Below are 72,089 nucleotides of genomic sequence, written 5' to 3' on the forward strand. Positions count from 1 at the left end.
GTTTTTCTCAAATAGTGAATTTTTATTCCAAAAGCTTGGATCTTTGGGTTTATCATAAACAAGATGTAGCCATTTATTGTAGTGCTATTTGTACTTATTCTATTCCACAGATCCACCATTCTATTTCTTAGCCAGTACCAGATAGTTTTTATAATTACTGCTTTATAATATAGTTTGAGATTGGGTATAGCTAAACCACCTTCTTTCGTATTTTTTATTGATTTCCTTGATACCTATGGGCTTTTGTTCTTCCAGATGAATTGTATTATTTTTTCTAGATCTATAAAATATTTTTTGATAGTTTGGTTGTTATGGCACTAAATAAATAGATTAATTTAGGTAGGGTTGTCATTTTTATTATGTTGGCTTGGCCTATCTATGAGCAATTAATTCTGTTTAGTTTTTAAAGCCTTTACAATGTGGCCCCAGCCTGTCTTTGCAGCTTCATTATATATTTCTCCCTTTCCTGAACTAACCTTTTATATTTTTCCCATAACACATAGCACAAAAAGGACCAGGAACCCTGAATCTTTAGTGTTCTAAGGTCAAAGATAGAGCAAAATCAAGCTGCTGTCAACATTAGAATTTAAATTATGATTCTCCAGTTTGATAGGAGCTTAGCATAGTATCCCAGGGCTTAGCACAGTGCCTGGCACATAGTAGGCACTTAATAAATACTGACTGATTGATACAATAAAGAATGCTTTTTTTTTTTTTTTTTTTGCTGTGCAATGAGGGTTAAGTGACTTGCACCCAGGGTCACACAGTTAGTAAGTGTCAAATGTCTGAGGCCAGATTTGAACTCAGGTCCTCCTGAATCCAGGGTTGGTGCTTTATCCACTGTACCACCTAGCTGACCCCAAGAATCCTTTCTTCCTTCCTTCCTTTCTTCCTTTCCTTCTTTCTTTCTTCCTTCCTTCCTTCCTCCCTTCCTTCCTCCCTCCCTCCCTCCCTCCTTCTCTTTCTTTCTTTCTTTCTCTCTTTCTTTCTTTCTTTCTTTCTTTCTTTCTTTCTTTCTTTCTTTCTTTCTTTCTTTCTTTCTTTCTTTCTTTCTTTCTTTCTTTCTTTCTTGTGGGGCAATGGGGGTTAAGTGACTTGCCCAGGGTCACACAGCTAGTAAGTGTTAAGTGTCTGAGGTCAAATTTGAACTCAGGTCCTTCTGAATCCAGGGCCAGTGCTCTATCCACTGTGCCACCTAGCTGCCCCAAGAATGCTTTCTAACAATAAATTTTCCCTTTCCCAAATTTCTTATAGCACTGTATACATGGACCACTTCTTTGAACTTATATCCTTATTCCTTATACCACAATTTGCTATAAGGAGTGTTTACATGTGCTGTTATATGTACCTGTTCTCTTTACCTGCCCCTTGCCCTAACATGAGACCAGGGTCTTCCAGAGTCTATGTCATAGCTGTCATTCCCCCAGCCCCCAGTGCTTAGTGTAATACTTCACACATAGGAGATCCTTAATAAATACTGAATGAATGAATGAATGAATAACTGCAAGGGACTCACCTCTGTTCTGGACAAAACCTTGGGGATTGGCCACTGCTTCAAGTTTCCACGACTATCAACAAGTTATTACAAATGTTCTTCAGAGCAACTTGCCCTGAGACCTCCTAGTGATATCTCCATAAAAAAAATCTCTGTCCAAACCATTAGAGACTCTTAACATCTTGAAGTTTCCCTAACAGCTATTGATCCTTTTGTCCTGTCAATTAGGATGCCCACATGGTATAAAGTCAGCAATAGAGAGACACAGACTAAGATGTCTCTAAGAGGTATCAGAGGTCAGGCACCAAGCAACTAAGGCTGATTCATGAGGGGAGGAAGGGAAAGGAATGAGGAATTGCCCTGTAGCAAAGCAAAAAAGACAATAACAAAAAATAGAAGTCTGAAGGAACAAAGAAAAGCAAAAGATTACTTCTGTGCAGTGGTTTGGGAAGTGGAGTAACAAGATCCAGAACTGGAGACAAAAATCAGAGTCCTGGACAAGAGGAATAAGTCAAGAGCAGTGTCAAAGAACAAGTTCATTGGAAGGGTTTCTGTACTTCTAACTAAGACCCACAGAGGCAGCCCCACCCACAGTACCTGGTTTCCCTGATGGCTGCCACCACGGGTGACATCACCTGATTGTTTCACTCTGCAGCTATGCTATCACCAGTTCTCAAGGCAGTGAGAAGTAAATTATAGAGTTCTTACCTCAGATCTGAGACTGGGGAGTATAGTATCTACTAGAAAGACCAACATGTCAGTATCTTGATGGATTTCCCACAGGCAATTGACTAAGAATCTCTCCCAGAGGCAAACATGGAACTCTGTAAGTAATTTTTCTTAAAGCAACAATTCAGGACACGATTTCTCCTTGGCTGTTCACATGTCATCATCTTGCCGTTAAGGAATAAATGGTGTGTAAAATAAAGACTGTGGATACACCCACCATCCTCCCACTGAATATTTCCTACAGATAATATGTAGATAGCAAGACCTAAAAATGTACTACCCATTCACATCTGCAGATGCTTGAAAAATCTTTAGTTTTATATCAATGAGATTTTGTAGTTGAAAGAAAACCTTCCCCCATAATAAGCTTGGCTAGGAAATATCTACACATTTATTGGGGGTTTTTTCCCCCAAATATTAGCATGTAAGTGGTTATTTTGTGGTTGTTGAGTCATTTCAGTTGTGTCCAACTCTTGCTGACCCCATTTGGGGGTTTTCTTAGCAAAGATATTGGAGTGGTTTGTCATTACCAGCTCATTTTATAGATGAGGAAACTGAGACAAATAGGGTGAAGTGACTTGCCCAGGGTCATGCAGCTAGTAAGTGTCTGAGATGAGGTGTCTGAGTAAGTGTCTTCCTGATTCTAAGCCCAGTGCTCTGTCCATTGTGCTTTTGCCCACCAGTGGACACTTTACTAAATTCCAAATATCCTGCTTTGACAATGGGGAAGGCATTTTATTGTAATGGCAAGAAGAATCAGTCAGACCTGAGTCCAAGGTATGGCTCCAACACCTACTAACTATATGAGTGGGAGAAATCCCTTATCTTTCAGTTTTCTCACCTCTAAAATGGGAATAACAACACTTTTACTACTTATCTCACAGGGTTGTTGTGTCAAAAACATTTTGCAAATCTTAAAGTATTATATAAACACGGACTATTGTGTTATTATTAATTATAAAGTAGCCAAATGCTATATGACTAGGCATTAATAAATGCTGAACAGAATATTTATCTGGGACTTCCTAGAGTACTTTACATTTTTTTCTGTTTCATTATGAACTTAACATAAGAATGATGATGATGATAGAGCATCTATAGAGCACATTCATCTTGGCAAAGTACTTTACACATTTTATCTCATTTGATACTCACAACAAGCCTGTGAGGCAGGAAGTATTTTTATCCCCATTTTTACAGACCTCCTTAATCTTAGTGCCTTCCCTCTGAGTTTATCTCCAATTTATCTGCTTTCTACATTGAGCAATATATCTTGTTTGAACCTAGTTGTTTGCAAGTTGTCTCCTCCATGATTATCCCCATTTTTCAGTCCTCCTTGGTGCCCTGACACTATATACCCAACATATCATGTACATATCTTGTTTGCTCATAATTGTTTACATGTCTCCCCCACTAAACTGTGGGTTCCTTCAGAGTAAGGACTGGTTCCCCCCGCCTTTTTAATGTCCTCATGCTCAGGCTAGTGGTTAGCACATAGTAGTTGCTTTAAAAATACTTGTTGACTTGTTTTAACTTAAGGAAACTGACTCTGAGAGAGGTTAAGTAACTTGCCTAAGGTTACATAGCTAGTAATTGTCAACAAACATAAATATTTCAATATATAAAGAACAGAAGAGAAGATTGTATATTAAATGTAAACTTCCATTTTTAAGTGAATGCTAAATTTATCATTGCTTGTTGTTCAGTCATTTTCAGTCATGTCCAACTCTTCATGACCCCATTTGGGATTTTCTTGGCAGAGATACTGAAGTAGTTTGCCATTCCTTCTCCTGCTCATTTGACAGATGAGGAAACTGAGGCAAACAGGTTTAAATGGCTTGCTTGGGGTCACACAGCTAGTAAATATCTAAGGCTGGATTCAAACTCAGAAATATGAGTCTTCCTGACTTTCAGGCCTGGCGCTCTATCCACTGTGCCACCTACCTGCCCAAATTTAACATAGTAGTAAAAAGAACAACCCTCCTTGCAGAAAATGTCATTGGAAAGCTGCCATATTAAAGACGATTGTGGTGGTGGTAGTGGTAGTGGTGAAGAAGAAGAAGAAGAAAGAGGAGGAGGAGGGTGGGGGAGAAGGAAAAGGAGAAGATGGAGGAGGAGGAGAAGGAGAAGAACAAGAACAAGAACAAGAACAAGAAGAACAAGAACAAGAAGATTATTTTGGCATGCTATTGATCAATAAGTTTCAACCTCCCAGTACTCTAGATAACTCTAAATATTATGTTGAAGAGAATGTACCAAACCTGCAATGGTAAAGTTTCCACATCTGGGAGTTCCCTGTGAGTCCAATCTCTATCCTATTAAATAGATGGTGAGATCCTGTGGATACTCTTGTTTGGACATGACTAAGTGGTAGTTGCATCAAGACCTAGATCATTACAGTGCCTTCTCAATGTGATTATTCATAAGAACTCAGTCTACTGATATAGATTTAAAAATACCAAATAGGTTTTAAAAAATAGCTATTGTCCTTTCTGTGACATGCAGTTGAATGGTCAGTCATTTGAGTTAGTTCATCAATACATGTATATGAGAAAAGTACTGTCAATGGACAATGAGTTGGGCCCAGAATTGAAAAAGAGGAAGAAAGCAGGATGGATTGCATCTGGGGAATTGTTTAGGGCTTTTAATGATGGTAGGTGACTCTCTAGTGCAAAGACCCCAGTTTTTAGCATATATTTTCCTAGTAATGCTGGGTGGTTGTAACATTGCAATCTCTAAAGACTCCAGGTCTCAAAGGACAATTGAAAGACTTATTTCAGACACAACTGAGCTACAGAATATTTTCTTTTTTTTTCCTTTCAAGTACCATACTTTATTTTTTATATACAACAATTTATTTTCCCCAATTACATATTAAAACAATTTTAAAACTTTTAAAAAAGTTTTGAGTTCCAAATTCCATCCCTCCCTCCTTCCTTTCCCTCCCACTTTCCTTATAGACAGTATATTCAATATTGTTTATACAAATGCAATAATGTAAAACATTTCCATATTAGTCATTTTGTACAAGAAGACTGAAAGGAAGGAAGGATGGAAGGAAGGAAGGAAAGAAAAAATTAGTATGCTTCAGTCTGTATTCAGACAATATTAGCTCTTTCTCTGGAGATGAATAGGATGCTTCATCATGAGTCCTTTGGGACTGTCTTGGATCATTGTATTGCAGAAAATAGCTAAGTCATTCACAATTCTTCATAGTACAATATTGCTGTCACTGGTTCTGCTCATTTCACTTTGCATCAGTTCATGTTAAGTCTTTCCAGATTTTTCTGAAATCATCTGAGCTGCACGATATTTTCAGTGATGACCTGTGCCCAAGAAGTGGTTTAAATGGTGTTACTGTGGAGACAAATGATAGGAAAAAGCTGAGTCCATTATGTGGCAGGGTGAAGGATAGTAAATGGATTGTCCAAGGGCTTAACTGGAGCCCATGAAATGTAAAATAGAGTTAAAGGAAGGTCTTCCTTATGTTGGGGTGGATCTTCTATGGGTAGCATATGGAAGAACACAGGCAAGAATTACCCAGGATGAGAAAGCTTGGATATGTTGTGATCCACACTGATAAAGGGGATATTCACATGAAAAAGATCAAAGGTCTTATTAATGGCACTGAACTATTCTGTCTTCAGTCAGACAGTAAACATTTATTAAGTGCCTACTACATGTAAGGCCCCCTGCTGAGTGCTAGAATATAAAGAACAGCAAAAGATAGTCTCTGCTCTCAAGGAGCTCACAGTCTAAAGGGAAAAACAACAGGCAAACAACCAAATACAAACAAGATATACATAAGATAAATTGGAGATAACCAACAGGAGGAAGGCTCTAGAATTAAAGGGGATCAGGAAAGGCTTCCCATAGAGGGTGGGCTTTTAGCTGGAACTTGAAGGAACAAGGGGGCCAGGAAGCAGAGATGAGGAGAGAGAGTATTCCAGGGATGAGGGAGGTCAGTGAAAATGCCAGGAGTAAGGAGAGGGAATATCTTGTATAAGGAACATCAAAGAAGCCATTTTCTCTTTCAAATTCTCTCTCTTGCCATCTTCTTTTCATTGTTATTTCTGGATGACCTGATTAACTAGTCAGGGCTGGCCAGGGGGAAAGAGTAAAAAGGACATATTAAAAAAATTGTTTGTGAAATGATGTATGATTTATATGAATTGACAAGTCCAGGTCACATTGTATCTGGTGACAATGAGGACTTCAAATGCTCAGCTGTACTGGATTCCATTTCAGATTGAGCCTCTTTCCGGAAGCTGTTCAACTTTAAGACCCCAATTTTTTGCACCCTTCCAGAATAATTGAAGTCTAGAGACAGAATGGAGAAGGAGATGACTTATAAAAATGATTAGAAGTTGTTTCATTTCCTTCTTCCCTTTCAAGTTTCAATGCTTAAGTAATTTTTGCCAAGTGTGTTTCCGAATACAGTGATCCTTGGCAAGTCCTCATTGGTGTGTCCCAAATAGGAGAATGATATCAGAATAATTTAAAGTACTCAAGCATTAACCAAAGTAAATGTTTCAGCTTAATGGTTTAAGGTTAAATTCTGAATCTATAAACCCCAAAGCTACAATTCTTTTGTCCTTTCATTTACTAACTGCAAAACAGATTTCTGATTCCCCTCTACCTTCAAATGGTACCAAGAGGTAGAATAAAATTCTGTCAGTCTTTGTGTCTATCCCATCCAGCTGAACATTCCTTCCTGCTTTTAAGTTTTCTATCAACGGCTGCCATCCTATCCATATAACCTTATTATCTACCTCTGTCCAAAGTGTACTCCCAGCTCTATCAATCTCTTCACTGTCCTTCACCCACACCACATGAACCATAGCCACCACCACTTCTTGGCCTTGATTCAGACTGTTTCTGTATTCCTCCTCTCTAGCCAGTTCCTACCTACCCTTCAATATGAAGCTCGTGTCTCACTTCTTCATTTTTTTCATATTAAAATTTTTCTTGTTATTTTCTATTTGACAAACAACAAATAACATGGTTCCTTATACAAAGAGAATAGAACAAGAGGCCTCCACATAAAACTGCAAGTTTACAAGATTGCAAACAGGTTGTACCTTTTTTTAATGCAAATTTAGGTCTCCTTGAAAGGCACAGAAATCTCATGCTGCCCAGAATTGGATGGGAAAAATTCTGAAGTCTGTGCATGCTGAATGAGACTGTTTCACAGAAAATTCTGGGAAAACAAAAGAGGTGCAGAATTAGAAAGGAGTGAGCCATCTCATGTGAAACACATGAAGCAACTTTTTTCTCCCCAGAGCCTTCAACCATATAATAAATTCATAAAGGTATTGGGAAAGAGTGTCTATAACGCCACACTAGGGAGACTGAAAGACCATCAATGCTCTTGGCTCTTCAAGCAACCTCAGATCATGTGCTACTAGCCAGGCCTGATCTGATTTCCCAGAAGACATGAGCTTTGACAGAGTTGTTCCAAAAGTGCAGAATCAGACTGAAGGTGAAATCCCTTTTAAGTTTTTGTCAACATGTATTATGGATCTTGTGTCTTAAGCTTTTCTTTTTTGTGCAGGAAAGAAATAGCTGTCCTATACCTGATTTACTCTGTACATAGATGATTTTCTATTCCTTTTTAGGGAGATGTTAGATATGAACCATACCTATGCTTTAAGTGATATTCCCCACAGCTCCAGGGTAGGGATAAAGGGCTAAAGTATATAAAAAAAGAACTTATCCCTGTCTTTAGATGAGAAACTTCTCCAAGACTGTACTTGGTCTGTACACATGAGCCCAGAGCTAGGGAAACCTAGTTAATCCATCAATATATACAACATATATACAAATAAAATTTATGCATATGTAGGCCTCCTGGGACATTCACCCTCTCTCACTAAGGGGCTCTAGTCTGAGTACAGTGGGTATGTTTTTACATAACATAAATATATTAAGATAAGTAGTGTTTTGTGTGTTGTTGGGTTAATTGAACAGACTATCTATCCAGCTTCATATGTAACTATAACTACTGGGGACATAGATTTTTTTTTTAATTTTAAAATTTTCCTTACTTGTAATATGAATTTGACCATCAATAATCATTAATATTTTAAAATAAAATAAGACAAAAAGTATTGCATATGAAACAGTAAATCTCCACTATTACAGCTTTTTTTTTTTAATATTTCAGATTTAACATGGTAGCTCTATTCATGAATGCCAAAGACACTGCAGACTCTCCTAGAGGAAATCTGTTGTTGTTCTTCAGTCATTTCAGTCATATCTGACTTTTTATGACCCCATTTGGGGTTTTCTTGGCAAAGATACTGGAGTGATTTGCCATTTCCTTCTCCAGCTCATTTTACAGATGAGGAAACTGAAGCAAACAGGGTGAAATGACTTGTCCAGGGTGACACAAATAAGTAAGGTGTTTTTTTTTTCTTTATGGATCTTGGCCTTAGGTCCATGTATAAACATGTCTAAGGATCTGTTTTATTTATTTACATTTCCTGCTTTTATTCAGTTCTTATGAGCTACATTAAAACATTAACAGTTAAACCTCAAACAGCTGCAACATGGCAATTTCCCATCAATTCCTTCATAAAACTTGACATTTCCCATTAATTATCCTTGGTTTAACAGGGAAAAAGCTGATTTTCCCAGGGTCATGTAACTAGTAAGTTTCTGAGTCAGAATTTGAACTTGGGTCCTCCCAGCATCAAGTTCAGCATGCTATTCACAGGTGCTGCTCAGTTTATAATCTTAGTGGGCTTTCTTTACTAGAAAGTTAAATGACTTGCCCAGGGTCACACCTGGTATGATCAGAGGCAGAATTTGAACCCAGGTCTTCTGGAGTCTAGGGCAACTTTTCTATCTTCTAAACTGTGCTGCTTTTCCTGATAACAACAACAATAATAACAATAACATCAGTTGATGTTTATGTAGGACTTTGCTGTTAACAAAAAAAAAGGTTTATAAACATTATCTTACTTGATTTTTATAATATCCCAAAGAATAGGCAGAAGAGATAGTATCCTAGAATAGATACACCCATAGAATAATATTCTGAATGGACACACCCATTTTATGGATGAAGAAACTGAAGTTCTGAGAAGGTACTTCTATGGTCAAAGATCTAGTAAATGGAGCTTAAACTGAACCTTAGATCTCAGGTCCTCTCACTACAAATCTAGTGCTCTTTCACATGAGGAAGTCAATGGAGATGGGGGTGCAAGTATAGATATATAGAGAAAGACAGACATACAGACGGACATAGACATTGGGTCTCACTTGTCTCCTCTGGGGCAGCTAGGTAGTGTAGTGGATAGAATACCGACCCTGAAGTTGGAAGGACCTGAGTTCAAATCTCACTTCAGGCACTTACTAGCTGTGTGACCCTGGGCAAGTCACTTAACCCAGATTGCCTCAAACATCTGGGGCCATCTCCAGTTTTCCTGATGTACATCTTGCCACTAGACCCAGATGGCTCTGGAGGAAATAATGAGGTTGGTGACCTTGCACAGCCCTCCCTCATTGAAATCCAATTCACTGCAAGTCATGACATCACCCACCCTGAACTAAACACCTAGCCACAAACAAAAAACCTTTCTGCCCCAACTTCTCTGACCCAACCTACCTCCAGCCCCCTCCCTTTTACTAAATTAATGAATCCAGTACTTCTCTGGTTGATGCAAACAAAGCAATGTTTGAAGGTTTCTATGGGAACCTAGCTTTGGAGAGGTAATTCAGAGAGAATGGGGCTGACTTCTACTGGAAGATGCAAGACAAGTAAGAGCATTATGGAAGACAAGAGCTCTCAGCTCTTTGTTTCTCTGACAGTATCCCTTTCACCAATGAGGTCTTCCTTCCTGCCACAGTAGGACACATAAGTATTGAACCCTGGAACCTCTTTTCTGCACTTGAGATGAGGTTGTGAGTCCCTTTCTTTTTACAGGTGGGTAAGGAGGTATAACGGATAGAGCCTTAGACCTAGAATATGGAAGACAACCCAAGTACGAATCCAGCCTAAGACACTCACCAGCTGTGGGACCCTCACTGCTGTCTGCCTCAGTTTCCTCATCTGTAAAAGAGCAATAATAACAACACCTACCTCCCGACATTGTTGTAAAGTACTTTGCAAACCTTGAATCACTATATTAATGATAGCTATTATTGTCATTATTACATGGGAGTTCTACAACCCTATTAAAATACACAAGAAATGGTGGGATACTGGAAAAATAGATATTTGGAATCTTCTCCTGTAATTATTTAAAGCCTTGGCTCTCTGTAGGGCAGCGACTCTTAACCTGGGATCTATGAATTTGTTTTCCTTTCACTATTTTGATAACTATATTTCAATAGAATCAGTTTCTTCTGTAATCTATGTATTTTATTTTATACATTTAAAAAACATTCGCAGGAGTATATAGGTTTTATCAGACTGTTAAGGGGGTCCATGACCCCCCCCCCAAAAAAAGGCTCAGAATCCTTACCTTAGCGGAAATTAGATTATTGATTCAAAATCCCAGTACTTTTAAGAAAAACATTATTGGAAGGATATTGAATTTTCAGAGTTATTTAGATCCTTGGCAATCCCTTTTATTTTTTTTGTACTCTGGTGCAATGCCACACCGTAAGCGATCATATTTTTAAATATACTTGTCCTCATTAGCCTAACCAAACAAGACACTGTGTTCTCTGGAATGTGAACCGTCCCTGACACTCACTTGTGATACTGCTGGGATTCCAGTAAATGCGGCGGTGACATCATCTCTCTGGCTGAATGCCTGGAATGGGGTACTGCATTCACCCAGGTGACAACAGCAGCCACTGAGGCCACAACCTGGAGTGTAAGGAGCAGAAGGCTAAACACCCCCTCCCCCAGCCAAAAAAAATAAATGGGCTGGGCATTTAGCCTCCAGCAACAAGCTGAGAACAAATTTTTGTTTTTGTTCAATCACATCTGGCTCTTTGTGACCCCATTTGGGATTTTCTTGGCAAAGACACTGGGAGTGGTTTGTCATTTCCTTCTCCAGCTTATTTTACAGATGAGAAAACTGAGGCAAAATAGGGTGAAGTGATGTTTCCATCATCACAAAGCTAGTAAGTGTCTAAGGCTAGATTTGAACTCATGAAGATGAGTCTTCTTGATTCCAAGCTCCCACTGAGCCACCTAGCTGCCCCAGAGAACAAATATCACCCTTGTAATTTTTTTTTTATTGGTGAGGCAATTGGTGTTAAGTGACTTGCCCAGGGTCACACAGCTAGTAAGTGTCAAGTGTCTGAGGCTGGATTTGAACTCAGGTCCTCCTGAATCCAGGGCTGGTGCTATATCCACTGAGCCACCTAGCTGCCCCAGAGAACAAATATCACCCTTTAAAGCCTCTCAGGAAATACAGAAAAGGGCCTGAGACTTTGGGCCTGGGGGAAGGGAGAGATCCACTCACCATCACAGGATCATAGATCTAGGGAGGAGTGAGAAGGGGGAAAGGAACAGGCAATTATTAAGCACCTACTAGGTGACAGGCACCATACTAAGCACTTGATCCTCACAACCACCATGTGAGGAAGGTGCTATTATTATCCATTTGACAAATGAGGAAGAGGGGCAGCTAGGTGGCACAGTGGATAGAGCACCGGCCCTGGAGTCAGGAGGACCTGAGTTCAAATCTGACCTCAGACACTTAACACTTACTAGCTGTGTGACCCTGGACAAATCACTTAACCCCAATCAGCAAAAATCAAAAAACAAAAAACAACAACAAAAAGACAAATAAGGAAGGGGAGGCAGATAGAGGCTATGTGATTAGTCTAGGGACACACAGCTAGGAAGTATCTAAACTAGGGTCTTCCTGACCCCAGATCTGGCACTCTAACCACCCAGATGAGATGACAGGGGGCTCAGAGGCCATCTATTCCAACACCTTCATCGTATAGATGAAGACAAAGTGACTTGTCCAAGGTCACAAAGCATTGCGAATCAAACTCAAGACCTCTGATTCCTAAATCAACATCCATTCCACTTTATCATGCTTTCTCCCAAGTGAAGGTTTTTTTCTTCAAATCTTCTAGTTCATAGGGTCTTAGATTTAGAGCTGGAGATGACTTTAAATTCCATTTGGTCCAACCCTCTTTTTGGGTTGTTTTTACAGATGAGGAAACTGAGGCCCAGAAAGGTTAAGTGATCTGCCCAGGGTCACATTGTTAGTGAGTGTCTGAGATGAGATAGGATCCTGAATCTTAGTCCATCAGTCTATCCACCAAACCACACTGGGTGCAGCCCTGACTTTATACTCTATTCTTTTTTTTTTTTTTTTTTTGCAGGGCAGTGAGGTTTAAGTGACTTGCCCAGGGTCACACAGCTAGTAAGGGTCAAGTGTCTGAGGCCGGATTTGAACTCAGGTCCTCCTGAATCCAGGTCCGGTGCTTTATCCACTGTGCCACCTAGCTGCCCCTATACTCTATACTAATTAAATATTTTATCATAGGAGATAACTGCTCCCCCACCCCCAGGACTAGGAATCAAACTTCTTTCAATTTATACCATCTGAAATCACCTTGGAAGAGGCAAGGCAAGGATTTGGAGTATTTTTAGCAGATGCACAATGAAATATACAGTTTGTGCCTAATGATACAATGGCCTTGTGATCTCAGAAAATTTATCATAATCCTCCCTGCACCAAACAAGTGTGACTGGGCACAATTCATATGACAATTTCCCTAGGTCTTACTTTCTTTGGCCATAAAATGTCTTTTACACACTTCCCAGTGCATATCACCATCCATAATATGTTGTAGCATATTATAATCACCAGAAACCTTTCCATTTCCCTTTGGGTCAATAGTAATTTTGATTTCTCTGAGATAATGAGTTTGATTATTTACAACCATAAAGTATCAGTGGGACAAGACTCAAATATTCATATAATTCAGGAATTAGCTCCAGTGGTGCAGATTGTAACTCATCCATTCTGGGAGACTCTTTTTTATATAATAAACATTTTTATTTATAGTTTGGGGTTCCAATTTTTATCCCTCTTTCCCTCCCTCCCCTCTCTTCTCCCTGAGGTGACAAACATTCAGATATGGATTATACATGTATGATTATGTAAAACATTGCCATATTTGTCATTTTGGTTTTTTGGTTTTTTTGGTGGGCACTGAGGGTTAAGTGACTTGCCCAGGGTCACACAGCTAGTAAATGTCAAGTGTCTGAGGCCAGATTTGAACTCAGGTCCTCCTGAATCCAGGGCCAGTGCTTTATCCACCGAGCCACCTAGCTGCCCCCATATTTTTCATTTTATAGAAGAAAACTTGATTAAAAGAAAAATGAAATGAAAAATAGCATGCTTCAGTCTGTTCCATAAATATCAATTCTTTCTTTAGAGGGGGATAGTATATTTATTTCATCAATAGTCCTTTAGGATTGTCTTGGATCATTGTATTGTTGAGAAAAGTCAAGTCTTTCACAGTTCTTCATCCAACAATATTGCTGTCTCTGTGCATAATGTTCTCTTGGTTCTGCTCACTTCATTATGCATCATTTCATAAAAGTCTTTCCAGGCCTTTCTGAAGTCATCCTTCTTGTCATTTCTTATAGCACAATAATATTCGATCACCATCATACACCACAGCTTGTTTAGCCATTTCCCAGTTGATGGGCATTCTTTTGATTTCCAATTCTTAGCCACCACAGAAAGAGCTGCTACAAATATTTTTGTACAAATAGGTCTTTTTGTCTTTTGGGGGATGTCTTTGGGATATAAACCCAGCAGCCGTGTTGCTGTATCAAAGGGTATGCACAGTTCTATAGCCCTTTGGGCATCCTTCCCAAATTTCCCCCCAGGGTGTCCACCCAACATGAAGGTCACCTTCCTCACTTTTTCCTGATAGTACAAGGAGACCAGACACGCACTCTGGCTGTCCATTTGTCATCTTTCCCCTTTGTCAGTCTATCTTTCCTTCCTATTATACAGTCCCTTGATGCCAGATTTTTCTCCTATTCTTTGGAGTTTCTCGTGGGTGAGGTAGCCAAGTGGTACAGTAGATAGAGAGTTGAAAGGTCTGAGTTCAAATCTCAGATCCTTACTAGCTATGTGACTCTGGACAAGTCACTTAACTGTTGCCTGCCTTAGTTTCCTCCACTGTAAAAATGGGAATAACAATACCACCTACCTCCCAAAATAGCTGTGAAGATCAAATGAGATATTTGTAAAGTGCTCAGCACAGTGCCTGGCAAACACTAGGTGCTTAATAAATGCTTGTTCCCCTCCCTACCACATCACATTGCAGCCTGCTCATTCCCACCATAGGCCTCGCCATTCCCCTCTATGTGATACTCATCATTAGTTCTTCAGAGCAGTGGTGTTCCATATGTTGCTGTCATATAGCAAACTGGCATGATGTTTATATTTGAAAGCCAGTTCTTTGCTTTCATAGATGGCTTAGGGTCAGTAAAAGAACACGATTTTCCAAAAAAAACCAAACAAGTCTCTTCTATTCAACTCTGGGCCCAGATCTTTGGTCTTTTGCATTATCTTTTCCAGATATATCTGCTCAACAAGGTAGCCATCCGAACACGTGTTGAAATCTGGGCCAAAAACACACTTTATCCACTTGGTCTTTCTTGTGTGGATGGGCAGGCTTCCCACCTTTGAATGATTGAATTCTCTGAGTCTTCCAGAAGGCTCAGTAGTATTCTGGAGTTTGATACAATCAGCACATTATCATCCACAAATGGGAGCATTGGAGAACCTCACCATCTACATAGAATTCTTTGTACTGGATCTCCTCCATTACGGTGGGGAAGACCTTTGGAAAATCTACATCTCCCAGTTTCATGCCTCCTCTGATGATTCTTATCAGAAGATCGTTGAACAGGGTTATTCCTCTTGTTACATCTTCCAAGGAATCTTGTCTAATCTTGAGGATGGGAGACACCTTCTTGCCAATGAGCCTGTAAGGCAGGATTTTGTCCCACCAAATCAAGTACATTTTTCCCTAGTCACTAAATAAGCATAATGGGATTTTATACTCTTTACATCTTAAAATGAATTGTCAGATGTGGCACATTGGTGAATATGGCTTATAAAAATCTGCTTCTTCCCTAGAAATCAATGATGCCTTTGATTCATGTATCGAGACTCTAGCCCCTCATAAAGTTTTAGTATAGATGGAGAGATAGACACATAGCTTAGGAGTTACTGATGATTTTTCTCAGTCATCCTTTTTCAGTATTAATAAGGCACAAATTGAGGTTTTTTCCCCATGTCTTTGGTGTCTTCCCTTCCTTCAGATACCTCAACCTCCAAATAACTGTATTGTCCCCAAGCATAGGTTTTGCTTTCATGGGAAGCTTGAGGTCAGTAAGAGAGATCTGTAATTTCCTGCAAGCAGTCCAGTCCAACCTGTCTTCCTCCTCCTGGTTTAGTCCTGAGCCCAGCTCATTGCTCAGCTCTATTGGCTTTTCCAGATATGCATGCTATTGGAAAGCTCTACAAGGGCACACTTCCAAATGCTTATTAAAATCTAGGGAATAGACAGATATAAATACTTGGTCCAATCTGGCTGTTTTTCCCATAAGTGCTATTTCTAACTCCTCCATAAGTACAACCTCAGTGGAGAAAACAGTTCGTGCAAAATGTATAGGCCTACATAAATGTCGGTTATTATTTTTCTCCTCCTCCCAGAGTTATGCTAGCAAATATTTAACAACCAGCTCTTTTTATGGTGGGGGGGGAGAGGAAATGTGCCTACTGTAGACTTTCAAATTTAATCAACAAGATGATAAATCAAACCTTGACTTACAGTGTTTGAAAATTTAACACTAGGGGCAGCTAGATGGCGCAGTGGATAGAGCACCGGCCCTGGAGTCAGGAGTACCTGAGTTCAAATCCAGCCTCAGACACTTAACACTTACTAGCTGTGTGACCCTGGGCAAGTCACTTAACCCCAACTGCCTCACTAAAAAAATTAAAAAAATTTTAAAAAAAGAAAATTTAACACTAGGCTTTCCTAGCTGCAGGACATCCTGGTCTCTGCTTCTTAGCATAATTGTTGTTCAATCGGGTCTGACTCTTTGTGACCCCATTTGGGGTTTCCTTGGCAGAGTTACTGGAGTGGTTTTCCATTTCCTTCTCTAGCTCATTTTACAGATGAGGAAACTGAGGCGAACATGGTTATGTGCCTTGCCTAGGGGTCACACAGCTACTAAGTGTCTGAGACCAGATTTGAACTCAGGGAGATGAGTCTTCCTGACTCCAGGCCCGCTGCTGCTCTGTCCATTGCAGCCCACCTAACTGCCTTATCTTCTTTCAAGTCTCTAACCAGGTACTACTTCCTCTATGGAGCCATTCTTGATTCCCCTTATAAAATGAAGGTGTTTGACTCGATTGCTACTACGGTCCCTTCTAGCTCTAAATCTCTGATCCAATGACGAACTCAGTTGTCAACATTTCTTCTTCAGTTTTTATATACTTATTTGTACATGTTTTGTGTCTCCCACTGGAACATAAGCTCCCTGAGGGAAACAGCTATTTCCATTTTGTCTTTGTATCCCCATCACCTTAAATAATATCTCACATATACAAAGCACTGGAATCAATCAATGCTTGTTGAGTTGAAATTGATCGAATAGGACTCCTCACATGGGGTCTTATATCTGGTCACACAGTTTTGATAAAAAATGAAGCAACAGAAAATCTAGTCAGCTGAGAACTACAGTTTCCCCATGAACAAGTCGCAGAACCATAACTAGGGCAGGGCAGGCGTGCCTGTTACTAACATCTATAGGAATCATGTTTCTTCTTCCCTGGTCTTGGGTTCATGATCCTCTGCTGGCTTGCCTCCCTCCCTGGGAGAGGGGGATAGAAATAGAAAGTGGGAACCAAGATCAGGGCTCTACGGTGTCAGGATCCTGGCATGTAAAAGCTGAGGACCAGGTAAGGGAGAGCAGTCTTGGGCTAGTAGAGTATGAGACTGTTCCTTTAACCAGTGTGATTATGCCTGTAGTTGAACTGTGCTGCCATCCCTCCCCCAATTGTTTTTGTCCTGGGGGGGAAGAAACTCCCAGTTATGTCTCTGATGGGTCTATTTAAGTGTCCTGGCACCGAAGGGGACTCACACCTAAAGTAGAAAGTGACTCATCTTGGCTGCCCTACATTTCTTCCTCGTCCGAAGTTGTCCTGGTGTCAGTTGAAATGTACTTGGGTTTCCTTTTTACATCACCCGGGAACTTATCTTTTTTAAGTGACCAATCTCTTTGCTTCTGGTACCTTCTGGAGTTGTAGGCTGAGCGGTTTCTACCCATTCATTGTGAGTCAGGGATGCAAGCCTGTGTTCCTTTGAAAAGTTTCAGGCTTCACAGAAATAATAGCCTGTCTCCAAGTTGGTGACAATTTCAAAGCAACCTGTTTATCTCCAATGAAAAAAGCTCCCAGGGTTTGCCACCTCTGCCTTCATTCCCTTTCAGGGAACACTATGGCTACTGTCTGTCTCCAGGCAGACAGCTCTAACTTTCCCTGGGAGGGCCATTCATTAAAAGTAGTTTTTAAACTTTAGATAACTGATAAAAAAAAAGAAAAAGAAAAAGAAAAAGAGTCACCAAGTAGGGATTGGAGACAGCCTCATGCACTCTGCCCCAGGTACCAAGAGCGATCATGTGGATCCCTTTGCTTTGTCTGATTCATCACTTGTGATTGTAAGGTTCTCTCATCCCTTGGTTTGTTTGGCTTTTAATCGATTTCCAACTGATTCCAGGGAATATAGACTGAACTCATAGAAAGTTGGAGCTAGAAGATTCCCCCCAGACCATCTGACTCATCACCTTTATTTTATACACGAGGAAATTGAAGCCCAGAGAGGCAAAATATCCAAGACTAGTGGCAGAGCTGACCCAGTATTCTAAGCACTACCTTTTTGAGTGTTAGGGAAGTGCTGACCCTATCAAAGGTACTCACATAGGAACATCGATTGGTGCTAAATACTGAACCAACACCTATATATACATGCACACATGCCACTGGAGGGGTGGAGGTGGGGAGAGAAACACCATCAGCATTAGAATACTCAACAAGAATTCCTTGAAAAGAGTGAGATGCTTAGGGCACTTCGGGGCAAAGTTAGTACTATCTTTGTGGCTTATTTATTGCTTCGTGCTTCACCTTTATCACAGGTCAGGATAGTCAATGAACCAGTCGATCAGTATTTTTGTTGTCCTTATTACTATTAGCTACCATTTACATAGCATTGTAAGTTTTAATTGTGGGGTTTTTTTTGTTTTTTTATTTTTAGTGAGGCAATTGGGGTTAAGTGACTTGCCCAGGGTCATACAGCCAGTAAGTGTTAAGTGTTTGAGGCCGGATTTGAACTCAGGTCCTCCTGACTCCAGGGCCGGTGCTCTATCCACTGCGCCATCTAGTTGCCCCGGCATTGTAAGTTTTATAAAGCCTTTTACTTTTTTTTTTTTTTTTGGTCTCATTTGATCCTCACAATAACACTGAAAGGTAGGTGCTATTGGTATACATACCCTTTTTACAGATGAGAAAACTGAGGCAGGCAGAGGTTAAGTGATTTGTCTGGGTTCACACAGCTAGGAAGCATCTAAGGCAGATTTGAACGTAGTTCTTCCTGATTCCAACATCCTATCTACCACATCACCTAGATACCACATATAAAAATATTCCCTGTGTTCCAGGCATTGTAATTCCCATATTCATAGGAAATGGAGTTGTATGGGAGGGATAAGGTTTTAGTGAGGAACACCACCAGTCTCTGCAAGCTAACAATCTTGAGGAAGTCTCTGGTTAGCAAAAGCACCTAGCTCTGATCTGTGGTCAGTGCTAGAGCTCTGGTCACAGACTGTCTAAAATGCAAACAACCCGAGTCCCTGCCTTAGAAGTGGTGAAGGTTAGTGGGAGACATACGAGCTGGGTTACCTAGTAACTGACTCCGTCTCTCCTAGCTTTTAGGCTTGCATTCTTTCCCATCTCTTTCAGTCACTATCTCTTTCTTCTTGGGGCGGGGGGGAGTCTAAATTATTAGAGGCTAGATCTGAACCTGATTTCTAAGGTAGAGTTGTAACGGGAAAATATTAAAGGAGGTCCAAAAAGCAAAAAGAGTTTGTCTTTGTTTTTTTAATGCCAAAATCCAACGAAATTTTGACAAAAGAAAATACGAGGTACACCCCTTCCACTTTAGTGTTACACAGACCGCCCCTCCTCCTTTCTGGAATCCCTTGATACTTCCTAGGTTCAAGGTGAGGTTGAAGGCCAGCAGGCAGCCAAACCTCTGACCCTAGGCTTGTAATCTGTGTAATCTCTCCCAGATCAAACTAGTTTCACCTTTGAGATCATGGGCAAAAGGCAAATCAGGATAAACTCGGAATAAAATAGTCACATTTCTTCTCCCTTTTTTCTCCCCCTCCCCCGCTTCCTAATTCCCCCCATTGTGTGCAGGTCTCCATTTCCTATGACCTGCTCTTTCTCTGCCGCAGAGGCAGCAGCGGCATGTTGTGGCAGGGGGTGGGCTCCGTAACTGGGAGCGATGCAGAGCATAGGAATCAGGTGTATCGTGACTTTCCGTTGCCGTGGCAACCGGAGACAGCTGTGGAGACCGCTGTTGCTTCCCCGTGGTATTTAAATGGATGATCATCAAAGCTCAGAACCCAGATGCCATTTTTCCTTCTTTTCACTCGCTAGCTAATGTTCCACCTCCTCTAATCTTGCCTCAACCTTTCCGAGACTCCCCCCACCGCCCGTGTCTCTTAAAATGCCTTCTGCGGAAGAGAGGTGGTGCGTATAGTTCCCAAAGAGAATTTGGGGTCTGCCACAGGAACTAGACCTGTTATTTCATTACCATAATGGTTTTTAAACTGAACTATGGGACTCGTGTTGAGATAGATACAGTCTAGAAATACTCCATTTCACATCAGTGACAAAGACTTCAATTTGCACCTCAGGAGGAACAGGAAAAAAGGTCATGACTAGGCACTCACTTCTCCACTCTCCATTCTCCAGGAGAGATAGAAGGCTAGACACATACCTTTCACACATTAGATACTTGAAGTCCAGGCAGACAGAAGTCTTTTAGGGATTTTGGATAAGACATTTTCACAGGTCACTTTAAAGGAGAGGGTAATGGCTAGTTTATTCCCAGCCAGCTTTGCTCTTCCCCACCAAATACTTGTTACACAAAGACAGTCACAGATAGTGGGCAAATATATTTATCCAAACAGTCAGCAAAGCTGAAACAAGGGAAATCTCCCTTTTTTTTTTGTGAGGCAATTGGGGTTAAGTGACTTGCTCAGGGTCACACAGCTAGTAAGTGCTAAGTGTCTGAGGTCAAATTTGAACTCAGGTCCTCCTGACTCCAGGGCCAGTGCTCTATCCACTGTACCACCTAGCTGCCCCCAAATCTCCTTTTTTTAAGGAGAATATTTTAGTTTCTTAAGACCTAGGTGACAGAAATGTGTTTTGCATGACCATACATGTATAACTTATGCCTTCTCAATACGGGGGTAAAGAGGCAGAAAAAGAATTGGGAACTCAACATTTGAAAAAAGAATGTCATGATCGTTTTTACATGTAATTGGGAAAAATAATAAAATATGAATTTTTTAAGACCTCTGAGATTTGTGAACTTTCTATTTCTGTATTGGGTCCTTTTTTTCTCTCTATGCTCTCTCCTTTGATGAAACCATCCTGACATGTTCTTTGGATATAGACTCATTGTTCCTGACAGAAATGTCCTGGAGAAGTGAATAATCTGGAAGTGAGTAGGACAGTTTGTTAAGTCAGCCTTGAGGATTGGATAATATCCCTGCCCACCCAAAATCCAAGGCATTCCTAGAGTGCCTACAAACTTAGTTGGTGCCATGGATAGAGCGCTGGCCCTGGAGTCAGGAGGACCTGAGTTCAAATCTGACCTCAGACATTTGACACTAATAACTGTGTGACCCTGGGCAAGTCACTTAACCCTCATTGCCTCAAATATCAGGGGCCATCTCCAGTCATCCTAATGTATAACTTGCCACTGGACCCATATGGCTCTGGAGGAGAGAGTGAAGTTGGTGACTTTGCACAGCCCTCCCTCACAGAAATCCAATTTACTGAAAGTCATGACCACCTCCTGATGTCATGGTCCTCTTCGAGAATGAAGAACAAACAACAACAACAAACCTCAAAGCCTAAAGCAAGCCACTACTGCCCTCCATGAAAGCTGAAACCACCTTTCCAACAGTTTTGAGAGAGAGAAAGTAGCAAAAATAAAATTCTTCTGGTTTGTAGAGTGTGGAGGGAAGGGGTGTCCAGGCTTGGGGCTGGAAGAGATACTTTATGAGCTATAGGGTTCCTAGCAGGTACATCTGAATGGTTTCCCATCTCTGACATCACAGGCTAGAGAAAAAGGCATTGGTTGTAGAAGTTCAATGGGGCATGGAAGTTTCTAATACAGAAACTTTCAGGAAAAGAAGATGCCTAGGAAAAAGAGCATGTGCCCAATGAAAGGAAGGGCAAATATGGAGAGTTTGTTCCAGGAACGGCTAGGTTCAAAACCAGAGAGTTAGTCTTTACCACCATATCCCCCAAGGGATAGCACATGGATAATCAGATTGGAAAAGATAAGCTCCAGTAGAATTCAATTCTCTTGAGGGCAGGGGCTGCTTCATTTCTATTTTTGTTTCTACACCACTTAACACAGTGCTTGACATATAGTGTTGTTGTTCAGTCATTTCATTTCAGTCACTTCAGCGTCTGACTCTTCATGACCCTATTTGGGTGTTGTCTTGGAAAACATACTGGATTGGTTTTCCATTTCCTTCTCCAGATCATTTTACAGATGAGGAAACTGAGGCAAACAGGGTTAAGTGACTTTCCCACGGTCACACAGCTAGTGTGAAGCCAAATTTGAACTGACTCCAAACACAGCGCTCTATCCATTACACCACAGCTGGCACATAGTAGATAGATAATAAATGTTTATTTACTGTAAATTAAATTGAATTCAATCTATATACCTAGTCCCAATATGTCCCCTGAGCTCTAGTCTCACATCATCAACTGCCTCTTCGATGTTTGCACCCAGATGTCCCAGGAGCACTGCAAATTCAACTTGCACAAAACTAACTAAACTCATTCTCTTAATGGAAGACCATTTGACCCAGGTTTCTGGCCAAGCCTGGGAGATTTAAAATGCATCTGTCCTAATTGGTAGAGAGAGCTATGTTGCCCTCTTGCCTGAGGAGTAGAGTTGCTAAGAGACCTTTGGAATTTATTTGCTATTCACCTTTTGAGATAGCATTTTGTGTAACCAGCTTTTAATAGGAAGAGGCTAAACCAGATGGTGTCAGATTGGAGTAACCACCCCATCATCCCCCTTCCTTAAAGGATTGCTGGGAGCCGGGAAGACCTAATTTCAAGCCCCACCTCCAAAATCTATTGTATGATTCTGGGCAAGTTATTTAATCTCTAGATGAAGCTAAGTCTATAAATTGCAGAGAAAGTACTGACTTCTATTGGTAGTTTCCCCCTCTGGGAGTTCATTATACCAATGAAATCTCTAGTTCAATCCCTACCCTATTACTGGATTCCTATTTTAAGAGATGCTTAGAAAATTCTAGGAATTAATAAGGAGAAATGTTATTATATTTCATCATCTAATTTCTAATTAACATTCACCTTTCATAAGTGCAGTACATCATACAAGAAGGAACAAGGGACATAGGCTTGTTTCCCACTTAATGCAATTCTAAGGAGAGATTTTCCTATACTTATAGTGCTTTAGGATCCACAGAAGGAGTTCCTGAAGGCAAAGATATTTGGAGCCTCCTTTTCTCTCTCTCTCTCTCTCTCTCTCTCTCTCTCTCTCTCTCTCTCTCTCTCTCTCTCTCTCTCTCTCTCTCTCTCTCTCTCTGGTTTGGTTTGGTTGTTTTTTGCTGGGCAATGAGGGTTAAGTGACTTGACCAGGGTCATACAGCTAAATAAGTGTCTGAGGCTGGGTTTGAACTCAGGTCCTCCTGAATCCAGGGCCAGTGCTTTATCCACTGTGACACCTAGCTGCCCCCAGAGTATAATTTTTAAAAAAGATGACCGTACATGAAACTGCAAATCCATTATGTATGACTTAGGTACATTTTTACAATGTTACTATTAGAGTATACATTGTTCTCTTGGTTCTGCTCATTTCAATCTGCATCGGTTCTTACAAGTCTTCTAAGGTTTTGCTGAAACCTTCCCCTTCATCATTTCTTACAACACAATAGTATTCTATTCCATTTATATACCATAATATATTCCATCATTCTCCAACTGATGTGCATCCCCTTAGTTTTCAATTATTTGCTACCACCAAAAAAAAAAAAGAGTTGCTAGAAATCTTTTTTTTTTATGTATGAGTCTTTATCTCTATGGAGTATAGGGATATATCTTGCTAAATATGCACATTTTACTCATTTGGGGGGTCTTCTTTCCAGTCTTTATCATTTCTCCCCCATACTCACTATAAGAGCATCCTAACTGGCTTCCCTGACTCCTCTTTCTTTCCTTTCTGATCCATCACACACACACACACACACACACACACACACACACACACACACACACACACCTACCAAATAATTTTCCTAATGAATAATTCTGTCTCTCTCCTACTTTATTTTATTTTATTTTTTTATTCTGTGGTCTCTTTATTCCCTTTGGGATAAAATGTAAACTCAGCCTGGAATTCGAGGCCCTCCACAAGTTGGCATTAATGTATTAGCACTCGCCTTATTTCATATTACTCACCTTCACATTCTCCTTTCTGGTTCTAATGCATTCCAGGTCTTCATGTCCACCATTTCTCATATATCCGTCAGTTGAAATCCTTATCTTCTTTCAAGGTTCTGCTAACATGCCACCTCCTCCAGGAAACCTTCCCTGATTGCTCCCAGGTGAAAGTGATCTCTCCCTCAGTCAAATTTTCCTAGAGCATGTTATCTCTAGATCTGTTCTTTGACCTATCACTTTCTAACTCATAAACATGCATAAAGTATAGTCCAGCATGCTCTTATGCCCTGGGGGGAGCATTCCAGTGAGCCCTTGTCCTGGCCCACACACTATGAACACCCTTGCTGGGAGGAAGATAGGCAACATTGTAGACAAAGGACTAGATCTGGAGTCAGAAAGGCCTGAGTTTGAATTCTGCCTCAGACACTTAGTACCTTTGAGGCACCAGGGAAATCGCTTACTATGTGTCTGCCTGTGTCCTCCTCTGTAAAATGCACTGACAGCACCCATCTCACAGGGATGTTGGGAGGATCAGATGAGGTAATGTATGTAAAGTGCTTCTCAACCATTAAAGCACTACGTAGGGCTGTTGGGTGGCGCAGTGGATAAAGCACTGGCCCTGGATTCAGGAGGACCTGAGTTCAAATCCGGCCTCAGACACTTGACACTATGTAAATGCTAGCTATTTTTGGTATCATATTTATTTATGTACATTTCAAATTTCCCCATGTTAGACTGTAAGATCCCTGAGGACAGGGACTGTGTCATTTTTTCATCTTTCTATGCCTAGTGTCTAGTACAAGGCCTTTAATGTAGCAGCCACGAGAGAAGAGAATGAACATGTATGGTGCCTTCAAATGTTTGCAGAATTGTCATGGCCCAGGGGCAGAACCAGGAAGGCTGGGTGGAAGTCACTGGGAGGCAGATAGCTATCCACATTTGCATTTAAAGAAGAACTCAGTATTTAGAGTGGAATAGACTACCTTAACTGGCAGAGATTTACTCATCACTGGAGGTCCTTGGGCAGGGCAGGTTATCATCTTGCCATAGTGTGAAGTAGAGTGAATGGTGAAAGTGAAGTAGAATGAATAGCTTGGTGTGGCTGCTCTGGGGCTGGGCTTGTAGACAGGAGATCTGAATTTAAATCCTGCTTCTAACATGAACTGTGTGATTATGAGCTAGTCTTTTATCTTCCATTTCTTTATCTCTGAAATAGGGATTCAAATATTCTAAACTTCTGATTTATTGAGAGTTTTTTTTCAATTAATAAGCATTTCTTTTCTCTCCTCACTCACTTCCAACTTGAAGAAGGAAGGAAGGAAGGAGGGAGGGAGGAAGGGAGAGAGGGAAGGAAGGAAGGAAGGAAGGAAGGAAGGAAGGAAGGAAGGAAGGAAGGAAGGAAGGAAGGAAGGAAGGAAGGAAGGAAGGAAGGAAGGAGGGAGGGAGGGAGGGAGGAAGGAAAGAAGGGCAGGAAGGAAGGGGAGGAGGGAAGGGAAAGGAAGAAAGGAAGAGAAAGGGGAGGAAGGAAAGGAATAAAGTAAAGGAAGGGAAAGGGGAGAAGGAAAGGAAGGAAGAGAAGAAAAGGCAGGAAAGAGATGGGAAGAAAGGAAGGGCAGGAAGGGAGACAAGGGAAAGAAGAGAAAGGAAAGGAAAAGGAAGGAAAGAGAAGGGGAGGGGAAGGGAGGAGAGAAGAGGAAAAACCCATGAACAGAATCTGAACAGTAGAGCAAAACAAATCCTCATATTGCTCATGCTCCAAGATGTATGTCTCATTCACCATCTGGAGTTTATGGGATGGATGAAAGGCAGTGAGCTCCTGAACTCATGACATGATCGCTCCAAAAAACATCCAAATAAGGTCATAGGAAAATGCCCGGAGCAGCAAAACTCATAGAAGAATGTGCTGAAATCATCTTCTAACCAAGAACGGCTTGGAAGGTCAGAAGGAGGGAGCTGCTGTGCTGATACAGGAGTCGTACCCAACCCCACAGTCACCCTGACACAGATCCAGTCTCAGGAAGTCCTCACCAGAGAAGGAGACCCCCAGAGCCTCTGAATCAGCTGAAGCACCAGTGTCATCTGGAACTAAGCTCACAGTCTGGTGAGTGGGCTGAGCCCTGGGCAGAGGAGAGACTACAGGGGTCTATGCTGGTGCTAAGGCAGAACTTGGATTTTACACCCCTACTGAGAACCAGGTGGTAGGCTTGAGTAGAAGTGGCCCAGGTGGGGGAAGGGCACAGACTCGTTGGAGCTAACAACCACAACACACAAAGCTGGTTGATTGGCAAGTTGGTCTGGGGTCATCTAGGACCAGGAAACAGGCCAGGGGAGGGAAGAACCTGATTCTCCTTAAATCATACCACCTGGGACTTCTTAAGCTTGGGATACTGCAGCCTGGAAACAGTGCCCCACTTTAATGAGCTAAAAGTCTAGTAAAAGAAAGGCAAGATGAGCAGACAGAGAAAGGTGAGAACCATAGAAAGTTTCTTCAGTAACAAGAAAGACCAAGGGGCACCCTCAGAGGAAGATGTCAACATCAGGGCCCCTATATCTAAAGCTTCCAAGAAAAATACAAATTGGTCTCGGGCCATAGAGGTGCTCAAAAAGGACTTTGAAGATACAATTAGAGAGGTAAAGGAAAAAATGGAAAGAGAAATGAGGGTGATGCAGGAAAGACATGAGAAAAAAGTCAGCAGCTTGAAAAGTCAAATGGAAAAGGAGGTACAAAAGCTCTCCGATGAAAATAATTGCCTAAGAATTAGGATTGAACAAATGGAAGCCAGTGACTTTATGAGAAACCAAGACACAATAAAGCAAATCCAAATGAATAAAAAAATAGAGGGCAATGTGAAATATCTTCTGCGAAAAACTGCCGACCTGGAAAACAGGTCCAGGAGAGATAATTTGAAAATTATTGGTCTGCCTGAAAACCATGATCAAGGAAAGAGCTTAGACACCATCTTCCAAGATATTCTCAGGGAAAATTACCCTGAAATTCTAGAAGAAGAAGCTAAAATAGAAATTGAAGGAATCCCCCAATCACCTCCAGAAAGAGATCCCAAAAAGAAAACTCCTAGGAATATCATAGCCAAATTCCAGAGCTCTCAGGTCAAGGAGAAAATATTGCAAACCTCCAAAAAGAAAGAATTCAAGTACTGTGGAGCCCCAGTCAGGATAGCATAAGATCTAGCAGCTTCTACATTAAAGGACCGGAGGGCATAGAATATGATATTCCAAAGGGCAAAGGAAATGGGATTACAACTAAGAATCACGTACCCAGCAAAACTCAGCATTATCTTTCAGCGGAAAAAATGGGACTTTAATGGAGTCTCTGGGATTATAATGCTTGTATGTTTAATAACTTTGTGAAAATTATTTTTTCTTTATTTTTTGCCATTTATGAGATTTGATTTTTCACATGTAATATAAATTCATTTCCTATATGTACTGTATATTATGCTATGGTATTGTAACTTAAAAACAAAAAAACAAAGGAGTCATTAAATATTGAAGCCCCTTCCTGACTTTTGGCCTACCCTGTATAATAAATGGCAAAGAGACCCATTTATCCCAGTTGGTAGCAAAACAGAAATCAGAGAAAGTATGTATAGGAGAAAAGATACCAGACAATACAGAGTGAACGTGCTCTCCCACTGGGAGAGAGGTAACTCAGATCAAGCAAGAGAAAGAGTACTAGATCTCACAAGGGGAACTTCCCCAAAGTCTCTAGAATAGCAAGCTGGAGAAAGGGGCGTGATAGAGATGGCCAGCTCCCCTCATTCTGGCTTTCTTCCAGAATCTTTTTCTTCAGCAACTTGAGGTGGGTTTGGCATCTTTCCATTTTTTTTTCATAAAGCACCTGAGCAGCTGCAGAGGCCAAAGAAACTGAAGGGACTCAGAGAGCCTGGCACTCTCTTCTCTCCCTCCCCCCCTTACCAACTCTGCTCTGCCCATCCTGAAGCCTTGGGGCATTGATCTGCACCAAAGAGAAGAGAATCCCAAACCAATGGACTTTGAGACTCAGATTACAGAAACAATGTTAGGGCTAGGAGGGAGCTTACAGATGATCAAATCCAATTTACAGATGAAGTAACCAAGGCCAAGAGAAACAAAGTGACTTGGCCCAGGACAAGTCACTTAACAGAAGGGCCAGTATGAGATCTGATTCTCCTGATGTTAGTCCAGCTCTCTTGGCATGATATTATTATTATTTTTTTTTTTTGGTGAGGCAACTGGGGTTAAGTGACTTGCCTAGGGTCACACAGCTAGTAAGTGTCAAGGGTCTGAGGCCGGATTTGAACTCAGGTCCTCCTGACTCCAGGACTGGTACTCTATCCACTGTGCCACCTAGCTGCCCTTGGCATGATATTTAACAATCTCTCTTTTCACTGACTCCCTAACACGTGCCGAGTATTATGCTAGATGTTGTGAGACATTGTCATTTGTCCTTTGTTTTCTTTCCTTTCCTTTCTTTTTTTTTCTTTTTCCTTTTTCTTTTCTTTTTTTTTTTCAGGGCAATGGGGGTTAAGTGACTTGCCCAGGGTCACACAGCTAGTAAGTGTCAAGTGTCTGAGGTCAGATTTGAACTCAGGTCCTCCTGAATCCAGGGCCGGTGCTCTATCCACTGTGCCACCTAGCTGCCCTGTCCTTTGTTTTCAAAGAGGGCCAATGACATCATGAGTTGATGTCTTGACTGGAGCTTGAATTGTATTTAAGTGAGGCAGGGTTGCACAAAGTTCTCTCTCTCTCTCTCTCTCTCTCTCTCTCTCTCTCTCTCTCTCTCTCTTTCTCTCTCCCTCTCTCTTTTTGGGGATAAGGCAACTGGGGTTAAGTGACTTGCCTAGGGTCACACAGGTAGTAAGTGTGAGGTTGGATTTGAACTCAGGTCCTCCTGACTCCAGGGCCGGTGCTCTATCCACTGTGCCACCTAGCTGCCCCTTCTCTCTCTCTTTCTCTCTCTCTCTCTGCCAGAGCCATCAAAGTTCAGTGGCAGAATAAATGTCAAGACAACTGGCAATGACCCAGGATGCAGCGGATGACCTCTGTGGCACTGATGTCTGACCAAGCTGTAAGCACTGCACAGTGCCATTTTCAGCCTCCTTCATGACCGCTGAAACAAGTTATTTTCATCCACCCATTCCACTAGGAGAAGTCTTCACATGCTTGGAGTAGGCATCCCTCTAACTCACCGACAGGTTTGAGGCCTGTCAGTTACCCTTAACCTAGTTTATTTAGCCTGCTTGCTGAGATGGTTTGGGGTGTGACCATTGTGCATGTTACAGCTTCTTGGAGACACAGGTGAGAGCTGGGTGACAGGTGGACACCAAAGGTGGATGAGCAGTCCTGCAAAGGGCTTGGCAAGTCCTCATACCAGAGGTGCTAGTCCTCCCTTATACCCCATACATCCTTTGTATATGTGGGACACGTACAAGAAATGTAAGACATAATCCTTTGGAATCTTATAGTACATTTAGGGAAGCAACACTTGGCATGTGGTATAATTACCTATTTATACAATCATAGATTATAAGTTCCTTGAGGACAAGGCCAAACCCACTTTCTTATTTGTATCCCCAGTGACTGAAAAATAGCAGGCACATAATAACTGTTTGATGATTGGTTAACGGATACAAAGCTATTAATAGATCACTGGATTGTGAGCACCTTAATATTAAGAACTATTTCTTACCCAGTGACTTGAATGGCCCATTGCCTACAGTAGGTGTTCAAAAAATGTTTATTAAATAACTATTATAGTATAGTGGTAGCTAGGTGTCATTGAGGCAGATGGGTGGCACAGAGGATAGAGTGGTGAGTCTGGATCTGAGTTAAATAAAATCTGGCTTCAGACACCTACTAGCTGTGTGACCCTGGGCAAGTCACTTAACCCTGTTTGCCTCCATTTCTCCATCTGTAAAATGAGCTGAAGAAGGAAATGGCAAACCACTCCAGTATCTTTGTCAAGAAAACCCCAAATGGGGTCATTAAGAGAACTCACTCAGGCCAAGGTCAAGAGCAACTAACATCTGGTGGCAGATCACCCAAAACTTGCAAAAGTGTGGAGGACCCTAGACTTGCTTTGATGGCATGGAATTAGGCAAGATCCACTGAAATGCACATTATGACAGTGAGGCAAGCCTTTCACTGTCAGTCTGTTGCCATTGGAAAATATTAAGCATCGTTGAGTTTGAGCTCTGTTACGAACAATGAGATACATACTCCCAAAGTGGATGCGTAGGACAAAATCGCCATTCAGAACTCTCTTGGATAGAAACTGCATTTTGGCTCACAAGCAGCATAGGACCCAATTACTGGCCTCCTAACTTCCTCAGGGAAACACTGACACACCACTGAGTTTCTGACTGATTGCTCTTCCTAGAGTTATAGGAGCCAGAGACACCCACAACAGCAGGGAAGACAAGGAGGAAAACCCCAGACTGACACAGCTGAATGGCTGCAAAACTTATTTGACAGCCATTTAATCATATTACAGAATTCCAGAAGTTCAGAGTTGCCTCACTAGCTATCTAGTTCACCTACAGCTAGGTGGCACAATAGATGGAGTGCTGGGCCTGGAGTCAGGAAGACATGTCTTGCTTGAGTCCAAATCTGGCCTCAGACATTTAGTAACTGTGTGACCCTGGGCAAGTCACTTAACCTGGTTTGCCTCAGTTTCCTCATCTGTAAAATGAGCTGGAGAAGGAAATGGCAAACCACTCCAGTTTCTTTGCTAAGAAAACCCAAGTGGGGTCCCAAAGACTCAGACACCACTGAAAAACAACTGAACAACACCACAATAGGAAACCTTGATTCTAGAGCAGACCATAGTTAACACCAGCTACTCACTACCTACCAGAGATATGGTAAACTTGAAAGGCAGAATGAGACATGCATCTTGGAACAAGGGCAATGTGAGAATTTGTTTTGACTATATATATATGTTATGATTCTTTTATGTTTTTATGGACAGAATGTTAGAGAGAGAACATAAAATACTTAACTGGAAACAACAAAAACAAAAAAGAAATTACACACACACACACACAGAGGCAGTTGTATGTTATGTTCATCACCTCTAGATATTTCTGACATTTCCATCCTATGAATAAATCTCACAGCACCTTATTATTGATAACAACAGCTAGCATTTACGTAATACTTTAAAGTTTGCAAAGCACTTTACAAATGTCTCATTTTATCCTCACAGCCCAAGGAGGTGGGCATTATCATTATCTCCCTTTTACAAATGAAAAAACTGAAGCAGACAGAAGTTAAAAGATTTGTACAAGGTTATACAGATAATGAGCATCTGAGGCTGGATTTGAACACAGGTCTTCCCCCAACACTCTATCCACTGAGCTACCTCAGCCAATTCTTCCCTTTGCAGAAGTCTTGTGATTTCTTTCTTTGGCTTCTTTGGTAGGGATGTACCAGGTATCTCCTCCAACTTCTCTCTCTCCAGAAATGCTGGGAAGTGGCACTCATTCAGTCAATTTGCTGACCACAAGCAAGGTTTTGTCTGCTTCTGTAGAGTGTTACTCAGTAGCTCACATCCCCCTCCACTCCCCATGAAGTTTACACCACCCAGTGACATCCTCAATAACATTGTCCTCAATTCCAGGAGGCATTCCTATTAGCAAGGTCCCCTGTGCCAATTCACTTTGAATATTCAGCTCCGACTCTGCAAAGATTTAACATTCTACTTACCTTAAACTACAGTGACAGTATATGCATTTGTGCAGGATACAAATACTTAAATTGCAATGCAAAATTAATAAACAAGGCAATTCGGCTTTAGCATAAAATCAAAGCACTGTGAAATATAGCAGCCCTGTTCAGAAATGAGTTCCAACATCAAAGCATTTGTTTTTTAAAAAAAGAATGTGAAAATTCTAGTCATAAGAGTTCCTATGCCGCTCCAAGACAACTAAACAAACAAATAAAAACCTCTCTATACTTCAAATAAATGATCTCAGAGTCCTCCCTATCACCTTTGGGTGCTGTGAGTTATGGTCGGTCCTGGGGAGCAGTCAGGACCTGGGAATGGGTTATATGTAGATCAAGGGTTTGAGCCCATTTGTCACTTCACGTCAGAGAGTGCTTTGGGGCATCTGCCAAACTCCCCATGCCTTCTGAGGCTCTCTGAGAGTTGACTACCATTTTCCCCCTGGATTAAATCCTTTTGTGGGGGTTGTCACTTTCTCTCTCCTTAGCCCAGGTTGGGTTGGTAAGGCTTATCCAATCAGAGTGTTAGCTAGCAGCCCCCATCCTTCTGGCCCCTCTTTGGGTTTATTAACATTTCCATAAAGACAGGCTTGTAGAGGGATAAGGAGAAAGGCTGGATCTGTGATTTCATTGCTTTGAAGATCTCCCAGATGAGGAAAGTCCCTACACCGATGCTGGTTAGAACATTCTCTGCAATTTCTATTTTTTTGGAGGGTTGCCCAGGGCACTGAATGGCTAAGTAACTTGCACAGGATCATGCAGCCAAGATATATCATAGGTAGTATTTGAACACAAGTCTTCCTGCTCTAAGACCAGTTCTCTGGCCACCATGCCATGCCAACTCTTGTGCTTGCATACATCTCTTTCATCAGAACACAAGAAATGAATTCATTTAAAAGGGTTTAAATCAATGTCAATGCACCTGCCACACATGCTTTCTCATCCGGCATGCTGTTACATCAGTGCCTACATCAATTTCCCAGTGGCAGGCAGGCCCAGATCCCAGAAGTACAGCTCACAACAGCTGCTCCAAGCAGGAAACTGTCAGGGCTTTCTCCTTTCTCTGCTGTAGATCAGTGTCTAAGATGATGATGTGATTTGGGAATCCAGAACACTCTGAGGCTGTTTCCAAAGAATAGCATTGGTGTCTATGGAAATCAATATGCAGGGGCAGCTAGGTGGCACAGTGGATAAAGCACCAGCCCTGGATTCAGAAGGACCTGAGTTCAAATCTGGCCTCAGACACTTAACACTTACTAGCTGTCTGATCCCAGGCAAGTCACTTAACCCTCATTGCCCCACGAAAGAAAGAAAGAAAGAAGAAATATGCCAGTATTCAGGAGTCCTGCTCCCAAACATTCAGTTTTCTACTAGGAAAGTGCCAGCCAGGTGGTGCTGGGGGGTCTGGAATCAAGAAGACCTGAATTCATAGCCTACTTCAGACATAATAGAATGACTATTTGTCATGAAATGTCATGGAGACTTTGAACTTTAGAGTCAGAAATCACCTCAGAGAAATCTAGATATTTCATCTATCTTGAAATTAAAAACTTGCTTTGTGTTGTCATTTTTTCCTTCTTCCCCTCACTAGACTCTCTTCCTTCGAAATCATCCATAAATTATCGGCTCGAGATATAGAAGGTACCCTAAAGGTCATCTGTGCTAACCTCCTCATTTTACTGATGGAAGAGGGAGAAAAGAAGGGAAGGAGGGAGGGAAGGAAGGAAGGAAGGAGGGAAGGAAGGAAGGAAGGAAGGAAGGAAGGAAGGAAGGAAGGAAGGAAGGAAGGAAGGAAGGAAGGAAGGAAGGAAGGAAGGAGGGAGGGAAGGAAGGAAGGAGGGAAGGAAGGAAGGAAGGAAGAAGGGAAGGAAGGAAGGAGGGAGGGAAGGAAGGAAGGAAGGAAGGAAGGAAGGAAGGAAGGAAGGAAGGAGGGAAGAAAGGAGGGAAGGAGGGAAGGAAGGAAGGAAGGAGGGAAGGAAGGAAAGAAGGAGGGAAGGAGGGAAGGAAGGAAGGAAAGAAGGAAGGAAAGAAGGAGGGAAGGAAGGAAGGAAGGAGGGAAGGAAGGAAGGAAGGAAAGAAGGAGGGAAGGAGGGAAGGAAGGAAAGAAGGAAGGAAGGAAGGAAGGAGGGAAGGAGGGAAGGAAGGAAGGAGGGAAGGAGGGAAGAAGGGAAGGAAGGAAGGAGGAAAGGAGGGAAGGAGGGAAGGGAAGGAAAGAGGAGGGGAGAAAGGAAGGAGGAGGGAGAGAAGGAAGGGATGAAGGAAGAAGGGAAGGGAGGAAGGAAGAGAGAGAAGAAGGGAAGGAGGGAGGAAAGGAGAAAGGGAGGGAATGGAGGGAGAGAGTGGGAAGGAAGGAAAGGAAGGAAGGAGGAAGAAGGGAGGGAGAGAGGAGACAATGAGAGAGGGAGGGACAGAGGATTAAAAAGGAAAAGGGAAAAGGAGAGAAGGAGGAAGAAGGAAATACGTGGTTATTATATATGGTAATTTTCTGACTTTCAAAAGTTGAGAACTTATTGGAGAATAGAAAATATTCAGAAAGACTGATGAATCACACGTCAACATGAATTAATTAGGAGAGAAAATGCTAAATATTCACAAATAACATGACTTACATAATAAAATTGCATCAGCAGCCTCCATGAATTTATAATTTGCTATTTCTAGCTATCTTCATGCTACCCTTTCATTTCATTTTCAAGCAAATATTTACTAGGTTTCTTCTTCATTACCATACTTACAATCACAGTGCACTTTCTTCTCAGGTATTCTTCCTCTTGTTTTCCTAATATGGCTCCAAATGGTAGACAAAGGAGTAGGCTGTTTGGTGTTCTCTTTGCTACCATGAGTTCTGAGCTGTAAATAGCTCCTAAATGTACCACATCATTCATGAATTATTCATCTTTGCCCATGCTTTCTACAGAACACTATTCATCAAATTCACATCCAACGTACTGTACTCAGGTTACTTTCTCATTCGGTCATTAAAGTGCCCAGCTATGCAGCCTTGGTGAAAGGTTCCAGAGAGCTTTGGCCATAGAGAAAGTTTTTACTTGCTTGAAACACTTTCATTAGCCTTTTCCTGCACTTATCAGTGTCATAGACATGATAAAGTAGATGTCAGGGAGCGTCGACAGGCTTTGAAGCACAGTCGCCCTTTGATGGGTTGGAATTTTCAAGTAGTATTAAAAGTCATCTTTGTACACAGCTTGCTTGCTTTCCAATTCTGTGTCCAGAGGTGAAGGCCGGGTCCAGGGTGGGGAAGGGCTTTCTTCCCCTGCCCACCCTGTGGTCTAGGGTTTTGGTCCGTTTTGTCTGTCCTTTTCAGTTCTAGGCACTGGCAGAAGAGACCCTGAACCCTGGATTCAAGCCATATGACCTTGGGAGGCAAGATTCCAGGACAGATGTTGCAGCCAGCACATCTGGATAACCCTGAGAAACTAGAGTGCTGGAATGCAAGGGAGGGGGCGGGCTTTGGATTTAGAACTTGGGGGTAGCAAGCTGTAGAGGAACCGAATTAAGGTGTGAGCTGGATCCTCCTTAAGGATATCAGAGAATGCTGGGAAAGGGGTGAAATGTAACAGATCTGACCTTTAGACAGGGGAGGCCAAGAGGGGGGGCACTGTTACATTTATATGTACCTGTGTACCTGTTGTTTCTAGAATGGAAGTTCCTGAAGATAAGAACTGTTCCTGTTTTTGACTGTACCCTCAGCCAGATGGCAGACTTTCTTGAGTCATGTCCAGAAGTTCCTACAGGATGAGAGAGAGATGGAGGGAGACAGAGAGAGGGAGAAGAGAGCAGGACAGACAGATAGCAGTAGAAACAGAAACAGAGCAAGAGACAGAGGGAAGGGGAGGGGAGAAAAGGAGAGGAGAGGAGAGGAAAAGATGGGAGAGGACAGGAGGGGAGGGGAGAGGAGGAGAGAGGAAAGGAAGGGAGAGGAGAGGAGGGGAAGGGAGGGGAAAGGACGGGAGAGGATGATGGCACAGGAGCAATATTTGAAAAAAAGAAGGAAAAAATAGGGTTGAGCTAACAGCAGAGAAGGAAGAGATAGACTATGGACATTGCTGCCCCCAAAACCATCGCCAAACAGACGCCTCAAGTTGAAGCTACCAGCTGAACCTACTTCTTCCAAGATCGGAGGAAGTTCCCCTTCTCTTCCCTTAGCTTTCTCTTCCTGTGACTGTCCATTAACAAATATTGAAACATAGATTGCTTCTTTACTCACTCTTTTCTACTCATTTGAATTTCGCTTCAACCATAAAGAGACCAGGGATTTGATGGAGATAAAAACAAATTTAAATAAGGGCAGAGAGCAATACCACTGCCTAAATGTTGGGGCATCTGAGCTAATGGTAGCATGTTCCCAACTAGAGTTTAATATAAACTCCTCAATCAGCCCAAAGGCAAGACCATTTGGGTGTGAGGAAACATTACATTGCCGATAGGCTAAAAACATTAATTAATTTGTATAACAGGATGCATCTGATCAAATCTTCAGAGACAAAATAAATAGAAAAGAAAGGGTAGTAATGAGTGATGACTGTCTACCAGACAACTGTACCCCCTACTAGGACACCCATAACTACCTGGTGTTATGAATGAATGAATGAATGAATGAATGAATGAATGGAGCTAACCTCCCTGAGATGAAGAGTCAGAGGGTCTCAGATGTTCAAATAACTGGTAAGTGGAAGGGACATGTTCGTGGTCATTAGTAACCAATATCATTACTGATTAGTCTTAGTAAAGTCTAGGCAAAGTCTAGAGGCTGTCATAGGCTTTAGTGAATAGAGCCCTGGACCTGGAGTCAGGAAGACCTGAGTTCAAATCCAGCCTCAGATACTTACTGGCTGTGTGACCCTGGGCAAGCCACTTAACTTCTGTTTGCCTTAACACTCCAGAGAAGGAAATAACAAACCACTCTAATATCTTTGCCAAGAAAACTCTATGGACAGTATTAATGTGCTGTGGTCCACAGAGTCATGAAGAGGTTCATGACTGAACAACAGAATCTGGATAAAATTTTGAATAAATTTTTAAAGAGTGAAAAAGGAAGATAGAACATTTTAAATATATTTCTTCATAAATGCATAGATTTAGAGATGGAAGGGGACTTTCAAAGTTATCTAGTTTAACTCCCATCATTTTACATTTGAGGAAACTGAGACCCAGAGAGGTTAAATGATTTAATACAGGTCAGCCAGATAATAAGTGTCAGAGACAGGATTTGAATATATATCCTTTGACACTGAATACAGAAAGCACCTCTTATCTAGCAGATAAAAGGGAGGGAAAATAGCTATTTTCAAATTTGAAGAAGTCTCTTATAGAAGAGGCATAGGACTTTAAAGGTCATCTTATTCAGTTCCCCTCTTTTTTTGGGGGGGAAGGCAATTGGGGTTAAGTGACTTGCCCAGGGTCACATAGCTACCAAGTGTCTGAGGTCAGATTTGTTTTTTGTTTTTTGGGGTTTTTTTTGGTAAGGCAATTGGGGTTAAGTGACTTGCCCAGGGTCACACAGCTAGTTAAGTGTTAAGTGTCTGAGGCCGAATTTGAACTCAGGTCCTCCTGAATCCAGGGCCGGTGCTCTATCCACTGCACCACCTAGCTGCTCCTGAGATCAGATTTGAACACAAGTCCTGGTGACCCCAGAGCCAATGCTCTATTCACTGAATAACCTAGCTGCCTCTTCAGCCACTTTTTTCCACAGATAAAGTAACTGAACTCAGGGTGTGGCTCCAGATGGTCAGCCTGGGAACAACGGGAAGAAATTACAAAATGATATAGGTAGCTCTGAAAAGTAGTGAGCTCTCCTTCACTGGAGGAAAAACATTCTCCTAGGATTTTCTACAAGAGAGAGCTCAGAGCAACATTATTGTGAGCAATGTCAGTGAAATATATCACATTTGAATTCCTTTTCTCTGGCCTTATATGATGCTGATTAGTAATGTTTAATCCCTGTGGTTAGACTGTTAACGTATAAACAGCTGGACACCATCTGTAGGCAATCAGGACTCCCCCATGATGTACCCGCTTTGAAAGCAGAGATGATAGTAAACAAATTCTCCCATTGCTTGACACTATACAAACATGCCTGGGTTTTTGTGCAAATAACTCAGTAATGTATTCATAAGGAAATTTTCTATTAAGGATGGAAACTAGAAAGTGGAAATTCCCATTCTGATTTAAAACCCTGGCAACACATCTGTGTCTGCTATCAGAAGCCTGGGATACAATTGAGATTCCATAGAATCACAGGCTTGAAGTATTAAGAGAACTTAGAAGTCATCTGATCCACCTTCACTTCAAGGAGGAGCAATACCACCTCTCCCCCGCCCCCCAACCAAACCCTTCCCCCGCAACCTTATTTTGCCCAATTCTACCATCCAGGTTTCTTACCATAATCCTCAAATCTGATTAATGTTACCATTGCAACTAGAGAACAGTGTGTTTCATGGATGCCTTATTAATTTCATAATTAGTGATGTTTCCATCCTAGGTCTATTTCATGGAATTAGAGTCACATATTTCCTTTTTATAAAATAATCGTGGAAAAAACCACACACACACACACAAAAACAAAACAAAACAAAATAATCATGGATAAAGCACCGGCCCTGGATTCAGAAGGACCTGAGTTCAAATCCAGTCTCAGACACTTGACACTTACTAGCTGTGTGACCCTGGGCAAGTCACTTAACCCTCATTGCCCCACCAAAAAAATAAAATAAAATAATGGTTCCAAAGTAAACACATCAATTAGACTTTTACTAACTCCCTGCCTTGTCCCTGTGAAGATACTAAATTAAGTTCTCCCTTCCTCACGAGTTCCACAGAGCTGACCTTATCCTTCTGGAGAATGATCATTAGTAGATCAATAGCAAGAAGGTCTATAGTGAAGTTCTCCAAGCATCTGTTCTTGGCCTCATGTTATTTTTCAGTCATTTTAATCAATGACTGAGATAAAGACATAGATGGCATGCATACCACATTGGCAGGTGGCATAAATCTGGAAGGGACAGCCAATGGCTAGGATGACAGAATCAGGATCCAGAAGATCTCAGAAGCCCAGAACATTGGGCTCGATCTAATAGAATAAAATTTAATAGGAATAAATATAAAGTCTTGGTTTTGTTCATTTGTTTCAGTTGTGTCTGACTCTTCATGACCTCATTTGAGTTTGTTGTTGTTGTTTGTTGTTGTTTTGTCAAAGATACTGGAGTGGTCTGCCATTTCCTTCTCCAGCTCATCTTATAGATGAGGAAACTGAGGCAAGCAGGGTTAAGTAATTTACCCTGGGTCACGCAGATAGTGAGTGTCTGAGGCCAGATTTGAAACAGGTCTTCCTGACCCCGGACACAGTGCTCTATTCACCTATACTCAGATTTGTTTGTTTGTTTTTTAATTAGCTTCACAATTACAAGATGAAAGTTGCACATAGCCAAACCTCAGTTTATTTGAAAAATATCTAGGGGTTTTAGTGGATTTTGAATTAAATGTGAGTCAATGGTATAATATTACAGCCCCCAAGAGATAATGCAATCTTAGATTACATTGAGTGCCAATGGTTTTGCTGTACTCAACACTGGTGTCTGGAGTATTGTGTTTAGTTCTGGTTGTAACATTTTAGGAATGATAATTATAAACTCAAAAGTGTTCAGAAGATCAAAATAGTGAAGGGGCCTCCAGTCCATAACATTTAAAGATTGGTTGAAAGATTTGGAAATGTTTAATGAAGAAGACAAGAGAGGGAAAACACAATCACTGTTACCAACATTCATTCAATAAGCAGTTCAAGTACCAAGGAAGAACATTTAGGATCACAGAAGAACTGACAGTTTCTACTATAAATAAGAGGAGATCTTGGAATACAATCATTTAAAAGGCAAAAGAAATAGGATTCTGCCAAGCTTTTCAGGGAAATCATTCCTTGTTTTAAGACCAATTGTGGAGAAATGGGCATTTAATGGAATAGAAGACTTTCACAAGTATTTGAAGGGCTATCATACCATTAGGATTATTTTATCTATTGGTGGCCCCAAAGGGGTAAAATTAGGAAAGATAGATGGAAAGTTCTGAAAGGTAGATTTGATTTGGATAGAAGGGAAAACTAATAAAAAATGAACTGGGCTGTGTCAGGAGGTATTGGGTTCCCCCAAACTTAAGTTCTTCAAAGCAAAGGCTGGATGGCAACTCATCATTTCTTCTGAAAAGAAGATTTTTGTTTAGATTTAGGTTGGACTAGGGAATCTCTAAGTTCTTTTCCAACTCTGACTTTCTATAATTCTGTTATTTCTTATTGTCAATTAGTTAATTAGCTTACCATACTAAGGCCTGCTGTGAGCTGTACATGGCAAGAATAGATCTGTGGAAACGACATCCATTTAACAAATATTTATTACCTACTGACTGAAGAAATACAAAGTTGGATAAGGCAACACTTGGTCCCTGCCTTCAAGAAGTTTATAGGCTAATAGAACTACCAAAAAAAAAAGAAAAGAAAAAGAAAACTAAAAGCATGGTGTTATTGAAAGAAATTTAGATTTGAAATGAAGGACCCAGATTAAAATCCTGACTATGCAGTGATCATCTGAAGGACCTTGGCCATGTTACTCAGCTTTGGGGGGCTTCAGGAAACAATTTGGGATAGAGGAAAGAAGGATGGCTCTTGAGTTAGGGGACCTGGATTCGAATCCTATCTTTGATGTATGCTTCATGTCTTTCTTTGAATACTTGACAGCTTCCTGCAGGCTCAGTTTTTCACAACTATAAAATGTAGAGTTGGATTAGATGACTTATGAGGTCTCTTCCCTCTCTAAATGTATAATTCTCTGATCAGTTTCTATATCTGTATAGTGAAAGGATAGAACTATATGTTGTTGAGTTGTTTCACTCATGCCCAACTCAATATAACCCCATTTGGGGTTTTCTTGGCAAAGATACTGGAGTGATTTGCCATTTCCTTCTGGAGCTCATTATACAGATAAGGAAACTGAGACAAACAGGGTTAAGTGATTTGCCCCCTCCTAACATCCCTACCAGCTCTAAAAGTATGAGAGAACTGAAGAGAAAGGCTCAAATGAGTGAACTGGAGATTAATTCAGAGAATAGCTGGGAGCCACTGCAAGATTCTGAAGAGGAAAATGGCATCAAGATGACTCAGGAAGCTATTGATTCTTCTTTCAGCTAGAGCAGAGTTTATTCTGACCCATTTTCTTCAGCACTTGATGCTATTCCCAGAACAGACTTCTTTCCTCTTATTCTCGGCTCAGTCTACATTAGGCAGTCCCCAATTCTGAGATTTCCAGGAGAAGAGTGTCCCAAGATCTCCAGCCTGGCAAGGTGTATTCTGATTGCGTGCCATCATTCCTCTTGGTTAAATACTCAGTTTCCCCACCTAGGTGTAGAGTCTCTGTCAAATAATGCTCACTGCCTCCAAATCTGCTATTTACTACTTGTACAACTTTGGGCAAGTCGTTGAACCTCTCTGGGCCCCAGTAATCCCATCTGTAAAACCAGGGCCTTGGGCTTGGGGTCCGTCTAACCCTAAATTTAGGGCATTGGTGCAAAAATGAGTAGAAATTTGGGGAACTCATTTTAAATTGTACAGGAACATTAATTTTTGGAAACTGAAAACGTTTTTTAAAGTGTTAAAACTATTATTTTTTTTTGTGGGGGGGAGGGTTAAGTGACTTGCCCAGGGTTACACAGCTAGTTAGTGTCAAGTGTCTGAGGCCAGATTTTAACTCAGGTCCTTCTGAGTCCAGGGCCGGTGCTTTATCCACTGTACCACCTAACTGCCCCCAAATTATTTTAAAGCATACCCATGAACATGGCTATTTCATAGATATTAGTGGTGGTGTTCTCAAAGAAGACCACAACAGGTGTCATGACTTGTAATGAATTGAATTTAAGTGAGGGAGGGCTGTGCAAGGTCAACAGCCTTAATCTCTCCTCCAGAGTTACCTGGGTCCAGTGGTAAGACATACATCAGGATGACTAGAGATGGTCCTAGAAGTTTGAGGCAATTGGGGTTAAGTGACTTTCTCAATGGTCACACAGTTAATAAGTATCTGAGGCTAGATTTGAACCCAGGTCCTCCCAACTTCAGGGCTAGCACTCTATCCACTACACCACCTAGCTGCCCCTATGTCATAGAATCACAGAGCTGGAAGACATCTTAGAAGGCATCTGGGCCAGAGCTTCTTAACCTGGGATCCACAAACCCCTGGGAAAGTCCATGTGATTTGTTTTGGGGGATTGGGGGTGGAGGGGAGAAGAACTCAGAACAGAAAGAAATTGCAAATTTATTTTCACCACCCCTTGAAATTTATCATTTGCTTCAATTATCTTGAAATATGATTCAAAGAAAGGGTCCATGGTCTTCACCATACTGCCAAAGGTTCTATAACACAAAAAGAGGTTAAGAAACCCTGGTCTAGGGCAACACCCACAATTTATACATGAAGAAAATGAAGGCCAGAAACATGAGACTGACCCAAGGTTACAAAAAACTGTAGTTAATGGCAGAGTTGGGACTAGAACCCAAGGCTCTTTCTTCTCTACTAATCCCGTGCTCATTCCAAGCCCTCTGCCCCTCCCACAACACCCTCCCCACCCATTTCTCCTTCTGCCTTGCTGAAAAACAAAAAAAAAGCCTCCTTGAACAAACTACCTTTATTTATTTATTTACTTACTTACTCACTCTTTATTCATTCATTCATTCATTCATTTATTCATCATTCATTCAATCCATCTATTTATTTATTTATTTGTTTGTTTGTTTATCCAAGGAGCTAGAAGCAGTACACAATGTAAAGTGGATTCTCTCTCTCATTCACAAAGAAAATAGCAATGCTTCCCGTGAACATTCAGTCCCCTTTTGGCTCTGGGGTCATTTTCTTGCATTGAGGTGTTTGGGTGCCAGCCAGATTTCTTTCCCCTGCCTCCTCTTGTGTGAATATCAATGTGTCTCCAAATGTTCTCAAATGAAATGAAGGACTGCTGAGGTTACTTGCAGAAGGACAAGATGGCAGGACTAGGTGCTGGGAAATCAGTGGCACTTGGCCTCTTGGGTAGAATCTTGTCTTCCTGAAGGCAGCTTTAGTTCATTCATCGAGCAGGATGCAATCAGAGAGAGGGAACTGCCTAGGAAGGCTCCCATATCAAGTCATGTCGGGCTTTTAGAAATGACTAGCTCCTTGTTAGTCTAAGGACAGGTGCTGTGACAGCCCCTAAAATAAGGTCAAACGATAACATGTTGGTTGGAGGAGCAACTGGATAAATGAATGAATAAATGTATGTATAAATCAAGAATCAATCCAGGGGCAGCTAGGTGGTGCAGTGAATAAAGCACTGGCCCTGGATTCAGGAGAATCTGGCCTCAGACATTTGACACTTACTAGCTGTGTGACCCTGGGCAAGTCACTTAACCCTCATTGTCCCACCAAAAAAAGAAAAATCAATCCAGAATGATTTCTTGGGAATGGAATAGTCTAGTGGAAAGATTGCTGTGAATATTGTTAGAAAAGAGCTGGGTTCAAATCTGGATTCTTATATTTATTAATTGTGTGACCATGGGCAAGTTACTTAATTCAATCTCATTCAATTCAACTCAATCCAATTTCAATTTCAATTCAATTTAATGCCTGCTACTGCACCATTATGCTAAGGTAAAGAATACATAAATAAAAATAGACAAATAATAACAAATATAATAATAAGATAATGGTAATAATACACAGCAAAGACAAATCACACAACAATCCTTGAAATCAAGGGGTTTATATTCTACTGACTGTAACCTCTCAGAGTCTCAGGTCAGTGGGGATATTACTTGTAAGAATGTTGTGCTGTAAGGTTCAAATAAGATAATGTTTGAAAAGTGCTTTCCAAACAAGAAGGCTAGGAACCAATTCTCTTTATTCTGTTGCTATTCCACCTGACCCACTCTGCACTATACTGAAGAAGGCTTTCAATGTCTCCACTCAGTTACTTGGCTCTGGTGATGGCTTCTTCCTCAGCAATACCAAATTTCCCTACAATTATGATTAAGAGGTAATGAGTTTAGGGGCAGCTAGGTGGCACAGTGGATAAAGTGCGGGCCCTGGATTCAGGAGTACCTGAGTTCAAATCTGACCTCTGACACTTGACATTTACTAACTGTGTGACCCTGGGCAAGTCAACCCCCATTGCCCTGCAAAAAAAAAAAAAAAAAGAGGTGATGAGTTTGATGGAAGGAGATCTCCAAATCCAGAAAACAAAAAAAGAACTGTGAAGTATGGATGCTGATTGAACCATATTATTTCTTTTGTTTTTGGTGCTGTTGTTTTTCTTTTTTTTGAGGTTTTTCCTTTTTGCTCTGATTCTTCTCTTATAACATGAATAATGCAGAAATATGTTTGATGTTATATATATATACACACATATCTATATATCTATATCTATATCTATATAACCTATATCAGATTACCTGCTGTCTAGGGGAGAGGGGGAGGGAGGGAGAAAAATTTGGAATTGGAAATCTTATAAAAACAAATGTTGAAAACAATTTCTACATGTAACTGGAAAATAATATGCTTTTATTCAAAAAAATTTTGCAAAGCAAAAAATTTAAAAAAGAGGTAATGAGTTTCCCAGGGACTTCTACTTCTCTAGCTGAGGAATTTACTTCAGTGGAAAATGCCATTCTGGCAGAAAATCACACACACATATACATATATGTATATAGGTATTCATTATTATTGTTGCTTTGTACGACTGTGGGAACAGCAGATGCACAGAGAAATGCTTCTTCTCTTCCTGGAGCTCACTACCTAGCTAGAATGTGTATGAGGTGTCCAGGAAGAATTAGCACTTCTGCTGTGAGGATTTGCTGAGCACTTTTTTGGCTGCTCATCATCCATCTTTGGTGTCCACTTGTCACTTACCTCTCACCTGTGGTTCCAAGAAGCTGTAGTATGTGTGGCAGCCTCATCAAAACCCATCTCAGCAGAAGGGCTAAACCAGGTTGAAGGTAACCCAACCTGCAGTTGGTTGGGTCGGGGGAGTTCTACCCCACGCACATGAAGACTTCCTCCGGTGGAATGGGTAGATGAGAACAGTTTGTTTCAGCATCCATGAAGGTGGTTGAAGGAAGCTTTGTGGAGGGCTTAGAGCTTGGTCAAACCTCAAAGACATCAAGGTCACCCACTGCATCCTGGGGCATCAGCAGTCATCCTAACTTTTGTCTTGCCACTGGACTTTGATGACTCTGGAAGAGAGAGATTGAGGCTGATGACTGTGCAGCTCTGCCTCACTTCAATCACCCTGTGATGTCAATGGTCCTTTTCAAAAACAGAAGGCAAACAACAATAACAACCTATCTCTGGAGAAGATAATAGACTCCTAGGAGATCAAGAGCTGGGAAGGACCTCGAGTCATCTTTTCCAAACCCTCTTCTTTTTCAGATGAGAAAACTGAAGCCCAAATGGTTAAGTGACTTGCACCAGGTTGGTAAGGTTTGGAGGTTGGATTTGAACCCAAGTCCTCTAACTCTGGAGTGAATGCTCTTTTCACAGTACTATTTTGTTGCTTTTTTTGCGGGGCAATGATGGTTGAGTGACTTGCCCAGGGTCACACAGCCAGTAAGTGTCAAGTGTCTGAGGCCAGATTTGAACTCAGGTCCTCCTGAATCCAAGGCCAGTACTTTATCCACTGTGCCACCTAGCTGCCCCTCACCGTACTATTTTGATGAGAATATTCTTCAACACAGGCAATGTATATGGACTGTGAATGTCGTCCCGCCCCCCCCCACCCCCACCCCAGAACACGGGTTGTGAGAGGAGGCGCTGCTGCCCCATTTTTCTTGCGCTCAGGAGCTCTGGATGCTACTCTTGATTCCATGGTCCATGAAGCTGTCAGAGAAAAAGTTTTGTCATCGCTCTCGGAAGGAGCCATGTGCTCCAGATACATACAATGAGCAGGACTTCTCAGGGCAGAGAAAGGAACAAACCGGGTTCTGAGCACAGAGTTTCTGTTGCATCTTTTTCCCTGACTGGGAACATGAAAGAAAAAGAAAAGCAAATTCCAGAGAAAGATGGCAGGAGAAGCAGAATTCGCTTGTGGTTTTGATTTCGGAGCAATAGAAGTCTTTCAAAATTGGAGTCACTTCTTAAAAGCTGAATTTACCAGCAAAAACAGAAATCCCAAACATTTCCAACTATATTCTGCTCTCTTGGACAATCCTCATCTGGTAGCCATTAGTGGCCAAACGTACCAGTCCCCGAGGTTCAGTACAAGACACTCTGTAGACATTAACATGCCATATAATCATGAGTTATTATTTGATGTGTTCATAAATTTGTCCAGCAGGAGGAACAGTGCAGATGAGAGCCTTCCTGACTGTCCCAGGTATAAAAAGAACAAGAAAGCAACCATATCTCAGAGACACATTGCCAGACACAGGGATAGGCACAGTGAGGTGCCTTAGGATCCTTTCTGGAGAGCAGAGGGAATCCTTAGGAATTCACCGGCAGGACAAAGTGTGTGAAGGTTGGACAGACCAGTAAAAAGAGCAAAGGAAGGAGACACTAATTAGGAAACAGAAGGAATGAGCTACAAAATGCCCCAGGCAGAGAAAACCTGAGGGCTGTGATCTAGTTGGTAAATGGGACTCTCAATGAGGAAAAAGAGAGGAGAGGAGAGGAGAGGGGAGGGGAGGGGAGGGGAGGGGAGGGGAGGGGAGAGGAGTAGAAGGAGAAAAGAAGGAAAGGAGCAGCATCCGGTGAAGGACAAGATGTAACAAAAGACATTTGGGGAGGATGGATTGTCAGAAGAGAGGAATTTAAAAGCTGAAACAGTCCGGGTGACTTCAGAATGATGTCACTGAAATGTCACTGAAAGGACACCATCACCTCCCATACATATGGAACTTTGGTCTCAGAAATAAGGGTGAAAAATCAGGAGTAGTTTTAAAATGATAATCAACTGGATTGTTGCAAATGCAAACATATTTAGCTCCACTGCGTGAGTTTACATTCCAGACCCATTACAAAGTTTTGCATTTTTCATCCTACCCTCCTACCCTCTTAACCCACCATTTGCCCCACCAAAAAACAAAACAACAACAACAACAACAACAAAAAACCAAGACGTAAACTCTTGCTTTTTATGGGCTTTGTGTTGGTGGATTGAGCAGAAATGATAAATGTGATTCTGTAGATTGGTCTTTACTTCTCCAATAAAGAATTTCTTCTTGAGCTACTGGGTGTCCATTATGTTGTGGGCAGGGCTGAGATATTGGGGGAGGGGCCTAATTGGAGGACTCCCATCCTTGTTCTGGTTAAGTAAAGACTGACTGAATGAAAAAAAAAATCATTAAGTGCTTACAATGTACTGAACATTGTATATTGACCCAGGAGTGGTTGGATCATCTCAATGAACTTTGAGTTGACCTGGAATCTGGAACAAGAAAGGAAGAAATTTGGGGAGAAATGTAGAGGAGGGGACATACCAATGGCCCAGACACTTTATTTATTTATTTATTTATTTATTCATTCATTCATTCATTCATTCATTCATTCATTCATTTATTTGTTTATTTATTTTTGAACACAACTTTAAGAGTTGAATATCCAGCTGCAATAAAATGACAGAAGGGGTGGGAAGGAGCAAGTGACTTGAGAATATCCTAGTAAGTGGTCTCCATGATTGCCAATGGCATCTGCTGGGTAGTACAGTGGATAGAGCTCTGGGCCTGGAGTCAGGAAGAGCTGAGTTAAAAATCTGGCTTCAGACACATAGTAGCTGTGTGACCCTGGGCAAGTCACTTAACCTTTGTTTGCTTCAGTTTCCCCACTTGTAAAATGGGGATAATAATAGCACTGACCTCATAGAGTTGTGAGGAAAAAGGAAATAATAATTGTGAAGCCCTTAGTACAGTGCCTGGCACATTAATAGCTAAATATTAGCTATTAGTGCTGATTTGTTGTCATTGACTTGTTTCAGGCATGTCTGCCTCTTTGTGACCCTGTTTGGGGTTTTCTTGGAAAAGATACTGGAGTGGATTGCCATTTCCTTTTCCAGTTCATTTTACAGATGAAGAAACTGAGGCAAGCAGAGTTTAAGTGACTTGTCCAGGTCACAAAGCTAGCAAGTGTCTGAGGCCAGATTTGACCTCATGAAGATGAGTCTTCCTGATGTCAGGTCCACAGCTCTATCCACTGTACCACCGAGGTGCCTACCATTGATTATTGATGGTCTATATTTAGTTCAAAGATGAATGGTCTCATAATTTCTTATAGATGCAGATTACAGCATCCTTCACCTTACTTGACAATCTTTTGTAGTTTCTTTGGTTGAAAAAAATTTAACCACTGGTGGCTTAGTGATTATCCTCTCCAAATTTAGCTCATCTAGTCCTCGGACAACAGATGCATACATATGGATCCATATATAAAGCTTTTGTAGCTTTTAGCAGGAATTGTCAGTGCTTACAATGACGTGGGCTTCCAAAACCCAGGGGTCACCTTCACACCATGACTGATGGAAATAAGGTGGTACAGTGGATACGTTGAGTAGACTTGAGTCAATAAATCCTGTCTTAGAAATCACTGACCATATGATCCTAGGCAGGTCACCTAACCACTTTTAGGTTCAATTTACCCATCTATGAAAGGGGACAATAATGGCACCTACCTCATAGGGTGGGTGTGAGGATCAAATGAGATAACTTATATAAAGCATTTTGAAACCCTTAAGTGATGGTGGTGGTGGTGGTGGTAATGGTAATGATGATGATCTAGGCAAATTAGTATGAAGAGAACCATAGAAGGAAGTCACATGACTGGGAGCCTATCATGATAACAAACCAAGCAAATAAGAAGTGTCTAGGAGCAGCTAATAGAAAGAATTTATGGGAGGGGGGGGCGGAGTTACAAAAGACTGTAGTTGAAATCTCTAACCCTTTCAAGTCAAGAGTTAAGGAAACTGGGGCAGCTAGGTGGTGCAGTGGATAAAGCACTGGCCCTGGATTCAGGAGGACCTGAGTTCAGATCCAGTCTCAGACACTTGACACTAGCTGTGTGACCCTGGGCAAGTCCCTTAACCCCCATTGCCCCGTTTAAAAAAAAAAAGAGTTAAGGAAACTGAGGGATCTGGTCTAGTGACTTGTGAAATTACAGTGTGATATAAAAGGGCCCTGGAATTGGAGTCAGGAAATGTAGCTTTTTATCCTAGCTCTACCATTTACCAGCTAGATGACCTTGAATAAGTAATTTAATCTCTATGGGCATTATCATCATCTGTAAAATAAAGGCATTGGATTAAATGATATTTATGGTCCTTTCCACCTCTAACAGGATAACAGTGGATAGAGAGACAAGGCCTGGAGTCAGGAAGACCTGATTTCAAATCTGGCCTCAGACACTTACTAGCTGGGTGACCCTGTAAAAAGAGCTGGAGAAGGAAATGACAAACGACTCCTGTATCTTTGCCAAAAAAAACCCAAATGGGTTTACAAAGAGTCAGACACAACTCAAAAATGACTAAACAAAAACAACCACCTCAAACATTTTTTGAGTCTATGTTTGTACTCTCAAAGGCAGCATTCACCAACTACATATGCATTAATTGTGATCCCATCTTGTGAAAATCCCTGCCAAACATGTGAAGCAAGTGCTTGGTAAGGGTCAGAGTGGGTGGAGACATCAAAATGCTTCTAGATCTGCTGGAACTTTATCAATTCTCATCATCTCTGATCAGCCTGAACCTGCTATGCCTGCCTGTGGCTGCTGGAACCTTGCCCGTGACTTCAGATTGTGATTCTGGAACTGATCCTGTGGTTCACTGACTCAGAACCATGCTCTCTTTTCTGATACCCAATTCCAAGACTTGTTAATTCCTGGATTCAGCTTTGCCCCTACCCCCTTTCTCACATTGACAGGGCAGGTGCAATGGACTGGCAGGTCTCCAGCTCTTGCCTTGAGTAGTTCTCTGCTTATTAAGAGGTTCAGGTGGCTCTTGTAAAGCTAACATGACCAGCCAGCACCTGGCTGGTCCTTGTTAACCCTATTGGTCCAGGTTTCCCTCAGTCTGTGACAGGTCTCCTTACCTGGACAGAAAATGATAGCGCTTAACAGATGTCTCTCTGTGTTCCTGGGAGGGAGAAGAGTTCTTAAATTGGATGAAAGACATAATCCAAAAAGGAAGGGCCAGGGGAAGAAAAACATTAGGAAATGGAAGAAAATTGCATCTTAGTTGAGTGATTGGCAAGTACAAGAACCTGACCAAGATGAGAATGGAAAGAATAAACCCGGGGCAGCTAGATGGCTCAGTGGATAGAGCACCGGCCCTGGAGTCAGGAGGACCTGAGTTCAAATCCGGCCTCAGACACTTAACACTTACTAGCTGTGTGACCCTGGGCAAATCAATTAACCCCAATTGCCTCACTAAAAAACAAACAAACAAAAAAAGAATAAACCCTAGAAAACCCCACAGAATGGTACAAGTGGGGATGGATCTTGGCTTTCTGAAGGAGAAGCATCATTCTATGGTCCAGAGAACAATTAGGAAGACCATATGCTTCAGCAAATTCGAGGAAGTTGGTTAACAATCACATGGAAGGGGGTCAGCTAGGTGTCACAGTGGATAAAGCACTGGCCCTGGATTCAGGAGGACCTGAGTTCAAACCTGGCCTCAGACCCTTGACATTTACTAGCTGTGTGACCCTGGGCAAGTCACTTAACCCCACTGCCCCACAAAACAAAAAAACAAAAACAAAAACAAAAAAAACAATCACATGAGGAGCAGCTAGGTGGCACAGTGGATAAAGCACCGGCCTTGGATTCAGGAGGACCTGAGTTCAAATTCGACCTCAGACATTTGACACTTACTAGCTGTGTGACCCTGGGCAAGTCACTTAACCCCAATTGCCTCACCAAAAAAAAAAAGCAAAAAACAAAAAAAACAATCACATGGAAGCTGGTGACTCCCTGTTGAGGACTGAGAAGAAGCTGATACACAAACTTATGCCCTCAACTGTGACTCTACTAAGGGAGAGTTTCTGCTCACTAATGGGTAATAAGTGATATGAAATTAAGAAATTGACACACACAAAAACACCAAAGATAGTCTCAGAGATTGTAACCAAGACTTTGCAGAACGTAACTCATGGCTGGAATATACCAATGGAAAAGTATGCTTTATTCAAAAGAGATTTTATAGAATTAATCAATCAGTAGGCATTTATCAAATACTGAGGCAGGCAGGCATTGCATTAGGCACTGGGAATATAAAAATTAAAAGTCCCTCCTGGGGCAGCTAGGTGGCAAAGTGGATAGAGCACCAGCCCTGGAGTCAGGAGGACCTGAGTTCAAATTCGGCCTCAGACATTTGACACTTACTAGTGTGTGACCCTGGGCAAGTCACTTAACCCCAATTGCCTCGCAAAAAAAAAAAAAAAAAGTTCCTCCTAACAAGAAGATTGTATTCTACTACGGAGTCAATATGTATACATACATGTATATCTGAGATTAAATATATATGCACATGTAAGTATATACACATGTATATATGCATATACATGTACATATACACATATGTATCCACACATTTTTTTAATAATAAGCCTTTTTATTAAAGTTTTGAGTTCCAAATTCTGTCCTTCCTTTCCTCCCTCCCCTCCCCCATCCCTGAAGTGGTAAGCAATCAGATATAGGCTATACATGTGCAATTATTTGTATAAGAAAACTTGAATAAAAGAAAAAGTGAAAAATAGCATGCTTTAGTCTGTGTCCCACCAATATCAGTTCTTTCTTTGGAGGTGGATAGTATAGTTCATCATTAGCCCTTTGGGATTGTCTTGGATCATTGTATTGCTGAGAATAGTTCAGTCATTCACAGTTCTTCATCAGACAATATTGCTGTCTCTGCACAATATTATCCTGGTTCTGCTCACTTCACTATACATCAGTTCATACAAGTCTTTCCAGGCCTTTCTGAAATCATTCTGCTTGTCATTTCTTGTAGTACAATAATATTCCCTCACAATCATATACCACAGCTTGTTTAACCATTCCCCAATGGATGGATATTCCTTTGATTTCCAATTCTAAGCCATCACAAAAAGAGCTGCTAGAAATATTTTTGTACAAATAGGTCCTTTTTTCTTTTTTTGGATGTCTTTGGGGTATACACCTAGCAGTGGTATTGCTGGATCAAAGTGTGTATATACAGATATACAATACATTATATATAAATGTATATATACATATATAACAAAGCTAATTTCAATGATGTTAGTGGAATACTACAGGGTGAGCCAAAAGTCATGAAGGGTTCTGATGTTTCAATAACTTTTTGAAAATTATTTTTTTCCTTTATTTCACCATTTACAAGATTTGATTTTTCACATATAATGTAAATTAATTTCCTATCTATCTATCTATCTATCTATCTATCTATCTATCTATCTATCTATCTATCTATCTATCTATCTATCTATCATCTATCTATCTATCTATCTATCTATCTATCTATCTATCTATCTATCTATCTATCTATCTATCATCTATCTATCTATCTATCTATCTATCTATCTATCTATCTATCTATCTATCTATCTATCTATCTACTATATAAGATGCTATGACATTATAAATTAAAAACCAAAAATAAAAGAGTTATCATAACTCTTAGCCTACCCTGTAGTTGGCCAAGTGGCACAGAAGTTAGAGAGCTATAGCTGGAGTCAGGAAGTCCTGAGTTCAAATCCAGTCCCAGATACTTACTAGCAGCATGACCCTGAGGAAGTCACTTAGCCTCTGACCACCTCAGTTTCCTCATCTGTAAAATAAGGTTAATAATAGCACCTACCTAACTAGGTTATAGTGAGGATAAAATGAGATGATATTTGTAAAGTGATCTGCAAACCTTAAAATACTATATAAATGCTAGATATTATTAGCATTATCTGGAAGAGGACCAGGAGAGGTAAGATATAGCATGTGGCATGTAAGCAGAGCATTACTTAGGTATAGCTATCCCATTTTATTGATGGGGCTTGGAGAAATTAAACAATTTGCCCACACAGATAGTAAGTTCCATGTGAGATTTACGCTCACATTTCCCAATTCCTGGTTCATGCCTCTTTCTTTCTTTCTTTCTTTCTTTCTTTCTTTCTTTCTTTCTTTCTTTCTTTCTTTCTTTCTTTCTTTCTTTCTTTCTTTCTTTCTTTCTTTCTTTCTTTCTTTCTTTCTTTCTTTCTTTCTTTCTTTCTTTCTTTTCTCTCTCTCTTCCTTCCTTCCTTCCTTTCTTTCAGGCCCCTTTCTGTGACACCACACTGATTCTCTGTGAATTTGGAGTCAGAAATATGGGTTCAAAGCCTCATCCTGCCACTCACTAGCTGGATGTTAGGAAACTTGCCTCATTTTTCTTGTCTGAAAAACAAGGTGAGGTAGCATTTCTGTCGTCCCCTAAATCTAAAAATCTTTGATGCTATGCACCCAGGCCCTCTCACTCCAAGTCCAGCATTCATTCCACTGTATCACACTGTTCTGACTCTTCAGGACCAATGCTTCTCATGTTCTTCAATCCCTAAGCACACCCCAGGAGTTTAATAAATGTAGAATAACAATAGCAATTCTTACCTTCCTGATACCTAGTCTAGGGATTTCTCTAGTAGCTCTCCAAGTTTACATGTGGAAGGTTCATATTAGATAAGAATTTGCAATCATTCACACACTCTCAGCTTTTCTATACCTCTTATATACCTGTGAGGACAGCTAGGTGGCACAGTGGATAGAGCACTGGCCCTGGCATCAAGAGGACCTGAGTTCAAATCTCACCTCAGACACTTACTAGCTGTGTGACCCTGGGCAAGTCACTTAACCCCAATTGCTTTAAATATCTGGGGCCATCTCCAGTCATTCCAATATATATTTTGCCACTGGACCCAGGTGGCTCTGGAGGAGAGAGAGGTTAGTGACCTTGCACAGCCTTCCCTCACTTAAATCCATTTCACTGCAAGTCACGACATCACCCTGATGTCATGGTCCTCTTGGAGAATGAAGGACAAACAACAATACACCTGTGAAAGGGAACAAAAATATCCATGGAAGAGATCACCAACCTGTGCTAGGAACATTTAGCTCCCCAAACCCATCACCTTATTTCTGCCTCACTCCACTTAGTCTCCAAATGAGTCAGATACTCCAGCCCTTTCATATATCTTTATCCCTTGAGCCTCTTTCCCTCAGTTCGTCATCAGTAAAATGAGCCAGAGAAGGAAATGGCAAACCACTCCAGCATCTTTGCCAAGAAAATCCCAAATGGGGTCGCAAAGTGTCAGTCTTGACTGAAACGATTGAACTATAACAACTTAGCCCAATAGTGTGTGTCCATTGGATTTCTTAAGATAAACTGGAATAATGTAGGCAGTTGACGGTGTATAAAAACAGATGAGATGAGCAGAATGCCAAGATAAATAGGCAGGGGCAGTTAGATAATAGCAGTGTTTTTTATAATATGAGATTTTTCCCCCCATGGATGATGACCAAGGTCTTTAGGCTCTAAAAATCTTGGCCATGATTCTATCTGCAGATATTCTAAATGTATAGCTTTGAAAGCAATCTATAAACATATCCATGAATATTGCAGAACCAGTTTCTAAGATACAACTCTCCATATATACGTATATAGATTCACATAATTATATTGTTTCTCAGTGTATGACATGTGTTTTGAGTTTGTGCTTTTAAAAATTCCTCCTAGGTAAACTGACATAATTAAAATTAACAGGGCAAGCACATAATTTAAGGGTTGACTGCTTTGCCCAATTTTCCATCTAATTTGAAGATTTTATGGATATTGAGATATTTTCCATTCAATGGCAATTTAAAGGTACTAAACACACTTTCCTCATTTCATGTTATCTCAAATTTCTATCCTGGGTAAGCTTGCCTAGGACTGTGGGTGAAATTGATCTTTTAAAACTGCACAGCCTTCAGTCAGGCTGTGGGGCCAACTTGAAGAGTAGGGGATAGGGTTTGGCAAGGAACTGAGGGAGGAGAAGAAGCTGAGGTTGGTTTTTTGTTTTTTGTTTGTTTGTTTTTTATGTGAAAGCAGAAGTGATGGAACCTAGTCAGAAGAGGCTAATTCTATATTGGATTTAATTTGTCCCCACTATCATATCCAAGGGCCATTCCTCCTCTTGGACTGGAGATTATGCTTACCTGCAAAGATGCAAAGATGCAGAACTAGGTTCATGTATCATCCTTGGGCTTGCATTCTAGGGCTTACACCCCTTTTTTATTTGTTTTTTGTAGGGCAATGGGGGTTAAGTGACTTGCCCAGGGTCACACAGCTAGTAAGTGTCAAGTGTTTGAGGCCGGATTTGAACTCAGGTCCTCCTGAATTCAAGGCCAGTGCTTTATCCACTGCGCCACCTAGCTGCCCCACACCTCTCTTTTAATGGATATACTTGTGTCTGGTCTCTAAAAGATTACTGGGTCCAGTATTAAACCCAGACACAGTCCTGCAGAGTACACACAGGTGCTACACATGGGCTCCTACTCTTCTCTCCCAGGGGGCTGGTAGCCAAGAACCACTCAGCAAAATAGAGGATACAGGAACTCCACCAGGATGAAACATAGGATTTAGAACTAGAGGTCAATGAGCAAGCATTTATTTCCTCATCCTCCTACCCCCATCCCCACCCTTTAAAAAAAAAATTGAAAAATAGAAATCATCAAGCCCACAAATGAGGAGACTGATCACACAACTATTAAGTGTATGAGGCAGGATATGGACTCAGATCATCCTGACCCCAAGTCCGGCACTCTCCCCAGTTCCTTCATTGAGGTTTACCTGTCCATTCATTCTCACCCACTTCCAGCAAATAGGACCAAAGACTGGCTGCTTTTGCCATCTGTTCTCCAGCACTAACCCTCCATTAATACTCTCTCCTTCTAACCCAGATGCCAGCTTAGGTTCTTGAGTTCCATGATGTACAACCCTAGCTGTACTCCTCTGCCCCACTCCTATAGCCAAAGCTATCACAGATTCCTATTTGAGAAAACAGAAATCAAGATGCAGAACAGAATGCCAAGCAAATAAAAAGTATATATAGCATAGTAGATAGATGAGATAAAAGGCAAAAGGGATACACATGGATGCTGGCGGGGTGGGGGGATTGGGGCAGGGAATAAGTTCCACAGTAAACAGAAACTATAATCCTATATGTGTGCAAGGAAGATTAGAGTAAATACAAAGTTAGTGTAAGGCTCAGGGGAGGGGCAGCTAGGTGGCACAATGGATAAAGCACTGGCCCTGGATTCAGGAGCACCTGAGTTCAAATGTGGCCTCAGACACTTGACACTTACTAGCTGTGTGACCCTGGATAAGTCACATAACCCTCATTGCCCTGGGGGAAAAAAAAAAGCTCAGGGGAGCCTAGGATCAACATAATTAACAAGGTCCAGAAAAGCCAGGTAGGGTGTGGTTTCCCAGCATCCCCAGCAGCAAAGAGTTACCTGAGACAGGGATCTGGATAATGCCTAAGGCATTCTACCTGCTCTAGAGAAGATGCAATCTAGGAAGGATCAAAGTTGAGAAGGGTCCGGAGTTGTGAGTATGGAGTTTAAGGCAGCAAGAAAATCAGAACTAGATTTTATAGGTAGCCCAGAGAGCAACATAGGAGGGAGAAATTCTAAGTCACAGGCTAGCTACTAGCTAGCACTAAGGATACAGATATGAGTTACAAAGTATAGTGGGATAACATATTTAAAACCATTTGCAAACCTTAAAGGGCTGCAGAAATGTTAGCTATTGTATCAGTGGAGTCCAAAGCAATGAGCACGATTTCCCCCAGAGATAGAAGTCTTCTGTCTCACTCCATCTAGTCTTACTCCTACTGAACCTATTCGGAGTGAAGCATGTATTAGGAATTAATAGAAGTTATTTGGTAAAAAAGATATGATCTGGGGGCAGCTAGGTGGCACAGTGGATAAAGCACCAGCCCTGGATTCAGGAGGACCTGAGTTGAAATCTCATCTCAGATACTTACTAGCTATGTGACCCTGGGCAAGTCACTTAACCCTAATTGCTTTAAACATCTGGGGACATCTTCAGTCGTCCTGACACACATATACACACACACACACACACACACATATATATATATATATATATATATCTTGCCACTGGATGCAGATGGCTCTGAAAGAGAGAGTGATGTTGGTGACCTTGCACAGTCTTCCCTCACTTAAATCCAATTCAGTGCAAGTCATGACATCACCCTGATATCATGGACCTCTACAAGAATGAAGGACAAACAACAGAGCTGGAAGAATTGAAAGCTCAAGGGTTGCTCCCCTTCAGTTGGGGAACAACCTCCATGACTCTTTTCTTTGCAGCTTGGAGGAAACAAGACAACTCTGAGCGACCTCCCAGAGCTAGGTGGAGGAGGGAAGGCTGGCTGCTCTATCTCCCATCATCCAGCCATGTGGCTGTGAGCACATGGCCACCTCATCTCTTTTTCTGTCTCTGGTCTCAGGTAGAAGGATATTTCAGGATGGAAGTATCCCAGTGGCCTTGTGAATGTAGGAGATCTGGAGGTTCCAACAGAGGTCCATGGAATTGAATAGCTGTGGCAGTACTGGCCACATTAGTGATAGTTTATAGTCCATCCAAGGATAGCCATAGCCTTCAGGAGCATGCCCCCTTGTGGCAGAGAGAGCTTATGGTTATGGACTCAAGAAAGGCTTAGTTCCTGGGATGCTACTAAGTGGCTCACCCAGTAGGGAGTTAGCCTTAAGGGGGAGCTCATGAGGATTCTATATAAAGGGGCAAAGGAGACTTGAGTTAAATCCCACGTGTGTGCCTCTCTAACATTGTACCCTAAGTTTAAACTTATTCTTTCCACAGACTTTGTGTATATTTGTAGGAGAGTATGTCTTGGGTTCTTTTTTTTGGGGGGGGGGGTGGCAGGGGGGAAGAAGGAGGAGGAGAGAGAATGTTTAACACCAACTCTTTGACCATACCTTCTCAGTAAATAAATTCCTGAAGCAGCTAGGTGGAGTAGTGGGTTAAATATAAGACCTGAGTTTGAATCCTACCTCAGACATTTACTAGCTGTGTGACTCTGGGCAATTTCTTTCTTTTTTTTTTCTTTTTTTTTTTTAGTGAGGCAATTGGGGTTAAGTGACTTGCCCAGGGTCACGCAGCTAGTAAGTGTTAAGTGTCTGAGGCCAGATTTGGGGCAATTTATTTAACCACCCTGTGCCTCAGTTTCCTCATATGTAAAAATGAGGGATATAATAGCACCAGCAGATAGAGTTGTTCTGAAAATCAAATGAGACAATCCATATAAAGCATTCTACAAAGCTCAAAGTTCTATATGAATGCTAGCTATTATAAATACCTGTTTAAAAAGCTAATCCAAGGGGTCAGGTGACTGTGCAGGCCAAGTGAAAGCTAAAAGATTTATTAGCATGCAAAGGATGCCTGCTTATCTCGCTGATAGCAACTGCAATTTCTTCAGATACAGATTGGGTTTTTACAACTGTTCAGCCTTGCTCAGAGGATATAGCCAATCGGCAGGGTTGAAGTAGCCATTTAGACAAGATTCCCTGCATCTCTTATCCAAAGATGATAAGGAGATGTTAAGACAGTGGATGGGACAGTCTGAATTTAACACCACTGGCCTAGAACACTGAGCAGTTAAGTAATTTGCCTGAGGTCGCATGGCCCTGTGTCAGATGGAAAACGAGGTCTTCCTGCTCTGAGAAACACAGAACAAAATTAATTATAGCAATTTGGAGAGGAGGCATTAGCTACTGAAGGCATCTGAATCTCTCTGATCTCAGAAGGTTTCCTCTACTTCTACTGAGCTAAACTTTCATCTAATTCTAGATCATGTGCCTCACTGACCCTAGTAAGGGCCTGGGAGGAGCCTTTGCCTAACCCTATAGAAAACTCTTCACTCCCCACATCCGGTTCAACATACTACTAAGCCTGCATTCATTAGAAGACACAGTCTAGTTAGAATACAGAGACCATAGACTCATGGCATTCGAGCTTGAAGGGTCCAATCCCCTCATCTTACAAAAGAGGAAAGAGAATTGAAGCAAATGCCAGTAGTCGCACAAGTCCATTCCAGGTGAAGCGGCTCCATGCAACGTAATCCAAAGAGGCAGGTTCCCATCATTCATATGGGAACACTGGCACATTCAGATTCCTGGTGTAGTACCCCATCTGTGCTGGTTCTTGGTAAACAACAAGGCAGATTGGGAGGCAGGAGGGAGAAAGCCCATCCTCTTCCTTCCCCCTTCCAGGGGTCTCCTCTACAAAGCTCTCCTTAGCTTTCACTCCCTGTATTATTATTATTATTATTATTTTGCAGGACAATGAGGGTTAAGTGACTTGCCCAGGGTCACACAGCTAGTAAGTATCAAGTGTCTGACTCCAGATTTGAAGTCAGGTCCTCCTGAATCCAGGGCTGGTGCTCTATCCACTGTGCCACCTAGCTGCCCCCCACTCTCTGGAATTTTTTGAACCTCCTCCAGGGCTTGGTTATTTAAAGCCTATCTAAGTTGTGTTCCCAAATCATAAAGGGATCAGGATATAGACATATTTACTGTTAGTCTCACACCTCATATTAATGCCTCTTGATGACTGAGCCAAAGAGCAACACTTGTAGACTTACAAAGTATCCAGAGGAAATACAATGATTTTACCTAGAGACACCATTACTCTATCGAAATTATTTTTTTCAGGACTAACCCCAGGCTAGATTGCAAAGTTGACTAAATATCTTTAGCAGAAATAAGACTAGCAGTTCTGGGACCTGAAGGAATCATTTGCTAAAGATATGGTCAGTTGCTGTGAAGGACCATGGCATCGGGCTGATGTCATGATTTACACTGAATTGGATTTAAGTGGGAGAGTGAGACGGTGACCTTGCACAGCCCTCCCTCATTTAAATCCAATTCACTGCAAGTCATGACATCACCCCGATGTCATGGTCCTCATTGAGAAGGAAGGACAGATAACACAGTGCCCAGTATAAGGCTAAAGGAAGCCCCAGGCAGAATCTTTGGATTATGGGAAGTCTGGAGGAAGAGAGTCCAGGGAAACCAGGAAATTCCTGGGGGGAGGGGTCACTGTCTAGGCAGGCACTATACTCAGGAATAGCAATTTGTAGTCTTTTAAAGTTACCTGGGGGCACTGAGGGATTAAATGGCTTTTTCATTATCATTACCACAGATACAGAGGCAGAACTAGTATCCCAGTAACCCCGATTCCAGGCCAGGTCTTTATCCACTCCACTGCACAGCATTGTTTCTCAACAAAAACATAGATAATTCTTATATACAATAACTAATAATGAACGTATTAGGGAGCTACAATGAGAATTAGATTGTAAACTCCTGAAGGACAAGGGCTATCTTTTGCTTCTTTTTGTATCCCTAGGGCTTAGCACAGTGCCTGGAACATAGTAGGCACTTAAAAATGTTTATTGACTTGAATTGTAAACAAAATGGCTGACCCTGACCAAGAGCAAAAATTTAACTGGGAAGACTAGGGAAATCTTCTTAGAGACGGTGCCACTTTACTTGGGTTTTAAAGGATGGGGGGAAATTCAATAGGCAGAGAGGGAAAAGGTGAACATCATGGCATCAGTGTGAGCAAAGATGCAGAGGTAGGAGTGTCCAAGACACATTTGAGAAAGAGCAGTCCAATTTGACTGCAGCATAGATTGCATGTTGTTGTTGCTCAGTCATTACAGTTGTGTCTGCCTTTTATGACCCTATTCAGGATTTTCTTGGCAAAAATACTAGGGTGGTTTTCCATTTCCTTTTCCAGTTCATTTTACAAATGAGGAAACTGAAGCAAACAAGGTTAAGTGACTTGCTCAGGGTCACACAGCTAGTAAGTGTCTGAGGCCGTATTTGAACTCAGGAAGATGAGTCTTCCTGACTTCAGACCTGGAACTCTATCCACTGCACCATCTGATTACCCCATAGATTGCTCAGAAGGGTGTAATTAATATGATAAACCAGAAGAGGTAGAATGGTGGCAGATTATTCATGACTTTGTGAACAGGCAGCCTAGCAAAGGGGATAGAATACCTGATGGAGTCAGGAAGACCTGCATTCAAATCCACTTCTGATATTTACTCGCTGTGTGACAATAAGCAAGTCACTTAGCTTTTCTGAAACTCAGTTTCCAAATCTGTAAAATGAAGGTAATGATAGCACTTGCCTCACAGGGCTGTTGTGCAGATAAAATGAGATTATATTTGGAAAGTGTTTTGCAAACCTTAAAGACTTGGTATTATTATTGGTATTAGATGTTATGATGATGATGATGAAGAAAATAAATGAGATGTATATGAAGTGTTCTAATTTTATACTACATAAATGCCAGTTATTATTATTATTATTATTTGGTGAGGCAATTGGGGTTAAGTGACTTGTCCAGGGTCACACAGCTAGTAAGTGTTAAGTGTCTGAGGCCGGATTTGAACTCAGGTCCTCCTGACTCCAGGGCCAGTGCTCTATCCACTGTGCCACCTAGCTGCCTATTATTATTGTTATTATTATTAAACAGAAGAACTTGATGTTTATTCTGTAGTCACTTAATCCAGGTAAAATGCCTAGAAAGATTGGCAGTGGTAAGAATAATAGGGAAGCAGGCCCTAGACTCTCAAATCCTATCAGGTAGGTGGCTGTTCATTCTGCCTCTGTATAAGGCCAGTCCCGATTATATCCACTGACAATTTATAAATACACTTCACTCTTTTGACAAATGGGAACTTACACATGATAATGCAATTTAGAGTGTGCCAAGAAAAATAGGTGAAAATCAAGTTAGCTCTTTTAATCAACAAGCATCTCAAACTGCTGATCATTACAGTGTTTTGACAGATAAAATGTGCTTATGGTTCCTGGCATTTTTTTCCCCATCTTAACTCTAGTAAAACTGAGATTAATGTCTGATGCCTAGATAATAGCAGATTTATTGGATGAGGATGTGTGACTTTTACAATAATTTTTTACAACCCTTTTTAGTAATAAATCTATTTACCAGCAACTGGACTTTGGGGTCTTGTTCCTTACCAGGCAGGACACATGTATATGTAATTTTAATCTCATCACTCTCTATTGGATCCTGTGAAATAAATGTCGGATGGGATCACGACATAGGCTCTTTCTAAAATGACCACTTGCTTGTAACTTGGACAGAATGGACAGGAAAAATGTAATGAAGTTGGCTTTATCAAGATAAGGCTGGTATATTTCTAGTGCAAATTCCTAACCGGGCAGTTTTTGAGTTATGACTAGCATCCCTGGAGTAACGCCCTGCAGAGAATCCCTCACTCAGTCACAATCCATGCAGCCGATTTCATGCTAGATTAGCCTAAGATGAAAAAGCTTTATTTTTTCCCATGACAGGGACAACTAGAAGGTCTGCTTCAAAATGTCTTATGTATTTGGGGGCATTTCCATTCAGTATTAAGATGCACCAGACATCACATGGAAGCTCATGTAATTCCATCTTTATCAGCAAGATAATTTAAACTATTATGAGATTGGGGAAATCTACTCAGAAAATAAAGAGTGACATCATCCATAAAGTTTTATATTTATATGTATCTGTCATTATGTCCTTATGATCTTCTTACCCTGGAAGATTCCACCACCCCTGTAACCCCATTCTCTGATTGGTCAGTTCCTCTCGGAGCTTCCATTTTAAGGAAGTGACCAATCATATTCACTCCCTCATCCCCATCTAAGCTCTCTCCTCCCTCCTCCTTGCTTTTTTTTTTTTTTTTTTTTTGCTGATGCAATTGGGGTTAAGTGACTTGCCCAGGGTCACACAGCTAGTAAGTGTTAAGTGTCTGAGGCCAGATTTGAACTCAGGTCCTCCTGAATCCAGGGCCAGTGGTCTATCCACTTCGCCACCTAGCTGCCCCCCCCCCCCTTAGAATGTAGAATTAGAATCTTTAAAGGTAGGAACTGTCTTTCTTCTTGCTTGCAAATTCAATTCCCCTTATCTATGTTCTACTGTATTTTTATCTTGTTAAATGTTTCATAGTTACATTTGAATCTGGTTTGGGCCATATTCAGGAGTGCAGTCCGCCATGATGCTGGTGAGAGCTGCATGTTTGACACCTTTAGACAGCTCTTTAAGGCTTTAAGTGGCAGATGAATCCCTCATGTGGAAGAGGCTGGGGAGCCTACTTCTGGAAAGTCACAATGACAGGTAATAGAAGGGTCTGTTTCCCAATAGAGAGCATATGCCTTCATTCTATAGCTGTTCTGCTGGCCACGTGAGTAAGGAGATAGACTGCTGATTGACTGCATAACCACACTGGCTCTTGCTAGACCTTCTGACATTGGAGGAGGATGAGCTGCTGGGGGCCTCTCTATGGGGGTGGGGTCTCAGACCATCTCTCACCTGGGGCTGGCATGAAGCCAAGGGTGGGTGACCCTGCTGTTGATTCTGTCTCTGTTCTGTTAACTTTTTCCTGCTTCTAGGTGAAGCAGATCAGAGATAGCTGCTACTTTGTGAGCTTTGAAAGATCAGAAGAGGGAGCCAATTGGAATTCCAGGGACATGGACCCTGCCAAATTTTTCAGCCAGCCAATCCCAGCATCAACACCCTTCAGAATGGTCTGATGGGTGTGAGATTTAAAATTGGATACTAGAGCATTAACCTCCCCTCTCTAACCTTTTCCTTATTTTATCTCCCAGATCAGTAAGTAAAGAAGCCTCTGGTCTCTAGTTAGAGCTTTTATTGTTTGGTAATTACAAGGTGATGTTGATTTTTTTTTTTTTAAAAGGGATGCTCTTTGGGAGGCGAGGAAGGAAAGCTATCTTATAGGTTGTAAGTAATATAAAAACAAAAGATAATGACATTTTTAAATTTAAAAAGTAGTTCTAAGAGTCCCTCCTACCCCTTATAGGGGTAATAATAGAGAGCTCACAAGAACCTAAGTACCATCTAATTCGACTTCTCCTTCTCAAGGAGAAGACTGAGACCCCAAAGAGAATAGGTGACTTGCCCAAGCTTCATTCAACTCATCCTGAAATTGAGTCTGGGATTGACTCAAGTGGGCCCAAATCTCCCAGATTCACAGACTGTTGGAGAAGGAAAGGACCTTAGAGAACAACCTTCTCATTTTTGTTTGTTTTGATTTTTCGGGGCAATGAGGGTTAAGTGACTTGCCCAGGGTCACACAGCTTATAAGTGTCAAGTGTCTGAGGCTGGATTTGAACTCAGGTCCTTCTGAATCCAGGGCCAGTACTTTATCTATTGTGCCACCCAGCTACCCCTCAAACTTCTCATTTTACAGAGAAGAAAGCAAAGCCTCGGACTTAGTGTAAAGGTAGTATTCAAATCTTGGTCTTCTGACTCCCATAGCAGGGTTTGTTCCACCAGGCTACTGAAATGTGTTAGATACAACCAAGGATCACTCAAGTGGGGGTGGTGGAAGTGGGGGCAGGCCCTTCCTGACCCTTCCTCATCACTGGCCCCTGGCCTCATGACTCAGCATGAGCAGCTAAAAAAAAAAAAAAGGACCCCTGAGCTTTCTTAGGTGCACTATGGCCTAAGAAGAGAGTCCAGCAGCTTTCTTTAGGGAGAGTTGGAGCTTAGATCTTCTGCAGCCTGCAGTAGGGTGGAATGGAGAAGGGCATAGATGGCAGAGGTTCTGTCAACTCCTAGTCCCAACTTGTTTTTCTGTGCCTTGTGCTCTGTTGGAGACCCAGGCTATGGAGCTGTTCCAGCACTGAAGTGATCAGCTCCCTGGGAATGGAACTAAGGCTAAGTCTCCTTTCCCACTCTGAGGGAAGAGCTCAGCCCCCACCCCACTTCCCAATTCTCCCCACTCTCTTCTCAAGAGTGTCTCACTCTGCCTGTTGTTAGCCCCAATCCATGCTGTCCATGCTGCTTATTCCACTTTCCAATGGTTCATTCAAGTCTTTTCATGTTTCTCTGAATTCTTCACTTGGTTCCTTGGAGCCTTGCCTGAATAATCCCTTGTCCCATCTCCCTTATAAGAGTTTGCCACTTGACTCCCACCAGGAAACTCAGAACTCTGCAAACACTGTCCCTCTACTCTAACCTATCTGACTGGAGTCTATTCTAGGGTAGGTAGCATCACCACTTGCCATGCTCCATACAAGCTTGGCATGGATTATTGCCAAGGAGAATATTTTCCAACTACATATAGGGAATAAATAGCAATTAGTTCAGAACCCATATCCTCATTCTCTAAATCCAGCCTTGATACATATCAAATTCAACAAACATTTACTTATCTCCTACATTGTGTACAAGCCCAGAGTCAGGTTCTAGGGATGCAAAGATAAACATATGGCAGACTTTTCTCTAGGGGTGTTTACAACTGAATAAAGACATAAAAAAATAACTTAATATAAGTTAAGGCAAGCTGTGTGTACAGGATACACAAAGACAAAGAACTATGAGCATTTTGTAGCTAGGGAGATCACTTCCCCCTAAGATAAAGGGAGGGGTCTCCAGAGGTGATTGCACCTGAGCTGGACACTGAAACAAGAAGAGGACTTAAACAGATTGAGATATAACATTTTTGATGTTCGTTTATTTCAGTCGTGTCTGATGCTTCATGACCTCATTTGGAGTTTTCCTGGCAAAGAGACTGGAGTGGTTTGCCGTTTCTCTCTCCAGCTCATTTTACATATGAGGAAACTGAGGTGAACAGGGTTAAGTGACCTGCTTAGGGTCACACAGCTCGTAAGTGTCTTAGGTCAGGTTTGAACTTGCGAAGATGAGTCTTCCTGACTCCTGGCCCAGCACTCTATGAACTAGGGGGCCATCTAGCTGCCGTCTGAGATATAGCCTGCGATCATAGATTTGAAGCTGGAAGGAATCTTAGAAGTCATTTAATCCATTCTCCTCATTGTGTTGCTGTTGTTCAGTCATTCAGTCATGTCTGACTCTTCCTGACCCATGAGCCATAGCATGTCAGGCCCTTTGATCCTCCACTATCTCCTGAAATCTATCCAAGCTCATGTTCATTGCATCCATGACACTATCCATCTCATTCTCTGCTGTCACTTTTCCTTTTGCCTTTATTCTTTCCCAACATCAGGGTCTTTTCCAATGAGTCCCATCTTCTCATTACATGGCCATAATTCCCTCATTTTACAGGTTAGGGAATTGCAGCCTTCAGAGGAAAAAATGACCTTGTCAAGGTCATACAAGTGATAAGTGTGGACCTGGGATTTGAGCTTCATTCCTCTTACTCGAAATCTAGAACTCTTTTCCCTGCATTGCCACACTTAGAAGGAAGTTAGGGGAATCTATTCCCAGTATGAAAGAAGGGATGAGCAACATTCTGGATATATGAGAAAGGAGGACAAGAATGGGAAACCGAGTAGTCAAGTGGTCCGAGATGTAGAAGACATGGAAGGTCTTATAATGAGGTAAATTCCTCCCTCATTGGAGAGCTAATAAATTGAGAAAAGAAACGAAAACTTTGGTTTAGTCATCCTAATTATAGAAAAGCCACTTATTTTGTGCCTAATTGCCATGCAGCACAATAATTATGTACATCATTAAGCATGTGTCAGAATAGCTGTTATACATTTTATTTGATTAGAACAGTAAACTCTACACAATAAGGCTTAGCGCCACAGACTGTTGCTCACACAGCCGTGTCATCTACTAGCATCTCTAAAGAAAAGGTACCAGCCACTGATTTTGCAAAAATATAGCCAAGACCCTCCTGAGGACAGCAAGACTGAGTTCATTAAGTTTGGGAAGAGGGATTATTTCAACTGCATGATGTGGTGAAGGTGGATCTCCTCCTAGATCAAAGTACACATTTCAATACAAAACATTTTCCACAAGTAAATACCACTTCCTCTGTGACTTCTATGAAGTTTCATGGTCTCCTTCTCCTATTATCTGCCAATCATTTAATACATTAAAAAAGATCATTTAACCTTTGTTTCAAAGACATCATGAGGTGATGTCTTGACTTGCTCACGATTTGGATTTAAATGAGACACAAAGTCATCGGTCTCACTGTCTTCCAGAGTTATCAACATCCAGTGGTAAGACAAAAGTCAAGATGACTGGCAATGGTCCAAGATGCCGTGGATGATTTTGGCATCTTCAATGACTGACCAAGCTCAAGTCACACCACAATCCCTCTTTCAGCTGCCATCTTGGCAGTTGGAACAAATTGTTCTCATAAGCCCATTCGACTAGGGGAAACCTTCATGGTAGCCTAGCCACTAAGTGTTGAAATCTTTAACCTGGACACCCCATTGACTAAAAAATAAAAATAAAATATAGCATGGCTCTCAGTCTGGTATTGAAGTCATGGTGAGTGGAAAAGTGAGCAGAGGATACCACCTCCCCCACCACCATTTTTAGAAGGTCAATAAATGGTAATCTGTTAATACTCCAAATGTGAACTCCATGTCCAATGAGATTCTACTGAAAGAACTGATTCATAACAAGCTTGACATTCTCACAATAAATGAAGTTGCAGGTAAATGGAATGATGACTCACCAGTTCTCCTTGAAGAGTTCTCAGAGTTGGTTTTATTATATATTCAAAGACAATGAGAAATGTCATTCTGTGATGCTTGGTTATCTCATCTGGGGAGTACTCAAAATAAGCATTATCCAAAAGTCCACCTTAGCAACAATTATGACTTGTCACAATTAATTGAAGAGGAAGAAAAGGTTAAAAATGTTTACAAAGAACTCCACGAGATTCTTGAAATTAAAACAGTGTGGTGTAGTGGAGAGGATGTTGGATGTGGAGTCAGGAAAACCTGGGTTTTAAATCCCACCTCAGTTACTTACTAACCATGGGACCCTGACCAAGGGATTTAACTAATCTTTGCCTTAGTTTCCTCATCTTTAGGATGAGGTGGTGAGACTTAGTGGTTTCTAAAATCCTTTCTAGCTCTAAATCTATGAACCTATGATCTTAAACTTTATTTAACTTTTGTGCAAACATTGTCAGTGGACACAGGAAATGTCGCTGGTGATCAAGAAACAAAGGAGGTGTAAGGCTTGTAAACTATATTTAAGCTTCATGCCTGTTTATCATGATTATGTTCATCAAGGAAAGAGTTCAAAGGGTGTAGCCATGGGAAGCATCAAAGAACATCACCAAAAGGAAGTCATTTCTACATAAATTTTCTGCTGCCAGTGATTTGGTTTTGTTAGAGCAAAGGTCAAAATCAACACTAAGTTTGAAGAAAGAAGCAAGATGAGATGAAGGCATGGCATGCAATGGAAGTGGTTCCAACCTCAGCTATTTAAACAAATGATTGTCAACATGAAAAAAATGGAAACAGGTAAAGCAAGATAGACAGCAATTATTTCCTGTAAAGTATAACCAACACAAAACAACCATCGTAAAAGAGAAAGCCAACAAGGCCTAAAATCCACCTGAGCCAACAAATACTTGATCTTGTAAAGTATAGAGATAAGGCATCCAAGAGATCGCTAGCTTAGAATAGATCATTTATAAGTCTCACAGAGAAGAAGAACATTATGTGCCGTATCATTTCCTAAAAGACTGAGGAACAATGGGGAGAAAAGCAAATTTACTAAAAGATTGGTATGCGATCCAGATCATCCCAAGTGCATTTGAGAATGAAACTGGGAAGAGGAATATTAACTCTACAAAAAATGGTGGTGGGGAGGGAGAGGGAAACCTTTCAAGATGCTTACAACAGATTTTTTTTTTCCTCCATCAGTGACATTGGAATTCTCACATTTGGACTCTATTATCACAATCCCCAATGTAACTGTATGAATAAGAAAGGAAGAAAAGGGGGAAAGAAGCTGGATCAGATCAAGTATGTACAGAAGTCCATGTTGAAAGTTACATAATTTTGAGGACACTGAGGAATTAATTCTTAAAATAACTGAAATGGGGGAGGATTCCAAATGATTGAAAAAAAATCACAGATAGCATTGCTACTGAAAAAGGCAATAAATTATGTTTATATGTTCTATTTTCTCATTTCTACAAATTTTTAAATTTATTTTAACATTAATTTTTTTTTTGGTGAGGCAATTGGGGTTAAGTGACTTGCCCAGGGTCACACAGCTAGTTAAATGTTAAGTGTCTGAGGTCAGATTTGAACTCAGGTCCTCCTGAATCCAGGGCCAGTGCTCTATCCACTGCACCACCTAGCTGCCCCAACATTAATTTTTAAAAAAAATTTGAGTTCCAAATTCTCTCCTTCCTTTCTGCCCCTTCCCCACCCATTGAGATATGATATCAATGATATCAACTATACATGTGAAGTCATGCAAAATATATTTCCGTATTAGCCACGTTGCAAAAAAAATCCAATAAAAAGCAAATAACAAAAGAAAATGAAAAAAGTATACTTCAATATGCACTCAGTTCATCAGTTCTCTCTCTGGAGGTGGATAGTATTTTTCCTCATGGGTCTTTTGGAATTGTCTTAGATAATTCCACAAAATTTTTATAATAATCCACACACAAGGCAAGGACATCATTGATAAAAAGATAGAAGAGTATAGGCAGGCTTCACACACACAGTCTTGTCTTGTTTTTGTTGTTCAGTCATTTCAGTCACATACAACTCTTTGTGACCCCATTCATGACTCCAGGCCTGGCACTCTATCCATTGCACCACTACCATAGAGGCAGAGAAGTAAATTCCCACTATGCTTATTGTTTGATGACTATAGAAAGTGTTAGATTTCATAGATCAAAATCCACCTTAATAAAAACTCTCTTCCAATATATCCTCTATATATCTGTTATAATAATATTCTTTGTTTTTTCTTTTCTTTTAAAATAATAATAAATACTTGTTATGATCATAACAATATTCTTTGGTTTTTTTAAATAATAATAAATATTTTTATTTAAAGTTATGAGTTCCAAATTCTATCCTTCCTTCTCTCCTTCCTCTCCCCCATCCCTGAAGTGGTAAGCAATCAGATATAGGTTATATGTTATACATGTGCAATTATGTAAAACATTACCATATTGGTCATTTTGTATAAGAAAACTTGAATAAAAGGAAAAAACCAAAAGAAAGTGAAAATAGCATGCTTCAGTCTGTGTTTAATCAATATCAGTTCTTTTTTTGGAGATGGATAGTATGTTTCATCATTAGTCCTTTGCGATTGTCTTGGATCATTTTTTTTTTTGCTGAGAATAGTCCAGTCATTCAAAGTTCTTCATCAAATAATATTGCTATCACTGTGTACGATGTTATCCAGGTTCTGCTTACTTCACTATACATTGGTTCAATAATATTTTTGATAGGTGTAATAAGAGAGAATTTTATCAATCTTCTGATTATAAACATTAAACAAGGCATAAAACAGGAAAGCATAAGGCAATTTTATTGTTTTTGACAGATAGCAAACTCAACCAAGGTACATACCATCAGCATGGAATTTGTCTAACATGTTTGTCCAGCTTGTTGTCATTGTTTTTGTTTTGTTTTGTTTTGTTTTGTTTTTTGTTGTTGTCATTATTTTGAAGTCATGTCCAACTCTTCATGACCTCATGGACCATATCATGCCAGGCCCTTCTATCTTCCACTAACTTCCAAAATATGTACAAGTTCATGTTTATTGCTTCCATGGTACTATTTATCAATCTCAATTTCTGCTTTTTTCCTTTTCCTTTTGCCTTCAATCTTTCCCAACATCAGGGTATTCCCCAATGAGTCCTGTCTTTTCATTGCATGGTCAAAGTATTTGAGCTTTAGTATTTGACCTTCCCGTGAATAGTACGAATTAATTTCTTTAAGTATTGACTTATCTGATCTCCTTTCTGTCAAAGGAATTCTCAAGTTTTCTCCAGCACCACAACTTGAAATTGTCTTCTGTGGAACTCAGCTTTCCTTATAGTCCAACTCTCACAGCCATGCATTGATATTGGAAAAACCATAGCTTTGACTATATGGATTTTTGTGGGCAAGGTGAAATCTCTGCTTTTTACTATGCTGTCCAGATTTGTCATAATTTTCCTTCTGGGAGCAAGCATCTTTTAATTTCATGGTTGCAGTCACCATCTGCAATGACATTTGAGCCCAACAATATAAAATTTGACACTGCTTTCATTTATCCTCCCTCTATTTGCCAGGAAGTGATGGGACTAGTTGCCAAGATCTTGTTTTGGGTTGGTTTTTTTAAAAGTTAAGTTTCAATGCAGCTTTTACACTCTCCTCTTTTGCCCTCATCAAAAGGTTTCTTAATTCTTCTTCACTTTCTGTCCTGAGAGTGGTATCATCTGCATATCTGAGATTGTAGATATTTTCCCCAGCAACCTTAATTTCAGCTTTTGATTCATCCAGCCTGGTATTTTGCATGATATACTCTGAATGTAAATTAAGTTAATAAGGTAACAATATACAGCCTTGTCATACTCCTCTCCAATCTTAAACCAATCTGTCATTCCATGTGAAGTTCTAACTGTTGTTTCTTGGCCCAAATACAGGTTCCTCAGGAGGCAAGTAAGATGATCTGGTACTCCCATCTCTTTAAGGACTTGCAACATTTTATTGTGATCCACACAAAGAGGGATCAAATGGAAGAGGGATTCTATATAGATCATAGGGTCCCTAAAATGTTCCTGTTTGCAGGTAAAATTGTACTAATTGTTTCAAGTCACAGAATATTACAAAGATTTTGAAATTAAGATTTACAATTCAAAAAAATATAGCCTAACAACTCACACATGAAAACCAAGTGGATGAAGCATGTCTATTGTCCAGGCTCTGATACACTCTAATAGACAGCCCACCTGGACTGATTCATCAGTACATATCTTTTGGACAGTTACTACAGATGGGCAAAGAATTGAATAAGATGAAAGACAGTAGGTTGTGTTACCTTTGAGAAATTGAATAGGGCTTTGGATTGCCTCAAGCCTCTCTTGAAACAAAGGACCATGTATTTTTTTTTAAATAAAAATTCTTCTGGTGATGCTATAGGATTGCAAGTCACAGAATACCAGATTCTCTGAAGAAATGTAACACATAGGACAGCAGAGAAGTACATGCTGGGCATGAGTAGACAATAGCAAATTGCATGAAAGAAGTAGTATAAAAGATCCCATCCAAGAGATGCATACCTGGAAAAAAGGTAAGCCAATCAAGAAGCAAGAGTGACTGATAATAGTGTATGGATTCTAAGCTGTACTAATACCCAAGTAATGATTAGAGACCCAGAATAAGGCCCCATCCTATGCATTGAGTGAATCCCAGGTGGATGATATGCAGAAGAAACTATATAAAAGTAGCTCTAGATGAGGAGATACAGCTGTGTTATTATCTGTACTGTAGGTAGGGGAAAGTACCCATATTGGAGAAATCACAGAACCATTGATGCATTGAAGTAACACTGCT

General features: G+C 41.1%; 1 long non-coding RNA gene across 1 annotated transcript; it reads right to left on the reverse strand.

Moving 5' to 3' along the window:
* Nucleotides 1-6,087: 6,087 nt before the first annotated feature.
* LOC122730080 lies at nt 6,088-34,539 on the reverse strand. Its single transcript, XR_006353378.1, has 3 exons — nt 34,425-34,539; nt 7,306-7,424; nt 6,088-6,324 (listed from the first exon to the last, which is right to left on the reverse strand). It is a non-coding gene; the product is annotated as an uncharacterized LOC122730080 (long non-coding RNA).
* Nucleotides 34,540-72,089: the final 37,550 nt, after the last annotated feature.

This window comes from Dromiciops gliroides, chromosome 5 (genome assembly GCF_019393635.1).
Source record: "Dromiciops gliroides isolate mDroGli1 chromosome 5, mDroGli1.pri, whole genome shotgun sequence".
Lineage (NCBI taxonomy): Eukaryota > Metazoa > Chordata > Mammalia > Microbiotheria > Microbiotheriidae > Dromiciops > Dromiciops gliroides.